This window comes from Somniosus microcephalus, chromosome 5, assembly GCF_052327205.1.
Source record: "Somniosus microcephalus isolate GS21.2 chromosome 5, FLI_Smic_1.0, whole genome shotgun sequence".
Classification (NCBI taxonomy): Eukaryota; Metazoa; Chordata; class Chondrichthyes; order Squaliformes; family Somniosidae; genus Somniosus; species Somniosus microcephalus.
In genome coordinates, this window is record NC_140991.1 from 44,349,574 (window position 1) to 44,421,662 (window position 72,089).

The window sequence follows — 72,089 nt, forward strand, 5'->3', positions numbered from 1 at the left end:
CACTAAGATTGTACTGGCCCAGGCGTACCTGCAAATGGAAGTAGAGGAAGCCTCCCCAAAGACTGAATTTATAAATAGACTATTTCCAGTTAATGTTGCATGTTAAAAGTGTTAATTGTAATTAGTTTGATATTTAATTGTTAAATGAGTGTTATGGTACTGTTAATCTAAAAGGGGAGGAATTGTAGTGTATGTACCTTTAAGGGGGAGAACTACTTTTTACAGCTCCTGTATCCTGTAGTACCGGCAGTGACCACACCTGTATATAAACCCTGAGTGGTGCTCTGTACAGTCAGTTGCAGTTTGAACCCTCATTCAGTAAACACCTGTTGATCGTTCCCTGCAGTCTTTGTCTGATTATTGAAGGACACCACATTAAGATACCCGGATCTAACAACTTCCAGTGCAGAAACGGGTCATCATGGCCCCCCTGAAGTACAGCAAGGTGCTGTCAAGCCACTTGCTAGCTCTGAAGTGGGGCTGACCCATGAGAGGGATGTTAGTGACAGACAACAAGGAAGTGGGGGCTCCTCTCCAAGCGCTCACACGACCATGCCACTGCAGAGCCCCACCAGAGTCCTCACCCAACTGAGATGGGCGTCTCAGCCCCTGCACAGCCGCAGGAGCAGCAGACTGTTGCCGAGCCCTCACAGGTTTGCAACCCCAGAGGACGGCAAGAAAGTGAGCATTGGGCCTCCACATCTGCTGAAGCCACAGGGGAAGCACCACGTAGGAGCACACGTAAGAGGAAGATAAAGCACAAGTAGTCACTTGGGCGTTCTGTTATATTGATTTTTGACAAGCCATCCTTGAATTGCTATGATAAACTGATTTGATGGCAAACTATTGAAGTTGTGGCCTGTGTCATTTCGCAAATTGGACTTCCACATTGAGGGCTTAGGGCGACTTGCAATTGTCAGTATGGTGGTCAGAGTGATAGGAATCCGTAGGTTATTGTCCATTGACGATGCTCTGGTAAGAAGGTGCGAGGCAAAAGTGTTTGATTGTGCAGGCTAAGCAAATCTGGCCAACATGAGTGCGTCCCTTGCATCCCAGGCAGCAATGTGGTCGTGCGCTGGCGCCTTCTGACCTGTGCAGCTTCAGGTGAGTGAGCAGCAGCTTGGCACTCCTGTTGTTGCTCCTGCTGTTGGTGGTGCTGTTGTTCAGGGTTCTGCTGCTGCCACGGCTGGTCTTCACCCGAATCTGATGTCCAGGAGGAAAGGAAATAAATGGTTCCCATGCTTCTGGTATATACCTCAGTTGAGGAAGCGCTCAGTCAAGGTGGGGGAGAGGGTTTCCCAGGAGGTCACACTGGAGATGGGTGTCAGGCTCCAAACTTCCACAACAATGAGCAGGCCTGCTAAAAGTTCCCCCAGACTTGAGACAACAACGTTCTGCCACTTGCAAATGATCATTGGTGAAAACTCCTTTTTAATGGTGGAGCTGCAGCTGTTTGTAAGCAATCCACTTGTGAGGCCGCCAGGATTCACCGGCGTGTTCCAGAGGAGACGTGCAGGACGGGAGAAATGTGTTAAAATCAGAAAGGCCTCTGAAAATGGGATTATAGAGGCAATTAAGTGGTTGTTAATGGCTTTAAGAGCCTATCCTGCCTCTTGGGGGGGCGGGATGGAAACGGGGTCTGAAACCACGAATGTGGGAAAATTGCTCAGAGGCGGGATGGAGGCAGGATCGGGCCGGCCCGCCATTTTTTGTGATTTTGACAACTCACACGCCTCCGAACTTGCCTCCTCGGGCCTGGTAAAATCGAGCCCAGAGTATTTGGATTTTCAAAAAGCATTCGATAAGGTGCCACACAAGAGGTTATTACACAAAATTAGGACTCATGGTATTGGGGTAATATATTTGCATGGATTGAGGATTGGTTAATGGACAGAAAACAGAGAGTAGGAATATACAAGACTTTTTCAGGTTGGCAGGCTGTAATTAGCAGGGTACTGCAAGGATCAGTGCTTAGGCCTCAGCTATTTACAATCTATATTAATGACTTAGATGAAGGGACCGAGTATAATGTATTCAAGTTTGCTGATGATACAAAGTTAGGTGGGAAAGTAAGCTGTGAGGGGGACACAAAAAGGCTGCAGAGAGATATAGTGTAAGGATGTTTTCTCCGATACTGGTCCCCCATTACACACAGTTCTTGGACGTCAGGATTTATAAGAACAAAATACACACGGCACAGGGTTTTGGCTCAACCTTTGATTTGTTTGTTTATTGAACACACACACACAATTACTTCCCCAGTATAAATCCCTATGATTTATATCAGGCTAACAACCCCAAAATACAAACCCCTACGCAAGGGTCATTTGCATCGACACAATATGACACAGTTAAACCCGTCCGCAATTTGACTGTTACATAAAGTTACCCAGACTCAATCACAAAGCCCTTATTGTGATCTGACTGAAACTCACAAACTTACTCAGACTCAATCATAAAAGCCCCCTCTATGATTTGACTGAAACATACAATCACCACTCCCGATCGGCTGTCTCTTGGAGTTGATTGTAGGCCCGAATCTTTCTGCTCGCTGTTCTGCCGTCAGCTTCCCACACCACTGTCTTCGAAGTGCTCTTACTTTTAAACCAAAACCAACTTGCAGTATCTTGACACATGTTTCCTGGCCCCCTCCTGAGCATACAATTCATTTCAAAATATGTGAATTGTTCCTGGTATTGTCCATTGATTAGAGATACCTTTCTGATAATGCCACCTTCCCAAAGTGACTGCATATGCGAAGTTGTTGGTTTCTGTTAGCATTCGTATTCAAAAGGTTCGAGGCCTGGCCCATTGTTTAGGCCTACACTGATACTAGTTATTCGGGGGCCATGGTCTAAGGTGAACAATGTAACCCCTTAAGGTACATGAATAGATTGGCTGTGATCCAGTCATGGTTTCGGCAGCAATGTTTGAATTAACCCTTTATTGCCGAGCCCTTTTTGCAGGCTCTGCAGTTTTGGGTTTTTATATTTCATAGTCCAATATTTTTAGCATTGGGGGGTAGGGATCAATCCTACAATAGACAGGTTGACTGAGTGGGCAAGAACATGGCAAATGGAATACAATATGGGGAAGTGTGAAGTTACACATTTTGGTAGAAAAAACAAAAAAGCAGAATATTTTTTGAATGGTGAGAGACTGAGAAATGTTTGCATTCAGAGGGACCTGGGTGTCCTTGTACATGAATCACAGAAAGTTAACATGCAGGTAGAGCAAGCAATTAGGAAAGAAAATGGTATGTTTTCAGGTCGCTAACGGGAGGTGCAAAGCAACCCAATTTTTCCCCCCTGAAGTCTTACTACAATTATACAGGGCATTGGTGAGACCACAACTGGAGTACTGTGTACAGTTCTGGTCTCCTTACCTAAGGAAAGACATACTTGCCTTAGAGGGAGTGCAATGAAGTTTCACTAGACTGGTTCCTGGGATGAGCAGATTGCCCTATGAGGAGAGATTGAGTAGACTAGGCCTATATTCTCCAGAATTTAGAAGAATGAGAGGTGATCTAATTGAAACATATAAAATTCCTAAAGGACTTGACAGGGAAGATGCAGGGAGGATGTTTCCCCTGGCTGGGGAATCTAGAACACGAGGTCACAGTCTCAGAATAAGGGGTTGGCCATTTAGGACTGAGATGAGGAGCAATTTCTTCACTCAAAGGTTTGTGAACCTTTGGAATTCTCTACCCCAGAGGGCTGTGGATTCTCAGTCATTAAGTATATTCAAGGCAGAGGTTGATAAATTTTTGGGAGCTAAAGTAATTAAGGGATATGGGGATATTGTAGGAAGGTGGAGTTGAGGTAGAAGATCAGCCATGATCTTATTAAATGGTGGAGTAGGCCCGAAGGGCGAAATGGCCTACTCCTGCTCCTATTTCTTATGTTCTTATGTTCTAATGTCCTAGAATCCCCAAACAGCAAAAATAGTTTCTCTCTATTACATTACATAGGATTACATAGGATATACCTAGCTGGAGTCATACGTAGCACAAAGGAAGATGGTTGAGGTGATTGAAGGTCAATCATCACAGCCCCAGGACATCGCTGCAGGAGTTCCTCAGGGTAGTGTCCCAGGCCCAACCATCTTCAGCTGCTTCAGCAATGACCTTCCCTCCAACATAAGGTCAGAAATGGGGATGTTCACTGATGACTGCACAATGTTCAGCGCCATTTGCAACTCCTCAGATAATGAAGCAGTCCATGCCCGCATGCAACAAGACCTGGACGACGTTCAGGCTTGGGCTGATAAGTGGCAGGTAACATTCGCACCACAGAAGTGCCAGGCAATGACTATCTCCAACAATCAAGAGTCTAACCACCTCCCCATGACATTCAACAGCATTACCATCGCCGAATCCCCCACCATCAACATCCTGGGGGGTCACCATTGACTAGTAACTTAACTGGACCAGCCACATAAATACTGAGCAGGTCAGAGGCTAGGTATTCTGCGGCAAGTGTCTCACCTCCTGACTCCCCAAAGCCTTTCCACCATCTACAAGGCACAAGTAAGGAGTGTGATGGAATACTCTCCAGTTGTCTGGATGAGTGCAGCTGCAACAACACTCAAGAAGCTCGACACCATCCAGGGCAAAGCAGCCCGCTTGATTGGCACCCCATCCACCACCTTAAACATTCACTCCCTCCACCACCGGCGTACCGTGGCTGCAGTGTGTACCCTCTACAAGATGCACTGCAGCAACTCGCCAAGGCTTTTTCGGCAGCACCTCCCAAACCCGCGACCTCTTCCACCTAGAAGGACAAGGGCAGCAGGCGCATGGGAACACCACCACTTCCAAGTTCCCCTCCAAGTCACTCACCATCCTGACTTAGAAGTATATCGCCGATCCTTCATTGTCGCTGGGTCAAAATCCTGGAACTCCCTACCTAACAGCACTATGGGAGTACCTTCACCACACGGACTGCAGCAGTTCAAGAAGGCGGCTGATCACCACCTTCTCAAGGGCAACTAGGGATGGGCAATAAATGCTGGCCTTGCCAGCAATGCCCAGATCCCATGAACGAATAAAAAAAAGGCACAGAAATAGGCCATTCAGCCCAACCAGTCCATACCGGCGTTTATGCTTCACTCGAGCCTCCTCCCGTCTTTCCTCATCTAACTCTGTCAGCATAACCCTCTATTCCCTTCTCCCTCATATGCTTTTCTAGCCTCCCCTTAAATGTATCTACTGTATACTATTTGCTTCAACTATTCCCTGTGGTAGCGAGTTCCACATTCTCACCACTCTCTAGGTAAAGAAGTTTCTTCTGAATTCCCTATTGGATTTCTTGGTGACTATCTTATATTGATGGCCTCTAGCTATGCTCTTCCCCACAAGTGGAAACATTCTCTCTGTATCCACTCTATCAAAACCTTTCGTAATTTCAAAGACCTCCATTAGGTCACCACTCAGCCTTCTTTTTTCAAGCGAAAAGAGACCCAGCCTGTTCATCCTTTCCTGATAGGTGTACCCTCGCATTTCTGGTATTATCCTTGTAAATCTTTTCTGCACCCTCTCCAGTGTCTCTATATCCTTTTTATAATATGGCGACCAGAACTGTACACGATACTCTAAGTGTGGTCTAACCAAGGTTCGATACAAGTTTAGCATAACTTCCCTACTTTTCAATTCTATACCTCTAGAAATAAACCCTAGTGCCTGGTTTGCTTTTTTTTATGACCTTGTTAACCTGTCACCAGCTGTCGCTACTTTTAGTGATTTGTATATTTGTACTCTGAGATCTCTTTGCTCCTCTACCCCACCCAGACTCACACACTCCAAGTAATAAGTGACCTCCCTATTCTTCCTACCAAAATGCAATACCTCACATTTATCTGTGTTGAATTTAATTTGCCAATTATATGTCCATTCTGCAAGTTTATTAATGCCCTCCTGTAATTTGTTGTGTTCCTCCTCAGTATTAACTATCCCCCCCAATTTGGTGTCATCCGCAAATTTAGAAATTGTGTTTTTGATTCCAAATTCTAAATTGTTAATATAAATTCTAAACAGCAGTGGTCCCAGCACTGATCCTTGTGGAACACCACTACCCATCTTCTGCCACTGTGAATAGCTACCCTTTATCCCTACTCTCTGTCTTAAAGCCAGCTTTCTGTCTTGAAGCCAGTTAGCTAGTGAAGATAAAAACCCTGAAATTATTTAAGTAGACAATGCAAAGGGGAACTATTTTTTATCCAAAATAGATCAGCTGGGATGGGCCAAATGATCTTCCTCATCTGGAGCTGGAGATATTTGCAACATCTCGCAGTTTGCCATCCACTGTTGTGTAAGGGAGGTCACTGAGGCCCTCTATTCAAAGAGAGCTGACTGCATTTCATTCACTCTTTCCAGAGAGCAGCAGGCTGAGTGAGCACACGGCTTTGCTCGGATTGCAGGCTTCCCCGTGGTGCAGGGTGTCATTGACTGCACGCACATCGCTTTGCGGGTGCCACATGTCAACACTGCCATATACCGGAGCCGAAAGGGATTCCACTCCCTCAATGTCCAGCTGGTGTGCGACAATAGGCAGTGAATCATGCAGATCAATGCACGGGATCCTCCGTTCTCCTTAATATCTTGAAAACTTTGATCAGATCACCCTTAACCTTCTAAATTCTTGGGAATTCAACCCTAATTTGTGTAATCTCTCCTCGTAACTTAACCCTTGAAGTCCGGGTATCATTCTGGTAAACCTACACTGCACTCCCTCCAAGGCCAATATATCCTTCCTGAGGTGTGGTGCCCAGAACTGCTCACAGTGCTCCAGGTGTGGTCTAACCAAGGCTTTGTATAGCTGCAGCATAACTTCTACCCCCTTGTATTCTAGTCCTCTAGTCCTATAAAGGCCAGCTTTTTAAATTATCTTCTTTATCTGTTCATGACATTTTTATGATCTATGTACTTGGACCCCCAAGTCTCTAGTTAAAGGCGCTATATAAATACAAGTTGTTGATGTTATATGGTGCCTTATCACATCTTTCAGAAACATCTTCTAAAATTCTATAGATTCTGGAACAGTTCCCATGGATTGGAGGATAGCTAATGTTACCCCACTATTCAAAAAAGGTGGTAGAGAGAAAATGGGGAATTATAGACCGGTAAGCCTGACATCGGTAGTGGGGAAAATGCTAAAGTCCATTATAAAAGATGTAATAGCAGAGCACTTGGAAAACAGTGACAGGATCGGACAAAGTCAACATGGATTTACAAAAGGTAAATCATGCTTGATTAATCTACTGGAATTTTTTGAGGATGTAACTGGTAGAATAGATAAGGGAGAACCAGTGGATGTGGTGTATTTGGACTTTCAGAAGGCTTTCGATAAGGTCCCGCATAAGAGATTAGCGTGTAAAGTTAAGGCACATGGGATTGGGGGCAAGGTACTGACTTGGATAGAGAACTGGTTGGCAGACAGGAAGCAAAGAGTTGGAATAAACGGGTCTTTTTCCGAGTGGCAGGCAGTGACTAGTGGGGTACCGCAGGGATCGGTCCTAGGACCCCAGTTATTCACAATATATATTAATGATCTAGACGAGGGAACTAGATGTAATATCTCCAAGTTTGCAGATGACACAAAGCTGGGTGGGCATGTGTGCTGTGAGGAGGATGCCGAGAAACTCCAGTATGATTTGGACAGGTTGGGTGATTGGGCAGATGCATGGCAGATGCAGTATAATGTGGATAAATGCGAGGTTATCCACTTTGGTGGCAAAAACAGGAAGGCAGATTATTATCTGAACGGTAATAGATTGGGAGAAGGGGAAGTGCAACGAGACCTGGGTGTCCTTGAGCACCAGTCGCTGAAGAAGGTAAGCATGAAGGTGCAGCAGGCGGTTAAGAAGGCAAATGGTATGTTGGCCTTCGTAGCGAGAGGGTTTGAGTACAGGAACAAGGATGTCTTGCTGCAGTTGTACAGGGCCTTGGTGAGACCACACCTTGAGTATTATGTGCAGTTTTGGTCGCCTTATCTGAGGAAGGATGTTCTTGCCATGGAGGGAGTGCAGCGAAGATTCACCAGGCTGATACCTGGGATGGCAGGAATGACGTATGAGGAGAGATTGGGTCGATTGGGCTTATACTCGCTGGAGTTTAGAAGAATGAGAGGGGATCTCATTGAAACGTATAAAATTCTAACAGGACTAGACAGACTAGATGCAGGAAGGATGTTCCCGATGGCGGGGGAGTCCAGAACCAGGGGTCACAGTCTAAAGATAAGGGGTAAGCCATTTAGGACTGAGATGAGGAGGAATTTCTTCACCCAGAGAGTGGTGAACCTGTGGAATTCTCTACCACAGAAGCCAGTGGAGGCCAATTCATTAAATATATTCAAGAAGGAGTTGGATATATTTCTTAAGGCTAAAGGGATCAAGGGATATGGGGAGAAGGCAGGGACAGGGTACTGAGTTTGGATGATCAGCCATGATCTCATTGAATGGCAGAGCAGGCTCCAGGGGCCGAATGGCCTACTCCTGCTCCTATCTTCTATGTTTCTATGTTTCTATGGTCCTTATCACATCTTTCAGAAACATCTCAAAAGTGCTGCACACACTTTGTTTGAAGAGCGATGACTGTTGTGGCGCAGGTAAAAGAAAAGCTCACAGCAAGAATTCACAAATAGCAAACGTTATGAACGACCAGTTAATTGGGCTAATTTCCCCACCCCAGTCAAAATTTGCTCCCAACAGCTTGGCATATTCTGGAGAGAAAGTTCGTGGATGAGATAGGAGGACTGGTGGGGTGGGGGCGCTGTTTCTTTATCATCATCACCCTCCTATTCGGAGGAGGAGCAACAGCGAGTGCGGCTGACCATCCTGCGTGCGCTGCTTGTTGGCGGCGAGCAGGGAGCAGCGATGGCGCTCTACAATTTTAAGAAGATCACGGTGGTGCCGTCCGCTAAGGTGCGTTTTCTGAGGGATTGGTGTTTGTGGGAGTTTGAACCTGCTGTTAATACACAGACACATTGAAGTTTCGGGCTGGCGGCCTGGCCGAGGCGGGGTGAGCGGGCCCGAGCCGGCGGGCCGTGTACACGTGTCTCTCCCTACACGGCCCGCTCCCACCCGCTGCCAGTGCAGCCGCCTGGGACTGGGGACGGGGAAAGGGACGGTCGGGGCCACACACACCCGGTGTACTTAAACACGTTATGATTATTTTAATCTTAGTAATGTGTTCGCCAGCTTGACCCACCCCGGGGGGGTCCTTTCTTTAAAAGAAATGGTTGGTAGTCGACTGTCGTTCTTGTGCCGGAAAGAGACGTGAAAGAAAGAAAGACTTACAGTTCTGAGGAAGGGTTTCGACTGAAACGTTAACTCTGTTTCTCTCTCCACGGATACTGCCCTGGCCTGCTGAGTTTTTCCAGCGTTTTCTGTTGTTACCTGCATTTATGGTCTTGTGTCTTTGGGCTTGTCAACGATTTTATTGTCTCGAGTGTAGTGCTTTACATTTTCCATGTGAGGATCATAATATTTAATATACAGTCCACTTTCATGACCACCGGACGTCCCAAAGCGCATTACAGCCAATAAGTACTTTTTTTTGGCGTGTTGTCACTGTTGTAATACGGGAGACTCGGCAGCCAATTTTCGCACAGCAAGCTCCCACAAGCAGCAATGTAACGATGAGCAGATAATCTGTTTTAGTGATGTTGATTAAGGGATAAATATTGGCCAGGACACGTTCATTTGGGATATTTGTTTTAAAATTGTACACATGTTTTAAATATCCCAATACTGACGGTAGTGAAGGATTTCAATGCTCAGATTAACTTAACTTCACCATCCTCCATGTGATGCAGATAATTTCCCTTACTGGGATGGGCTATGAAGCTCTGTCTCCTGTCAAACAAAGACAAACTTGCATTTGTGTAGCGCCTTTCACGACCACCGGACGTCACAAAGCGCTTTACAACCAATGAAGCACTTTTTGAAGTACAGTCACTGTTGTGATGTCGGAGACGTTTAGGGTCGACCCTTTATTATAGTAGTAAAGGGCCGCCCCAGTGCAGGCAGACTGAGGGGTTGTCACAGCCCCCCTCCCTCGCCTCTTTAAATATCTCCTGCTGCCTTACTCTGCAGCTCTTCATTCTGTGTGCAGTCCAGTGAATTTTTAAGCAGCTGAAGTTTGCCAAAATGGTATTCTTCCAGAAAGCAAATTTGATTTTATTCCGCCTTTTAATTTTTAAAACAGCATGTCTTTATTTGCTTGAGAAAAGGTCTTGTGTCTTTGGACTTGTCAACGATATTATTGTCTCGAGTGTAGTGCTTTACATTTTCCATGTCAAGATCATAAGTTTAATATACAGTCCACTTCTCAATTCAAGGTTATTCAACTCTTAATTTTTTTAAAAGCTAAGTGCTGAATTCCCAGTTTTCTGTTATTTATGCTGCTTAATTCATATTTGATAATTCCAATTCTGTAATGTACAAAATGTATTGAAATTTTAAGACAAATTAATTTTAATCCCAGCTACCTTGTGGCTAATTGCTTACATTAATTTGCAGATGTTTATTATTTTTATATTTAAACTGAAAATTATTATAGTTCTGTAACGGATGTCAGTGCAATTAGTGTACTAGTGTTACAGATCAGCATTAGTTTTATCTGGAGTGCCAAAAAGTTGCTGAAATGTGAATTTTACGTAATTTTATGATTTTGAGACAATAGCAACGTCCATGGTCACAGTCACAGAGCATGTAATTTGTGACTTCGGTTAGAGGTTTTCATCCCTGAAACACCCGAGTGGAGAGTTTCAAACATGGATTGGCAGGAACAGATTTGGGAGGCACCATGTGTTCAAGGATTTTGGAGAGAAGGGGATTGGAGTTAAGGTGGCAGTTTGCAACGGCAGAGGGTGAAGGGTGCTTTTTATTTGAGATGGGGGGTGGTGGTGGTTTTGAAAGCGAGAGGGACAGTACCAGAGCGGGGAGAGCCATTTACAACTTCATTCGCATGGGGGACAGAAAGAGAAGTTTGGTGGTCAGCAGTTTAGTGGGAATGGGGTCATGGGACAGGAGGGAGGTCGGTCTCATAGACAAGCTGAGATCAGGGAGATGTGAGAGAAAATGGAGAAGTACTCTCATCCTCCACCTCCGTAAACTTCAACTCATCCAATACTCTGATGTTTGCGTCCTGTACCACACCAAGTTCCACTCACTCATCACCCCTGTTTTCACTGAACTATATAGGCACTGACTTATTTAAAATTCTCATCCTCATGTTTAAATCCCCCTATCTCTGTAACCTCCTGAAATCCCCTCCCCACAAACCCTGTTCCTCTGACTCTAGCCTCTTGTGCCCACCCCACCCCCCCTCCCCCGAACCATGTGGTTTTAGCTGCCTAATTCCCACACATTGCAATTCATTCCCTAATTTCTACTGCCTCTCCTCAAAACCTACCTCTTTAACCATGGATTTGTTCACCTCCTCCTAACTTGTCCTTTGGCATGGCGTCCATTTTTTCTGATTTCATCTCTGAAGCACTTTGGAATGATTTGCTGTATTAGATGTGTTGAAAATAATATAAAGCCACATAAAAATTTCTACACGTGACTCTCCCTCAGTGTTAATTTGTAGAATCACAGCCATGGTTTTCCATGCTGTATTTCCAATTCCAGCTGAACGGATCCAGTGGTTTTCCACTCGCATTCAAAACTTAACAGATGAGCTGCCAAAAGAAGACTCCAATACAAACCATACAGTATTGGTTGATGTGAAAGGCTGAGGGCAACACACATTTTAAAAGACGGTAGAGAACATGTCTCAAGTTGTTCTCATGCTGCTGGAAGAGGTGAAGTTTACATTGCAGTTAGAAATCCTGTGGTGTTGGTGCATTTCATAATTCATATGCACTGCATAGGTAACTCCACAAAGTAGTGGGAAATGCAGCTGATATGCTGTGATAACCTACAGCAACATACACAATGGCCGGATTTGCCACAGGATGATCTTGGTTTTTTTGTGTTCATTTGAACTAGAGGGAATTTTAAAATTGCCATAACCTATCAGAGGAAGCTTTTGTGATGTGATAAAACTCAAATGATTTATGGCCTGCAAAAAAATGTGAAATGTCACTCTTTTGATCAGAAATGCTGCTGTAGGTTAAAATTTTCTATCTTTTTGTTTTAGGACTTCATCGACCTGACGTTGTCAAAAACCCAGCGCAAGACACCAACTGTGATTCACAAAAATTATCAAATTAACCGAATTCGTCACTTTTATATGCGAAAGATTAAGTTTACTCAACAAAACTATCATGATCGCCTCGTCATGATTCTAACTGATTTTCCGAAACTTGATGTAAGTCAGTCATTGTTGTGTGGCAGCTTTAAAAAATTGGCACAATGTTTGTGCTGAATGTCATCTTATTTTATTACCTTTATCTATCTATATAAAAGGAACCGTCCGTCTGTATGTCTGTCCGCTATACACTCAAAAGTTATAGAGCGTACCTACACATATGTTATATCAAAAGAAAGCTTATGATTAGGGAAGTTTCATAGGCGTATTTACTTTTTGGTCAGACGAAAAATTGTTCGGACAGTATACAAAAAACGTTCAAAAATCCGCTCATTAGCGGTTGACCAATCCTACCGCTCATTAGCGTTGAGTGACGTGATGGTTGACCAATCCTACAGTTCAGTGACCTGATGGTTGACCAATCGGTGCATCACGGGGGGGCGTTTCATTCTGTGTGTGGGTGGGACCTAATCCTGCAGCCTCCCGAAACGTAGCCGCCATTTTTTTCACTGCTTTTACTCAACAGCAAGTGGGGCAGCTGCGGCGGCCCGCCGGAGCGGGAGGTGAGTTGGGGTCACTCGGTCCGGGCCTGACAACCGCTCGGCCCGAGACACAGAGCGGGGGAGCGGCCGGCCGTAAACCGCGCGGCCCTGTAAACTGCTGTTTTACAAAAAAGCCTTGGCAACGCCGGGCCCCCCCCCCCAGCTAGTTTTAATTACAAATGAATTTAAAGTACTTTATTTATATATCTCATCATATGCAGCTAATACTTATGGAATTGATATGTTGTAGTTCATATTGTTTCATTTAGTGTAGAGAAATGTCAAATGAGAGTTGGCTGAAAAGGTTCATTGTGATTTTTGATTTAAAATGGCTTACTTTGAGATATTGCTGCGTATTTTTAATATTCTTCTGTTCCATATAGTTAAAATATTTGGTGAAAGTATTTTCAGCACAGTAATGGTTAATTTACTTTAATATATTTCACTGCAAAAGACATTTTTAGGTGGTGATGAACCTACAGGAAACTGTGTGCTATCCGGCACCGAGCTGCTGCTGTTCCCTCCAAACTGCCGTACACTCCAGAGCTAATGTTGAAACAGAGATTTTCATCTCCATATGAATCAACAAACCCTGCCTCTAAACAGTCGGCAAGCGTCTCTGTAGCATCTCTAGCTGAAGCTGTTGCTTAGCTACAGACCTTGCACAGCTTGACTGTTCAAAAAAAGCAAAGAAAAGAATAAAAAATGGCTCCTGATTTTTGCCGGTGGCTCGAGCTTGCCGGACGGTTCGCCTCCGGATAACTCAAAGTTTCCTGTACTTAATCCATAAGGATTATTTGTACTGTTAGTTTTTTTAAAACTGAGCAACACCTTTCTTCCTGCTAATTTTAGCAACCAAAAGTCAGAGGGGGATATTGGGTACCCAAAACCCCAGAAAAAAATCAGTATTTATTGGGAGCATTGCTAAAATTCAAGAAAAGAAGTAAGAGACTTCACAGCTAAGATAAACATTAAGCTATAATTGCTTGCCCAATCCACAGATGATCCTTTTTACTGTAATTCCAAATATTCCAGTGACACAAGGATTGTTTTCTTCTCCAACTCATTCAAGGAACTTGTGTTAACATGAAGAGAAATAATACCTGTACAATAACTTTCAAAAGGGAATTGGATAAATACTTGAAGGGGAAACATTTGCAGGGCTATGGGGAAAGAGCAGGGGAGTGGGACTAATTGGAGAGCTTTTCAAACAGTCGGCATAGGTGTGACGGGCTGAATGGCTTCCTCTGTGCTGTATCACTCTATGATTCTAATAAACAAATTTTTATTTTAATTCCATTAACTCCACAGCTATTTCCTGCTTAAATAGTTTTTGCTCCAAGACTGGTCCACAATATTTTCTCTGCACATTGCATACACGATGAATTCCACTAAAACACAACTGACTCCACAATGTATTGCTATTTTAAACAAGTTAAATATAATTGCACTGTACTGACTCAGCAGTGTCAGTTATATTACTGACCTTCAATTTTTGCTATTGCACAGCCCAGACACGATACTGACCTACTGTATATGGCGACTATATAGTCCACATACACAGCTGACCTCCAGGGTTTGTCAAAATTGGGTCCAGAGACACATGCGTTGTATGCATGATATCAACATGCAGTGCGCTTGGATGCGATACATGTACATTTTTGGACAGATTTTCAGTATGAAAGGATTTTGAATCTCATTAAAAACCATAAATTTATTTTTTAAATGTTAATGATGCTTATTAATCCTATAATCAGTTGGGGATATGGCAGGCGATGTCAATGAATGGGAACATTCTTTCAATAGAAGTCTTTTGTGATACCAGTTGATTCTTAATGCATTCAATCTTGTAATACATTTTGCTTAGTAGAGATGATAAAATTGGAGAACTTCATTTTCAACATAATGATTCTCCAATTAATTGGCTTAAGCCATACTCTACACTAGCAATAGCTGAAAATCTCTGGTATCTCAAAACATAACTTGTCAGATAATGCCAATTTAAATTCGTTTGTCAGTCATAATTTAAAGCGGCTGTTTTAAAGAACTGAAGCGTCATAAAATGTCAGAAATTAATTGCACTTTTAAGAATAGCAAAACCTTTCTTGTTTCTTTGTAGGACATACACCCTTTTTATGCTGACTTGATGAATGTGCTGTACGACAAAGATCACTACAAGCTGGCATTAGGGCAGATTAACATTGCAAAGAACCTCATTGACAAGTAAGATTTACATTCATCTGTTTGTTTAATGCAAGTAGTGTGGCAGTGGTCTTACAGTTGTTGCTATCCAAGTACTGTGGTTGGATTGCTGTAATGCGTAGTAAAGAACCGGGACTGCATCACGTGTAGTAGAATAGGGTGCTGGGCTGCAATCTTGAGCTTACAAGCTTGATTCCTTGCTTCAGCTGACACTTGAATTCTTCTATCCCAAATGAATATTTTGCTAGACTTTGCAGCAGTGTTCCATCTCAGCGAGGGGAAATAATTATCTGACATTCCTATTCAGGCAATGCACCACAGCTTTCAGTTGGCCTGCTGATGGTTGTGACGAAGTCTATAATTCAGATAACCCTCGCTTTATTTTTTAAAAAGGAAGATGGAAGTGATTTAAAACCTTAAATTATCCAGTGCTTCAGGTCAGATGTTCCATTCCATGTTTGTATAAAAACATGTCAAAAATTGATTTGGTTGCATCTGTGATGTGATCTTTTATGTTCTATCCTGTCAATTGGCTTATAAGAGCCTTCCAAGTAAGCCAATTGAAAACCTGGCTTTTTGAAAGTTATGCCCACCCCCAAAGCAGACTGTGGGAGCCAGCAGGAAGCAGAAATAAGGGTAGGTACAAGATTCTGAAGTTGGAAATGGGTAGGCTGTGTTAGGTTAGGTAGCAACAAAGTATGAAAATAGCATAGTAAATAGATGGGATGTCTCAGCAAGCATAATTGACAAAATTGTAACTTGGTTACTTTAGCAGCTTATGGTATTAAAGCTACTCATCCGATGGTTGAGTAGTTACGTGCAGTAATAGTTTTTGTGTGACTGTCACAGTGCACAAAATCTTTAAAAAAAACACCCAGCAGGATGATCATTTACCTGGTTCAGGTTTGAAATTCTGTATATTTAACAAATTAGTGATGAAGTAATGCAAATATTTTTTGTCAATTTTTTGCTCCAGACTAAATGAATTGTATTTAGCAATGAACAACCGAGCTTGGACCTGCCAAAAATTGCATTTGTTCTGTTTCAGATTATTTTTATGAATTACTTTTTTAGAATATATAATTATACTCCTATGTTTAGTTGGGCCTAAACAAAAATCTAATTTTCAATTAGTGTTGCTAAGGACTATGTACGTCTGCTGAAGTATGGCGATTCTCTGTACCGCTGCAAACAACTGAAGCGTGCGGCGCTAGGGCGAATGTGTACTATTCTCAAACGACAGAAACAAAGTTTAGAGTATTTGGAACAAGGTAAGTGCCAGACTTTCATATACTCATTTATTAGGGTTCAAGATCATTTTGTTCAGAGATTTTTGAGATGACTTTCAAAATCCATAGAATCTGTATTTCAACACTTGGGTGTAAAATTTTAAACTGGTTTTATTGGTGTGATGGCATATGGTGTTTGTGTATTTCCTATGCTTGCCAACAGTTTGTCCCAGTTAGTAACACACTCACCTCTGGGTCAGACAGTTGTGCGTTTGAACCCCGCTCGAGGACTAATCTCTCCTGATGCTCCTGTACAGTACTGATGGAACGTTCTGTCTTTAGAGGTGAGGTCTATTTGGATGAGGTGCTAAACCAAGATACCATCTCATCTGCCTGTTCAGGTGGATGTGTTAAAGGTCCAGTGATACTGTTTGAAGAATAGGGGGAGTTGTTTTTCCATCACCCATACAGGTTAACTAATTATTTATCTCATTGCAGTTTGTAGGACGCTGCTGTCACAGAATAATAGCAATGCCCTACAAACCTAAATAACAAATCACTGCACTTCAAAAGTAAATTCTCTTGTGAATTTTGAGATGTTTCAACCTGATAAGGCGTTAAATAAATGCAAAACTTCACAAGGAAGAGAGTCAACTGATGTAGTTCTCTCACACTTCCTGGGGCAGTTATAAAAGTGAGAGAGTAGACCAGACATATCGTGGTTTTCAAAATGATGGATACAAATAAAGTCTGTCTGGTAACTTCCCCAAAGCTGTTCCTTCTCCACTGCCGTAACTTCACTGGATGTGTGGTGGGATCCCCGCCTGCAGGGTTTCTGCCGCACTTTCGGCAAAGTTATGGCGATGGATTGGCTGCAGTACCCAGGAAATTCCTGACCAACTTATGAACATACATATATATTAGATTTATCCACAGCTTTTCAGAAAGTAAAGTTTCATTAAAAATTTTTTAGTGTATTTAACAGTGATTACTTCTTACCCAGCCATTTAGGATGGATTAGACATTTTACATCTTTAGTTTGAAATCTTTTCTCCATGGATTGGGCTAAAACAGCTGGTCTGTTCTCAATAAAATGAATGCGTTTCAGCAGTAAGTCCCATTGTTTTTTTTTAGCATCCAATGGCTTAGAATGTGTTAAATAAGTGCTTTAATATTCCTTCTCTTTCAGTGCGGCAACATCTCTCTCGTCTGCCATCTATTGATCCCAACACGAGGACTTTGTTGCTCTGTGGGTACCCAAATGTTGGAAAATCCAGCTTTATCAACAAGGTGTGTGTTTAATTTTATTTGTATGCCTATTGTGCCCTTTATCAGCTGTTAAAACGGTCTGCCATTATAGGCAAAGTATGGTGACAACAGTAGTACAAAATAATCTAACTCCTGCATGTAGAACACCATAACTAATCACAAAACCTCTAAAGTTATTAATGTGGTAAATGGCTTGTAGTAGTAGTTCAGAAGCTGTTTTGGTTCTTTGGCAGTTAATCTGTCTATTTGTTCAGTGCAATGATAATGTTATCTTAGGGACAGTTTAATGTCCATGGAGTTTGGCATTTAGGTTGTAGTCATACTGCACTTCTGTTCCAAGACTGGTAGCTGTAATGAAGTGCCATCAGTTTATATTACAAGTGTATATTTGCTTGGACACCAGGCACAGAGAAACCCACTAAAATCTGTAGCACTTGTATTAAGTTATGCTGGGACATGATTTCTGTGGGTGAAGCTGGGCTTTAATTCTGCTACCATAACAAATAATGAAGTCAGTACCATGCTAAATCTTAGATTTAAAATGTTTCATTTTTGTTATGCTACCTTCCTCCTAAACTTTAAATGCTTCTTCAAAACATTTTGACTGTACCTTTGGTCACCTCACCTACTTTGTCTCCTACTTTCTGGTTTGTGCCCACTGCTTCTTGAAACATTTTGTTATGTGAATAGTGTTTTGTAAATGCAAATTGTTGAGTATAAGAATATATTTTTCAGTTTCAAAACTTCAGTTTAGCCAAATTATCATAAACATCATAACACATGCCCAAGCATAAAGATAATGGTAAAGAATGTCAATGTAAATCAAAGTTAAATAGACATCTTACCATGTGTAAAAATAATACAGGAAACTCTCTTTTTACCGGCACCCAAATAACCGGAAATCTCTCTTAACCGGCAAAATTCAGGAGTAGGTTCAGGTAAGTTTTACTTCATATTAGTGGCCGTGTAACCGGGGTTCCTGCACCTGTTGCCATGCAACAGGGACACCTGGATCTGTGGCCGTGTACGGGGCTCTCGTACCTTAGAGAGTATACCTCTCTAATCCGGACTTTTTGATCAACTGGCACCACGCTGGTCCCGTCGGTGCCGGATAAAAGAAGAGTTTCCTGTATAGGTATACAACACTAACATTTATTACAGCTGTATTTAATACATTTGATCCATTTTAACATAGCCATGGGTTCAAAGCTGATTAAATGTGTGTGCATTATTTCTAATAAGTGGGATTTTAGTGATGATGCCTCTCCGGAGCTACAGTTGCACTGTTTTCATTGCTGTGAAGTGGAGGAAGGCAGAGTTCTGATCATGCACATTCAGATTCATGTTACTTGCAGGGATCTGTTAATTGAATAGCTTCTATGGGACAGTCAGCTTTCCAGTCTAGAAATTGAAAGACAGGCTGCCAGGGCTTTTAAAATGTGAAATCATTAAAAGGATATACACAATAAACAATTACATATAAGAGCCAATTTTTTATTCACATGTTTCAGGGCATGTGTGATAGAATGTCAAGTTTTTAAAAAATATTTAGGCAAACCACTTTTAGCTATACTTCACACATGATGTGCTACGCTGTCCTGTCCGATGGAAAAAATCATAAATTCTGTTCCCGGCAAACTCCTCACTTTTGTATCATTAATTTGCTTCCAAATTATAAACGTTTCTTCTGTATTTAGAATGTGCAAAATTTTGTTAGTCTGAGACCATTTTGGGCAAAATAACTGATGGGTTGTTTACAGCATAACTCTAGACACAGGAATCAGTGCCAGTTTTGCTGATTCTGAAACTGGAATAGTATGCAGTAACAAACAAGACACTTCATAATAGCTGCTGATGAATTGTTTTAAAGCTATCCTGAATTTTATGTTTTGATGCAATAAATATGGAATTCTCTGCAATTTTTATATTCTTGGTTCTATTTTGTATTAAAATCTTGCATTTACAATTAAATACATTAATTGGTTTAATGTTTGCTTGCAGATTACTCGGGCTGATGTTGAGGTCCAACCATATGCTTTTACCACAAAGTCATTGTTTGTGGGACATATGGATTACAAGTACCTCCGCTGGCAGGTTAGTGTTCGCAAACTTGTAAAATATTTCCTCATGTATTTTGTGTTCTAAAGAGTTACAGGTTTATACTAGCATAAAATCCTATCTTGTGTATTGTACTTTAAAAAGCGTACCTTAGAAGTTCATATAAACGTGCGCTTTGAATTTGTTGACCTTGTACAGATGCAAAACATTAGGCACAACAGTTGTTTCCTGTTTTTCTGACCTCAAGGAGGAGTCTGGAATCTACAAGGCCGCCAATCTATAGAGAAACAAGGGAGATGGATATTTACTTGGAAAGCAAGAGCATTAAGGAATCGACAGAGAATTAATTGTCACTTGGAAAAATATGGGTTAATAAATGCCAGCCAGCACGGATTTGTTAAAAGCAAATCGCATTTGACTGAGTTCTTTAAAGTAACGGAGAGGGTTGATTAAGGTAGTGCTGTTGATGTGCGTATGGACTTTCAAAAGGCACTTGATAAAGTACTACATATTAGATTTGTTAGGAAAATTGAAGCCCATGGATTAAAGTGGCAGTGGCAGCGTGGATCCAAGATTGACAAAGGGACAGAAAGCAGAGAGTAGTGGTGAACGGTTGTTTTACAGACTGGAAGGAAGTATAACAGTGGTGCCCCCCAGAGTCAGGGGGGCACTACTTTATTTGATATATATTAATGACCTGGACTTGAGTATACAGGGCATAATGTCAAAGTTTCCAGATGACAACAAAACTCTGAAATGCAGTAAAGAATGAGGAGGATAGTAACAGACTTGAGGATGTAGACTGATGAAGTATTTAAAATAATGAAAGGAATTGACCGGGTAGATGGGGAACAGCTCATCCATCGCCAGCAGGAAAATCAAGAACAACGGGATATGTATAATCTTAACTGAGTTGAAAGTGAATCCAGATTTTTTTCTCCCCCATATGAAGGATTGTGATAATGTGGAATGTACTGCTGAGAAGGTCATGGGTGCAGAATAAATCAAGTTTTTTAAAGGGAGATGGATATTTACTTGGAAAGCAAGAGCATTAAGGAATAGACAGAGAATTGGGATTAAAAAGATAGAGCTGACATGGCTGTCAAAATGGGAGAGTGAGCTCAATGGGACGTGCTAGCCCCTCGGGATCATGTACTCCTATTCCTAATTTTGTATTTGCAATGGTTATAACGCTGTCCTTTCATTAATCAAAACATTCTATCCAGCGGTGATTAGATTCTGATTGCATTTGCATGTAGTGAGATTTTAATGTGGCAATGAAGGGTTGTTATTGGGGGCTGTCCTCCACAACAATAAATAATTTCTGGTTTTGGAGACCCGTTGAAGAAATTGGGTTAATATTTATAATACAACAGTGATTTAGTGGTAACCTTTTTTACCCCCTCAGGATTTTTTCCTCTGTTTGGTTGCTCTGAGAAATTCTGCTTGTGCTGGTTCACAATCAGACATAATAGTGCTGTGCATAAGTCAATGTACAGCTGAAAGTTTTTCGCTGCGTCACCCTTCCTCTAAAAGACCAGAATCTTAATTTCTGTTTAGAACAATTTTTACAGGTGTTTACTGAAATGTTGATGTCCTTTTATTCAGTGTCTGACGTGCAATAGGGTTCATCGGATATGATTGGTGTCTATTGGTGACGTGTTGAAATGTTCAATGTTATAGTCAATTCTTAAATGAAAAATCAAACATTCAGAGGAAAGGCTGGTACTAAAGGTGGTCATACTCCTGGATTAGGTGGTTGACACACCAGGTGTTTTGGATCATCCATTGGAGGAGCGGAATACCATTGAGATGCAGGCGATCACTGCGCTGGCTCACCTCCGTGCTGCTGTTCTATATGTGATGGACGTGTCTGAACAGTGTGGTCACACTGTGGAGGAACAGCTGGATCTCTTCAAAAGCATTCAGCCTCTCTTTGCCAACAAGGTAAAATCTTCATTTTGAATGTATAAAATTTAGTTGAAACTTTTAATAATTTTGGCAGTTTATTATAACTATATGCAGCATCCCTGTATACTTCAAGATAGATTAAATTCCTGTCAGTGTTCATTTTGCTGAGAAAAATGACATTGGTACAAAACTGTGCTTGCTGTCTCCTGCTGACATTAGAAAATGTTCCCTCTAGGTTAATGCTATTAGTTTAATTTAAGCAAGTACATGCAGAGTTTTAACTGGTACACAAGTGAAGAAGTTGACCTTTAGTACTCAGCTTAACAAACAAAATCAAATACTGGACAGTCTAAGCTAAGTACCTAATCTAAGCAGCTGAAGTGTCAGCTGTGGCTCAGTGCCAGCATTCGTGCATCTGAATCAAAAGGCTGTGGGTTCAAGTCCCACTTCAGAGACTTGAGTACAAAATCTAGGCTGACACTCCAGTGAAAAACTGAGGGAGTGCTGCACTCAGAGGTGCCATCTTTCAGATGAGTTGTTAAATCGAGGCCCCGTCTGCCCTCTCAGGTGGATTTATAGATTCCACGGCACTATTTGAAGAAGAGCAGGGGAGTTCTCCCAGAATTCTGGCCAATATTTATCCCTCAACCAACATCACTAAAAACAGGTTAACTGGTCATTATTTCATTGTTGTTTGTGGGACTTTGCTGTGTGCAAATTGGCTGCCATGTTTTCTACATTACGACAGTGAGTACACTTCAAAAGTAATGCATTAGCTGTAAAGTGCTTTGGGACATCCTAAGGTTGTGAAAGCCACTACATAATGCAAGTTTGTCTTTTTAATCCAGTTGTTCTCCTTTGACATTTTACTTACTCCCATTACCTGTGCTACCGATACATTTGGGTCAGTTTTTGTTAGAACAGAGATGATTTGCTAGTGTTTAAAATTTTGACGGTAGACAGTTGAAGGGAAATAATTATGATGAAATGCAAGAGATTTAGGACAGATAAACTTCTTAGAGAGGGTTGTGAGACTGTGGAATAGGGAATTCAGAAGAAACTTCTTTACCCAGAGAGTGGCGAGAATGTGGAACTCGCTACCACATGGAGTGGTTGAAGCGAATAGTATTGATGCATTTAAGGGGAGGCTGGTCAAGCATATGAGGGAGAAGGGAATAGAGGGTTATGCTGATAGAGTTAGATGAGGAAAGACAGGAGGAGGCTCAAGTGGAGCACAAACGCCGGCATGGACTGGTTGGGCCGAATGGCCTGTTTCTGTGCCGTATATCCTATGAATGCACTACTAGAATTATTGATTGTGTTAACTTGTAAGAATGGATTCTTTAGGTGGTTGAAGGAAAGGGGGATAACGGTATTTGCGAATTAGGCATACACATGGCATTAAGACTACTGCTGCAGTGAAGGATAAATACAGTCCCCACCACTTGCACCATTCGTGCTCATCATGGACTGCAGCTTATATCGGGCAAATGACACTAACCATTTGTCATTACCATAGGCATCAATTACAAAGGTGCTTATTAAACGTATTAAGCACGGCAGCTATTTTGTGCAGTTCAGTACTTAACGTTTTCAAAACTCAGCTGGTTAAAGTTGCTTGAAATTTCCACTTTCCAACTTGCCTCCCTACAGTAGATAACAGTTAACAGGGCAAACAACTGATTGAACATGCCTGAAGTATCCATCAGCTGTTTGCACTGTTATCTACGGGAGGGAGCCAGAAAATGGAAACTTTGGGCAGCTTCATTCAGATGGTTTTACTGTTTGCCACGTATAACAGGCAAATTGTGTTAGCACAAATGTGCCTGCTATATGCGATGGGGACTACCAACATGGATTGGTTGAGCCAAATGACCCATTTCTGTGTTGTAATTCTATATATGATATTTCAATCAATGTTTCTGTATGGAAGAAAATTGGCTTACTTCACTTCACTGTTTACTTTTTTGTTTCAGCCCCTGATTATTGTTGCAAACAAATCTGATGTGAAGAAGATAGCTGAACTTCCTGAAGAGCAGAAGGTCAGTATCTTTTTTGGGTGATGGTGTGTAGCATTAAAGCTAACAATTACTGCATATATGCACCCCCTATTTTTAGATGTATGATCCTTTTTTCGTGGTGCAGGAGATGACTGGTCAGTTTCCTTTCACTTTGTAGAAAATATAGAAATAAAATGTAGCTAAATTCTTTTCGATGAAATATACTGTAGTGTGAAGCTCCCGAATGGCCTTATCCTATCCTTAGCATAATGTTACTGTAGGCCCATAATATTTCACTAGGTCTAATAAAAAACTAACACGCACACTTTTTATTTGGCATCTAGATTGAAGGCAGTTTCCTGATAATTTTACACTGTTCTGTGCATACTTGTATGTATGGGTGCAGTAGTGTATTGATTATGTTATTGGACTCATAATCCAAAGTCCTGGACTAGTAATCTAGAGAATATGGGGGAAAAATTGGGTTGGTTAGCGCCTACCTTTACCACCTCCGGGGGGGCGCTATGAACTTAGCGCCCAAGCGCGGCGATTTTAGCACCGCTTGTGAAATTGACCAGTCGTTTTGCGGTGGCGCTAAACACTGACGCCGCAATCTCCTGCGCCCACGGATCATAACATCAGTCGAGCGTGTAGCGCCCCAGACCGGCTATTGAGTCGCGCCCCCTGCCTTCGCGCCTGTCGCTAGGAACGACAGGTAGAGGGGAACGTTTTCAAGGCGGGAAGGGGCTGGGGGAGCGCTATTTAAAGGCGGGCGCTTCCTGTCTTTTCTTGTCAGCAAAATTTTTGGTTTTAACGCTGTCCTAAGGAGTTTTGGCCCTCAGCAACACTTTTGAGGTTCCTAAGCGTCGAGCTCTTTCCCTGGGCCTATCCATTAGTGCTTCCAACACAATTGCTTTTGAGGGCTCTCCAGGCTGAGATTCAAGGCTACAATGAGCAGGGAGTTGCTGGCCAGCAAGATGGCCCGTCCCCTTTAAGAACTGGACGGCGGCAGTCTGTCTGGCTTCCATAGTAATTGGCATCGCCTGAGCTTCGGTAGCGTCCTGAGGTAGCGCCTCGCTCCCTGACGTTTGTGCCTTAAGAGCAGTGTGTAGCGCCTGATTTAACGCTCAAATCACCTCCGGGGCGATAGAGATGAATTTTGCAGTCGGAGGCAATAATTAGCACTGGACGCCAAACTTTCCACCCAGCCGATATTAGCGCCCCAAAATGGACAATACCGAATTTTCCCCCCTATAAGTTCAGACCACACTGGCAGTTTGAGAATTTAAATTCACTTTTTAAAAAGGTGGTATCTGTTAAAGTGACAATGAAGCTATTGAATTGTCGTAAAAAGCAAACTAGTTCACTAATGTCCTTTAGGGAAGGAAACCTGCCCATACCCAGTCAGGCCTATATGTGACTTCAGTCCCACATCAATGTGTTTGACTCTTAACTGCCCTCTGAAGTGGCTGAGTACACTCTCTTAGCACTTGGGATTGTTTCTAAAAGGTCCTTGAAAATGATCAAGGAGACTTGCTTGTCTGATCCTTTTTGTAGAAAGTGCTGAGCGGCCTTTGTGAGACCTTCTCTCAGCATTTATAAAGTTGTTATCCACATTTGTATTCAATTTTATTTTTTATCAAATGCTGCTTAAGATCAACCATCTCTTGAAGACTGAGAATTGAGGACTCCTGGTGTAAGATTTCACTGTCCGGACTGAACTACCATGACTATTTAATCAGAGTTATGGTTTACCTGTTCTTACAGAAAGTCTTTGCAGATCTTATGGCGGAAGGAATCATGGTAACCGAGACAAGTACTTTGACAGAGGAGGGGATCATTAAAGTTAAAACTGATGTGAGTCTTCTGTGTTTTCTCTTTTCAATTTGGGGTATAAAATCTACATAGTAATTAGTTGGGTGCCAATGGCAGATTAGGTTTTGTGTTTTTTTGATAACAAGAATGATACAAAAACAAATTGGGTGTTGTTATTTGTAATTGGGTTGTAATGCTAGTGTGCATAATGAAGCTCAAGGACACTTCCACCCAATTATAATTGAGTACTCTGTACCTTGTTCTGGTTGGCCTTACTCATGGATATTACAATCTAAATAAAGTGCTTGAGCTGGAGACTTGCTTCTCTGGGAGTATGGTGAAGTGAACTGACCCGAGAGGGTAAGGGAAGATGGAGCTGTTAATCTTGGAGGCGGGGGAGGGTGTTGGGCAGCAGGGTTTAAAAGTAGAATTGGAAAAAACAATTGCAAGAGCTACTGTCTGCCACATGATATTTTCAGCTAATGTTTCAAAAACTCAAGTAATCTGCCTCCAACTACCTGATCCAGCAGATTAATTCAAATTAGTAGTCCACAGGCTTGTTAATTAAAGGATGGGAGTTACTACTTGAGCATTTAATTGTGGTTTTTTTATTATGTAGGTATTTGTTTTAGAAAATGCATTCTTCAGTTTGTTAAAACTGATCTACAATTTACTTATTAGGCTTGTGATAGGCTACTTGCTCATCGTGTTGATAGCAAAATGAAAGGCAAGAAGGTGAATGATTTACTGAACAGACTCCATCTAGCTGTCCCATCAAAGAGAGATCATAAGGTGAGTTAAAGCATTGTTCTTTTCTGTTATATTCAATTCAATTTTATTTGCCATATGTAACCAGTACCAGTACAAGTACAATGGAATGCTTACTCCCCGTAGGGACACGTCAGCTATTTTTACAGCGCCGTGTTCAGAAAGTCAATTCTTTGGCATCCAGTGGCAGTGGGAGCACGATGTCCCTCAGCCGCTCCGTCCTCCTCGTCACCGCAGCCTCCTCCTCACTGTTGCCGGCTCGGCACCACGTGTGGTGGCCTGCTTCTCCCGCTCACCCTCTGGCCACCATTCCCAGCTCCCCTCCTCCCAGTCGGACTGCGAGTTGTCGTGGCTGCTGCTGCGTCCCGATGCGCTGCGCTGCCTCCACCCGACTCGCCGAACACACCCTCTGGTCGCCGTGGCCTCCACCTCACCGTCGCCGGCTCCACGGTCCGACGGCCCGGGCCTGCTTCTCTCGCTTCCAGTCCGGCCTCTGGCCGCCATGCTCGGCTTCCCTTCGGAATGCCTTCCCACTGAGGAGCAGCCGGCCGACGTACCCTAGCGGGTCGACGTGGTTTCTGCTGCGTCCCGATGCTCTGCGCTGCCTCCGCCCGACTCGCCGAACACCTCGCTCCGTTTGCAGGAGCGAGTGGCGAGAGCGGGCCGCCCGAAGCAGGGAGAGCGCGCTAGTGCCAGACCGTCTCGGGCGCCATCTTGACACCTGTATGAGACTTCTTAATCTTGTGTTGTGCAACAGCTCTCACAGAATCACAGAATATCACAGAAACCCCACAGTGCAGATAGAGGCCATTTCGGCCCATCGAGCCTGCACCGACACATATACCACCCGATCCCTGTAACCCCTACACCAACACATATCCCACCCTATCCCTGTAACCCCACGTATTTAATCCCCCTAACATTAAGGGTCAATTTATCATAGCCAATCAACCTAACCCGCACATCTTTGGACTGTGGGAGGAAACCGGAGCACCCGGAGGAAACCCACGCAAACACGGGGAGAATGTGCAAACTCCACACAGTCACCCGAGGCCGGATTCGAACCCGGGTCCCTGGCGCTGTGAGGCAACAGTGCTAACCACTATGCCACCGTGCTGCCCACCCTATCCCTGTAACCCCACGTATTTAATCCCCCTAACATTAAGGGTAATATAAATTTTTTAATAGGTGGTTTAATTTTATGGAGAGGTGAGCTGTGAGTGCAGTTGATGATTTCTCTCTTTCCCCCCCCCCCCCCCCCCTTGCATTTGCGTTCAATATGCTCTGTACTTTTGGATTATATATATTTTCCATTTTGTCATTTCCAAAAGTGTGACCTTTGTCACTGTGTATGTGATAGAGAATGGTTTTATGGTAGCAGCAATCTTGGGTAATTCATCCAACTGGCCTTTCTTCCTGTCTGAGCCCAGATAGTGAGTGGGCTACACGAGTGTACGAGTCATCATATTGTCTTCATTTGGTGTTCACACGTGCATATTTCCAGCAGGGAGCACTGCATAGTAAACTGTACAAGATATCCTAGTGTTTTTTAAATTTCTTGTCTAGCCTTGGGGTGCTATGGTCAATTGTGGCATTTTCACCCTGACTGAAGTATTACAGACGAGGGATTGAACCAGGAGCCATCTTGGTCAATGCGGCTTGTACTGTATGATTGAGTTCAATGACCCACTGAAATTGATGCTCTTGATTCTATATCTTTTGATATACAGCAACACTTTCCCAGTTTACAGTACATAAATTAGTGTTTTCAGACGTCTCTAGTTAAACTTGTGTCAAAGAAGATTACATTTTGTCTTGTCTTGTACTATTCTAGGAGAGGCCACCCTGTATCCCTGAAGGAGCTTCCATACGCAGAAAAATGGAGGTGGATGCGCCAAAACGTAAATCGGTTAGTGAGGGTTTAGGTTGTAAACAATTGATCCAAATTTCTGTAATTACTTCGTCATGTAAGATGCTCTCTTTGACAGGAACGGGACTTGGAGTTGGAGATGGGTGATGATTATGTCCTGGACCTCCAGAGTAAGTAATTTTCAGAAATATTCTGTTTTCTAATGATTGGCAGCGTGTCCAATTAATAAAATGACATGACATGATGCACATTTAAGAAACTTTATTCCCATTAAAATTTGTAAATTGCTCTGTATTAAAGGATAATCTATAATAGGTAAATATAAGGTGACAATTTTTAGGAGCAGGTGCAAACATTCCTTTTCAATTGTGATTTTAGGAAGATATTTGTATGGTAATTTGTAAATAAGGGGAGTCAGGAGGAACTGAGCATAAAGAAAGGTAACTTTTGTTGTATGTTCTATATAGACCTGTGATTACTAACTTATGACCTTGTAATTACAACAAACAACAAAAATACAGTCAAACTTCACAACACTTTGTCATAACAAGCATTGGGCTCCTTTCTTTTGCAAGTACTGGGGCTGTGTATGCTCAGGTGTCCATCAGATTGGCATCATAAATATGACAGTCTCTTGATCTAGGATGACAAGATGATCAGATATTTTAAGGGTCCTCTGATGACTGACCAGCCTGATAGTATGGCACTTCCATAATATTTGTTTTTTAAAATTCTTTCACAGGATGTGGGCATTGCTGGCAAAGCTGGCATTTATTGCCCACACCTAATTGCCTTTGAGAAGGCGGTGGTGAGCCACCTTCTTGACAACTGAGTGGCTTGCTAGGCCAATTTAATGGACTTTCACCAAGCTTTAATTAAAGTATGTATTTGAAGGCCTGGCATGGTAGATATCTCTGGATGCTGCTGTTTGGCTCCTTCATCGGAAAGTGCGATGTGGGAGGGAATCCTTTCCAGACATTCCCAGTAACGTTGGTAAAATTACTTTCCAGCTGAACGCACAGTACCTAAGTTACTGGAGTTTGAGTTTTGGCTTGTCTCCTTGTTGATAGTACTGCTGTGGTAATCTAGCTACTAAGGTATCTTTACACCTCAATAAATAGTGTCTGTTCATTCCTTAGAATACTGGGATTTGATGAATGAATCTGAGAAGCAAGATCTAATCCCTGAAATATGGGAAGGTCATAATGTAGCTGATTACATTGACCCTGAAATTATGAAGGTGAGTTAGAATTGTATTTGCATTTTGATTTTTAATTAGTTTGGCGTTTTGTCAAGTAACTAGAACTTTAATGAGATATTAATTTTATGGACAAACTAATACCTATTTGCAAACATCAAAAATGTTATGTGAGCTTTGCCATTTAAAAGCAAAATTAATTCATGCATTTTGAGCAATTTAAAAAATGTTTTTAAAAAGCAGCTCCTCTAATTCTTAACCTTGGGACTCGTTTCCGCAGCATTAGGATGTGGGGATAAACAATACACTTCAAATTTTCAATTCTCCCTTGGCCCCTCACTCCGAATGGAGTAAAGCATAGAAAAATAGAATCTTACAGCACAGAAGGAGGCCATTCGGCTCATCGTGCCTGTGCCGGCTCTGAAAGAGCTATATAATTAGTCCTACTTCCTCGCTCTTTCTCCATGGTCCCACAAATGTTTCCTTTTCAAATATCTAATTCCCTTTGAAAGTTACTATTGAATTTACTTCCACCGCCCATTCAGGTAGTGCAATTCAGATCAGCATAACTCGCTGTGTAAAAAAAATTCTCCTCATCTCCCCTCTGGTTCTTTTTGCCAATGATCTTAAATCTGTGCTCTCTGGTTACTAACCCACCTGCCAATGGAAACAGTTTCTCCTTAATTACTCATAAATTTGAACACCTCTATTAAATCGCCCCTTAACCTTCTCTGCTCTAAGGGCAACAACCCCAGCTTCTCCAGTCTCTCCACATAACTAAAGTCTCTTATCCCTGGTATCATTCTTTAAATCTCCTCTTCACCCTCTCCAAAGACTTGACATGCATCCTAAAGTGTGTTGCCCAGAAATGGACACAATACTCAAGCTGTGTCCGAATTAGTGATTTATAAAGGTTTAACATAACTTCTTTGCTTTTGTACTCTATGCCTCTATTCATAAAGCCCAGGATCCTCTCTCTTTTTAACACCTTTATCAACTTTGGCCTGCCACCGTCAAAGATTTGTGTGTGTGAACCCTCTGGTCTCTCTCTTCCTGCATCCCCTGTCATTTTGTTTATATTGCCTCTCCACAATCTTCCTCTTGTAGAATGCATCACTTCACACTTCTCTGCATTAAATTTCTGGCACCGCTCCCATATCCAAGTAGATTGAAAGATTGTGGCCAGAGACTGTCCCTTACTTTCCTCAGCAACTTGGAATCCATTCCATCCGGCCAGGTGACTTTTTTATACTTTGAGCGCTGCCAACCTTTTTAATATCTCCATCTATTATTCTCCCATCCAATTTTTCTACCTGCTCCTCCTTTACTGTGACATTGGCAGCCTCCTCTTATTTTGTGAAGACAGATGCAAAGTAGTCATTCAAAACCTCAGCCATGCCCTCAAGATTTCCTTTTTGGCTCCTAATCGGCCCACCCTTCCTTTGACTGTCCTTTTAACTTACTCTTTATATGTTTGTAAAAGACTTGAATGTTCCCTTTGATATAACCTGCTAATCTTTCCCCAAACTCTGTCCCTCTTATTTCTTTTTTCAATTCTCCTCTGCGCTTCCTGTATTCTGTTTGATTCTCTACTGTATTTTGAACCTGACGTTTGTCATCAGCCTTTTTCTTTAGTCATGCTTTCGCTTTGGTTGCCCTTCCTTTCCCCCCTCAACAACAACTTGAATTTATATAGCACCTTTATCGTAGTAAAACGTCCCAATACGCTATTGTTTTTACATCTTTGAGATTTGCTCCTTCATCTCCATCCCACTATTTGATGGTCTATTGCATATACCCAGCAGCTGAACAGATCCTCTTCTGCTCCTTAACTCTAAACAAATAGATTCTGTCTTTGAACCCTCTAGTGTATCATCTTTTTCCAGGGCTGTAATGGTATCTTTGATCAAGCAGCTGATTTCCTGCCTCCTCTTCATGCCCTGAGCTGATTTTCTGCCTCTTCCAGTGGCTCTGGGCTCCTTCAGTGGTCCTTCCTGCTAAGCATAAGACTGCTGCAGAAAAGGAAGAGAGAGAAAGAAATACAGACAGCATAAAGGGAGAACAAGAGATAAAAAATCAAAAGGAGGGGAGGAAGAATTGTAAAGATAGGATTTAGAAATACTATGCACTTCATCTGATCACACAAAATTGATGCCTGTCATTTGTCCAATCCCTCATATCTTTCCAATTCCTTAAATTTTCATACACTATCTGGCTCCATCGACATATGTTCACCCTTTGTGTGAAATAGTTAAATCTAAACTATCTATGCACATTCTAGCTCCAGTCTCTAGCTTTAGCCTGTTTCCCCTTGGGGTGATTGAATCAAGGCATTTAAAATGATAGGAATTTGATAGGGTAGATACAGGGAAACTATTTCCTCTGGTGGGGGGGAATCCAGAGCCAAAAGGCATAATCTGAAAATTAGAGCCAGGCCATTTAGGAGTGAAATCAGGAAGCACTTTTTCCACACACAGGATAGTGGAAATCTAGAACTCGCATTCCCAAAAGGCCGTGGATGCAGGGCGAATTTAAATTTTCATGGCTGGGATCAATAAATTTTTGTTAGGTAATGGTATTGAGGGATGCGGAGCAGAGGTGGGTAAATAGAATTGTGGGACAGATCTCCCATGATCTAATTGGACAACGGAACAGACTCTGAGTTGAATGGGCTACTCCTGTTCCTAAAAGGGATTAGTTCCTGTGAGTTACAGAAGGTAGATGGGGCCAGCAGTGACCAATGCCAAATGCTGCATTTGCAGTGACCAAGACAGTCATTTCTGCTGCTCTTTTTCTGAAATTGCTGTTTCTTCTGTTGGCTGCAGTTTTCTGAGCTATGTGGACCTGAGGTTTGGTAACACTGACCCCCCCCCCCACCCCATTGCTGGAAACTCAGCTGCTCTCCAGTTGGTCTAAATTCACCAGTGAGGGAACAGTGTTTTCTAATCCTGTGGGCTCATGAAATTCAAAATACTGCTACTAGCAGGGGAATAGAATTGTGTGAACGAACAGCAATACAGAAAAAAAATGGCCCAGAGCTTTGCAGCCCAGATAATGGGAGCTGGCAAGGCTTGGAGAGGCAGTGCTTACTACCAAAATCAACCACCCAGATAACACGGTCCTTTCGCCTCATTAACCTTTGTTGACTCGCCTGTCAAGCCTAGTAGTAACCATCACCCTTGATGTCATTGTTTCTGTGAATTACTATATCCTGCTGTCCAAGGCCTAATGCTTTTCTTTTGACTAATTAGTCATCAGTTATCACATTTGTTCCCCCTTCCTTTAGCTTGTCCATTGTACCTAATATCCACAGCAAACTTGACCTGCTGTCTTAATTTTTCATGTAGATGCTAAAATTCCAAAAATCTACAATAAATCTCCTTCAATTGTAATCTTGGGTTTTAGTTCTTTGAACCTTAATGCTGCAGAGGGTTCTCTGTTGTATGTATTTATCTGTCGAATCACATAGCTTGTGTTACTATTTGTTGAATTGTCCTTGGATTACTGGTTAAATTGACCTAATTGTATTTATGGAGTAGAATACAAATGGTTAAAAAGGCCTAGTACAATGTAATACTAATACCGTTAATATTGAAAGTATATTTTGGTGTAATTTTTTTAATTTGTGTGTGTCAGCTGTCAATCTTCACCTATTTAAGATTTAAAAACTTTAAAAAAAAATGTAAATACACCTTTTCAGAAACTGGAACAGCTGGAAAAAGAAGAAGAACTGAAACAAGTAGCGGGTGAATATGATTCAGACTCTGAGAGTGAGGACGAAGAAATGAGAGACATCAGACAGTTGGCCAGTCAGATACGAGAGAAGAAAAAGATGCGAATCTTGATGTCCAGAGAGAAACAAACTAAAAAGGGTCCGAAAATGCCTAGAACTGCTAAAAAGGCAAGTATTGTTGTGTCTGTGTGTGTCTTTTTAAAATGTGGGTTCTTGCATAATGGAGGTCCTATATTGGATTTTTAAAGTTCCGGTGTATGTCAGCATACCAGTGGTGACTTTCAGTTTTCCACCTTGAAGTAATGTCTGTGATCATCTGAGCTTACGGGACAAGTGGGATTGTCATTCTAAATATGTTTATTGCTTGGTCCGGAAAAGTCTGCACATGCCTGGGGGGGGGGGGGCGGTTTCAATTCAAAAGCCAGCTCACTGGCTGCGCAGGACCCCTGGAGCGCTGCACGGCCGCACAGCTTAAAGGGAACATTGGTGATAAGTGATAATTACTGCTGAACAACTTCTCTGGCCCTGAAAATTTTATTTTATAAGTGTGGAGTTCCCTCAGAAGAAAATTTGTGTTGGAGATTTTTGTAACAATTAAATTTTTATTTTTAACTTCTATCTCTTTTAGCGCTCTCCCTTAATCCCATCTGTATTTCTCAATCTTTATTTCTTTTCTGTACATCATTCAAATCTTAATTTATATTTCCTGCGTCATAATTCCTGGTTTGGACTCTGCATGTCGCAGTGAGGATTCTTCAATCCGATTGGTTGAAGAGCTTTGCTGTTTCTTGTCCTGCTCACATGCCACAGATCCCCTGTAGAGGGCACTGTGCTGGAAAAGACACGAATAGAGGAAATCTATGCTGCGAAAGCTCTGTGGGCAACTGTCAGCCACTCTTCGCCGCTGACCGCAAATCCAGGCCCATGTATTTATTATATTATTATGTGTATACACTGGCAATGGAGTTTTGTCATTAAATTTTTAATAATTTCGTGAGTTTTTGTTCACTATGAATGTCACTTTGCACCAATAATATGAAGTATCCTGCGCATAATATGTATGAGTATACAAATTGAAGATCTATCATCTGCAAATACAAAATGTTGAATTGTGACTCCCTAATGTGTGTGGTTTTCCTTTATAAAATATGTTAATGTTGGTTGTATACTGGAGAAACAAATTTATTTGGACTCACTTTTTTTTCTTGGTAATTCCCCCCCCCCCCCCCAACCAACCCCAATCTCTTCTAAAGCTGTTAACTTCTTGCTTGGATATTGTTCCACAGTCAGCTTGCCCAGATAGCCATTATTCACATGTGGGCCAAGACCGAGCTACCAGTTGTGCTTGCAGCCTTTGAGTGAGCTTGTCAATATGTATCACATTCTGTGCAATTTTGAGCTGTAAATTTGTATCTACTTGATGGTGGATTGAGATAACCAATATAATGTATGGCCCTTAAATGTGGCAGAGAGGAGACAGTCCAGTTAAACTATTATGGATCGTTATCCAATTATGAATTGGGTTGCAAAGGTCAGTGTGATGGCCTGCTGCACGACATGGTTTTTTGACCATTATAGCATTCATTTCCTCAACAGAAGGATGAATGGCAGTTAATGGGTAAAGTGGGTGAGAAGAAAGAGCATTCTTACTAAAGCTTGAAAACAAATCTTTGTAACTTTTTTCTATATTTACAGGTTGAACGCAAAACTTTGGAAAAGGAGATGGGATCCCTGGGTTTGGATATGGACAACAAAGATGAAGTAAAGTTACTTTTAATAAATATTATTTAAAATTGAACAGTTTGTTTCAAAAAGAGAAAAACTTTGAGTGCTGTAGCCCAAAGCCAATGTATATCCGTGTCTTCATTGTGTTGTTGGGGTTCTTGTAGAGATGCCCTGTGGAAATGTGGATCTTCCTCACAGGACGGCAGGAGAAACCTGAAGAATTCTCTTCGTTCATCTCTTTCCCCACTCCAACTTAAACTCCAACCACTCGGGTGCACTTCCTAGCAGCTGGTTATAAATGCATATTGTTGTTGATTCACATAGTTGCTGTTTCCCAGATCATGGAGGAGGTCTCCCCCTTGGTTAGAGAATGGCTTGTGGCAAATGCCTAAAAGATGCATAAAAAACTGCACCTAAATTATATGGTAATATCATTAAAATCAGTGGACTATGGCTATTTGCTTTGAGTTGACAAAATATGGTACTGTACATTAATGTCTTGTTCACATGTATACTAGTTTCTGATATGTATTGTATTATGTCAGCAGAGTAGCAGGGACTTTTTGGCAGTCGTTGGTGTCAGTAAAGTAAATAATAATGCAAAGCTAACATTACCGGCAATTCTGCACAAGGCAGCAGGAGCTATGATTTCTCCTAACTGTAACTCCTAAGATTATCCTCTGATACAGTGAGTCAAGTTTTGTTGTGCTTCTGGAGTTATTGCTAAATATATTGCAAGTATTGAAAGAAAATAGTCAAAATGGGACATTTGTATCCCATTTTGAAATCCAATAGTTGACGATCACAATCAGTGCCCTTCCTTGAAAGCAGTGGCAACTTGTAAATTGGCTTATTGTGAGATTCCTTTGATATTTTTATATTACAAGATTATTAATGCGCTACTGCAGAAATTTCTTGAATAAAAGTAACATTCTTAAGTTGGGTATTGCATATATAATGAAGGTGGCTAATTATTAGTTTTTAAATGCATTAAATTATATATTAATAGATTTTTTTTTTAATGCTCGAAAGCTACTTAAGTGTGCATTCAACTCATTTTTTTGCACAATGTTTAGACACACTATGCACAGCAAGCTCGACGATCTAGAAGTGTCACCAGAAAGCGCAAACGTGAAGAATCTCAACCACCAACATCTAAAGTACGCAGTCGCAGCACTTCTCGCACTTCACGTGATGTTTCTGGTGTGCGTGATGAAAAGGTTTGTTCCTATTTCACAACTAAATTGGTGTTTTTAATAGCATAGTATAAAGAAAATGCTGTGGTGGTGGTCATCTCGGTTCTGCAGAAGCAAAAATATGCGAGTCTCTTTGAGACAGCCATCATTAATTTTGTGCACATATCTGCAAGAGAAATGTGCTGAAGACTGATCATATAGGCAAAGTACTGGAGAACTGTGAACCAATGGTGATTAGTTTCTTGGATGAAATTTGATCACTTTGGAATCAGGACTTTGTGTCTTTAATATTCCTTAACAGAACTTGAGATGATTGACCTGTTTGCAGAAGACTGGCATTTTTTTGCCTTGTATTTCCTTTGCAAAGAAAACGAAGATTTAGAAAGTTTATCTATTGTGGAATTGCTTACATGTACAGACTATACAGCAATCTCTTCACTTTTTGCTCAAACACTACCACCCTTGGTTTCAGGAGATAGGATAAGGAATGGTGGGCTGTGGTAGTGGGGGGGAGGTAGTTGGTGAGGTACCTTGTCCGTATTCAGTCTTGTGTATCTCTTCATTTACACTGTGTGGACATGGATGCTGTGAAGGTGAGTCATGCTTCCAGCATTACTTCAGCAACCTCACAAAGGTCATTGAATCATTTTTGGCATTATATTGCCATTCATGGTGTATTTGAGGTGACACTGACTACCTTCACCATCCATTCCTAGGGCTTTCTGTCTTCAGTGCCTATCTTGCCCTTATCTCTGCCAACATTACCTACATGGAAGCTTCTGAGATTCTTGGGACTTTGATCACAGTAAATACCCCTGATGTTTCTCCTCCTGCCATATGAATCCTCCTTGTCTCATATTCGCGCACACAATTTTCTGTGCTTTTGGGGCTGTAAATCGCAGCAGGCTTTTAACTGCTGCATCTAAACTATATTTCCCTCCCTCCCGGCAATTCATTCAGGAATGGGATATATGCTTTAAACCATGTGAAATTAAGCCCCCCTCTCTCAAATGCAAATATTATCAACTGGGTGGTGGGGGTCACGAAAGCGGGTGGAAGTTCACCCCCACTATTTTTCCTGAGCGGCACATGGAAATCTGGGCCCAAATGTTGGTTTGTGTTGTGGATTGGTGTGCATGGGATACAAATTTGATCATTCTAAGTAATCAATACTATAGAGATTAAAATCTTGGTCGTTTTTTAATCTATCCTGATAGTTAATGACTATTGGTGGGCCTTTTGTATGACACTGTTTCATCCCTTCATTTTTTTTGGTGCTTTTTTTCCTAACTTGAATGTTTCTATTCTGCTTAGATGCTGATGAAGGTTAAGAAGATGATGAAGAACGCTCAGCAGGATATGAATCGTATGGGCAAGAAAGGAGAGGCTGACCGACATGTATTTGATCTTAAACCTAAACATCTTTTTGCTGGCAAACGGAAAAAGGGTAAAAAGGACCGTAGATAAACTAGAAAATAGTATTGTCCTTCAGATTCCAGGACTGCTATGTTCAGTTGTAATCCACCAGAAGAGGAGCTAACGCATCTTGAGTAACCTGTGGTAAAAGGACGGAATGGCATCTCATTGAGACAAAATCTTGAAGAAACAAGATAGATAGTCAAGAATGTAATTGTGCCTTTTGTGATTTAAAAAAAAAAAAAATGAATTCAAATGTTAAATTCAAAAGAGTTTGATTGCTTTTTAGTGAATGTGCATTTCCTGACCTCCAGTAAGAAATGTGTGTAAGAAAAATTAAGCCAACAAATAATGTTTCAGAACTAAATTATAGTGTAATTTAGGATGGTCTGGTAGAATCCTACTTTGTAAAGTGCCGAATTCTATCCAGTATTCTCTTTTGACGGCAATTTGATATTCTGCATAGAATTTTAGTAATGTGCATTTTAAACCGGACTATCAACTCTTGCTTTGGTAAATGTAAGATTTCTTGTGTGTTCACTGAATGGACCTGACTTTCAAAGTGGATTTATTGGATTTATTATTTGGTTTATTGTTGCATGATACCATAATCCAGACCGCCATCAGTACAAAAAGTACAGAAATGCCAAGTGATCTTGGGCGTTCCTCAGTTTAAAATTTCTTTACGTTGCTGCAGTTTATTTACTTCAGTACAGTTTTTGTATTGTTTTGATCATTATGGGAAATCTTGTCTTCCACTGCTTTTGAGGTTGCACAGTACATTATTTTGTGTTTTTTAAATTGTCAGCAATTCTAGCCTTCGGTGGAGGGTGATTTTTCCCACATTTTAGGAAAAATGTATTTTTGACACTTCACCTATTTCATTAAATGATTGTTCCCTCAAATATTTTCCCTGTTGTGACCTCTACAACATATGAGATTACAGAAAGCTGCTTGAACCATTTTCTTTTAAAAGGAGACTAAAAATAAATTATTTGCTTTTTATTTGCATTTTCAAAGGTCTTTGCCCATAGAACTGGGTAATAAAAATATTAAAAAAATTAAGTGTACATCTATAATACATGTTAAAATGTTTTAATCCTTAAAATACATTTCAGGTGTTCTTTCAGAAGGAGCATTTGCCACATTAATTCTGTAAATACTCTTTAATAGTACTGCTGTTATTCAGCACTCAGAATTTGCATTTATATGTGTTCTGTCGGCAATCTGAGGATTTCAGCTCTAGGTGAGTTGAGCCCTTCTAACCAGCTTTGACTCAGGTCACGATACTTTTGAGAAATGCAGTCATCCCATCTCCTAACTGAGGAAAATTGTTTGGGTATAGTGCATATCCGTAGTGGGTTTTTCTTTACCTCCCCTCTCAGGAGGGGCAGGGGAACTGTTAAATTCTTAGCCCGTGCATGCATAGCTCTGTCCCCCTCAAATAAAAGTATTACTCAAATTTCAAATTTGCTGTGTTTATTGCGATTTCCCCCCCCCAACCATTTTAAGACTTAAATTACATTTCAGGTTTCTGTTGTGGGCTGTAGTTGACAATTTATTTTGTATAATATCTGGATAGTTTACCTTGTGGAAAAACTGGCCAGTGTATGTGATAAATGGAACTGAAAAAAGTGGCCGTGTTGTAATGCCCATGTGATTTCACAGATGCAACAGTATGGTGAATGCCCAAAGTATTGGGTGTCAGCCATGGCTCAGTGGGTGACTCTTTCTCCTCTGAGTCAGAAGGCTGTGGGTTCAAGTCCCACTCCAGAGACTTGAGCACAAAATCTAAGCTGACACTCCAGTGCAGTGCTGAGGGAGTGCTGCACTGGAGGTGCCGTCTTTCAGCTGAGGCACTATTTCTAGGCCCTGTCTGCCCTCTCAGATCCCACGGCAATCTTTGAAGAATACTGGCGTTCTCCAGTGTCCTGGTCAACATTTATCTCTCAACCAACATTACTGAAACAGATTATCTGGTCATTTATTTCATTGATGTTTGTGGGAGCTTGCTGTGCATAAATTGGCTGCCGTTTCTACATTACTAGAATGACTGCACTTCAGAAGTATTTCATTGGCTTTGGGGTGTTCTAAGGTAGTGAAAAGCAAGTTTGTTCTTTCTATTACAATGGAGAAAAGCGATTATCCCTCAACCAACATTACTAAAACCAGATTATTTGGTCATTGTTCTCGTTGCTGTTTGTGAGACCTTGCTTCCCCACATGACATTTCAAAAGTACTTTGATGCCTGTGAAGTGCTTTTTGACATCCTGATGTTGTGAACGGTGCTATATCAATGCAAGTTCTTGCTGTGAGCTCACACATTGTAGATACTGAAGCCCAACCTCCAATGATTTGTTTGCTGCATGGGGGCAGAAGTTTGGTCATAACTCTGCCTTTCAGGATAGTGATTGAGGAAACCGCAAGGACCATGACTAGCTTTGCAATTCTGAAGGACATCGCCGAACTACTCACTGGAGAACAAGGTCTTCTACAATACATAAGCTACCATATTTCTTGCTATTAGCTACAATAAGGTACATCTCTCACTGTGGTACAGTGCAGGTCTTCTCACAATAAAATGGTGGCTGAGATATATCCCGATGCAGACAAGTGAAATGTGGTCTCCAGTAGTATTGCATGTTCCTTGTTTAGCACAAACCTCCCTCCCCCATAGCTTCCAGGGGACAAAAGCAGTCCAGCGACATGCATCCACCCACAGACAGGCGATGATCCCAGCCAACAGGAATGCTCGTAAGCAGCACTCTAACCTCCTGACCCAGCCCCATGGCTGACGCCTAAAACAAAGTGCTTCAACACAAACCTAAATTGCTCCCAGGGTAAGCAACCATGCTAACAAATCTGCATGTCAATGCAAGTACATTATAATGAAAATGTGCAATGGCTTTATACAATAAGTTAAGTTCTGGAGAAGTTAAATATACTAATATTTATTAGTGATGAGCTTGGTGCCACAATTCCTTTCACCTCTGAAACCCAGATTCAATTTTAGATGAGAGACAAACGATGAAAGGCACCTGCTGGCTGCAAGGGTCCTGTATGAAATGCAGTCGTCTCAACCCAGTTCTGGTAGCCCTGGAGCTACAGCACAAAACTGCCCTTAATTTTGCATTCTTAAGGATCATGGCGATGGAGGTGTGTCACACTGGTGTAAGTATCTGCAGCTTACTCTGCCGTGCCTCCCCTGGGAATGTTTGCTTCTAGCATTGGGTGTCTTGACCAGTAAATTGTTCTATTCCCTAGTTTCCTGGTTGTGATGTGCACAAAAAAATTGCAAATTGTTATTCCATGGGTTTTGGTATACGCATGATCGATAACTGATTCCATACTATTATTGGATTCATGGTTAAGTGAAGCAGTTTTTCAGCAGTATGAAATGTATTGTGTCAAATCCTTGATGTTTTCCGAAGTGAGATAAGAATTAAAACAGCAACTCTTGTGTTGCATTAATTTGCATTACAACTGACTGAAGAATGGATATTTATATATATGTAGAGACAACACTTGGCCAAAAATTTAGACATCACAATACAACCTTTGACTCGGGTCTTATGCTATTTCTCCTGGTTGAGAGAGAAATATTGGCCAGTACACTATTAAAACTGACCTTGTGGTTTTCCAAATTTACTGCACACAATTAAAAAGGAATACATCAACTTCCACTCTCCAAACCCCCCATTTTCATCTCTTTACCCCTCCCCCCACCTCTCTGCTGGATCTGTTCCCCAGTCACTGACTCCAACCCTCTCCCTGCCCACTGTCTGAGGCTGAACCAGACCGTTCGCAACCTTGCTGTCCTATTGGACCCTGAGCTGAGCTTCCAACCCCATATCCTCTCCATCAACAAGACGACCTAATTCCACCTTTGTAGCACTGCCCGTCTCTACCCCTGCCTCATCCATGCCTTTGTTGCCTTGAAACTCGACCATTCCTATTCTCTTCTAGCTGGCCTCCCAGCTTGCACCCTCCGTAAGCTTGAGTTCATCCAATACTCTGCCTGTATCCTAACTTGCAAAGAGAAGTTAAGTGAGTGGGCAATAAGGTGGCAGATGGAGTATAATGTGGGGAAATGTGATAGGAAGAATAGAAAAACAATATTTTTTAAATGGTGAGAAACTATTAAATGTTGGTGTTCAGAGAGATTTAGGTGTCCTCGTACAGAAAACACAGAAAGCTAGCATGCAGGTACAGCAAGCAATTTGGAAGGCAAATGGCATGTTGGCCTTTATTGCAAGGGGGTTGGAGTATAAGAGTAAGGAAGTCTTATTACAATTGTACAGGACTTTGGCGAGACCACACCTGGAATACTATGCATGGTTTTGGTGGTTTTATCTAAGGAAGGATTGCCTTAGAGGGGGTGCAACGAAGGTTCACTAGATTGATTCTTGGGATGAGAGGGTTGTCCTGAGGAGCGATTGAGTAGATTGGGCCTATACTCACTGGAGTTTAGAAGAATGAGAGGTGATCTCAATGAAACATAAGATTCTGAGGGGTACTGACAAGGTAAATGCGGAGAAGTTGTTTCCTCTGGCTGGAGAGTCTAGAACTAGGGGACATAGTCTCAGGATAAGAGGTCAGCCATTTAAGACTGAGATGAGAAATTTCTTTATTCAGAGGATTGTGAATCTTTGAAATTCTTTAACCCAAAGGGCTGTGAATGCTGAGTCGTTGAGTATATTTAAGTCTGAGGTACAGATTTTTGGACTGCAGGAGAATCGAGGGCTATCTGGCTTCGGCGGGAAAGTGGAGTTGAGGTCAAATATCAGCCATGATCTTATTGAATGGCTGAGCAGGCTCGAGGGGGCGTATGGCCCACTCTTACTCCTAATTCTTATGTTCACCCATCACTTCTGTGCTCGCTGACCTACATTAGCTCCCAGTCCGGTGATGCCATGATTTTAAAATTTTCATCCTTATTTTCAAATCTTTCCATGGCCTCGCCCTCCCGATCTCTAACCTCCTCCAGCCCTACAACCCTTTGCGATCTCTGCGCTTGTTCAATTCTGCCCTCTTGCGCATCCCTGATTTTCATCATTCCACTATTGGCGGCCATGTCTTCAGCTGCCTAGGCCCTAAGCTCTGGAATTCCCTCCCTAAACCTCGCCGTCTCTCTACCTTTCCTTCTTTAAGAAGCTCCTTCAAACCTACCTCTTTGATCAAGCTTTTGATCACCTACTATTTCCTTATGTGGCTTGGTGTACAATTTTGTTTGATAACGCTTCTGTGAAGCCATTGGGATGCTTTACTACGTTAAAGGCGCTATATATAAGGCAAGTTGTTGGATCCAAGAGCAGACCAGAGTACGATGACTGTTATTGCAGTGTTAATAAATTAGCCATATAATCATAGAATGACCTTCTTCCGTGCTGTAACCATTCGGCCCGTCGTGCCTGTGCCGGCTCTCTGCAAAAGCACCTCAGCTAGTCCCACTTCCCCCGCCCTTTCCCCATAGCCCTGCAAATTTCTTTCCTTCAGATATTTATCCAACTCCCTTTTGAAAGATAAGATTGAATCTGCCTCCATCACCCTTTCAGGAAGTGTATTCCAGATCTTAACCACTTGCTGCGTAAAAACGTTTTTTCTTACGTCGCCTTTGGTTCTTTTGCCAATCACTTTAAATCTGTGTCCTCTGGTTCTCGACCCTTCTGCCAATGGGAACAGTTTCTATCCAGACCCCTCATGATTTTGAACACCTCTATCAAATCTCTGCTCCAAGGAGAACAACCCCAGCTTCTCCAATCTATCAATGTAACTGAAGTCCCTCATTCCTGGAATCATTCTCGTAAGTCTTTTCTGCACCCTCTCTAAGGCCTTCACATCCTTCCTAAAGTGTGGTGCCCAGAATTGGACACAGTACTCAGAATTGGGGCCGAACGAGCGTTTTATACCAGTTCATAATAATTTCCACGCTTTTGTATTCTATACCTCTACTTGGGTTAAAAAAAAAAAATGGCGGTGCGCATGGACGCAGCGGCTTTGTCTCTCCCGAGACTGAGCGTTTTTACCCTCTTTCTGAGTCTCTTCTGGACTCTGCTAATACGGGAATTGAGGGCAGACCTACTGTACAGCCGGCAGACGCGCCTCGATATCGGGGCCGACTGCGTGCGGCTCACACTCGGCGCCGTCGATCTGCCTCCCGACATCGCCCGATCCCCGGCACCAGCGTGGTGTCCTTCCCCAGCCGGAAGTCGGCGTAGACCACGCAGAGAGCGCAAGCAGAAGCGGGGCAAGAGGGCTGGAATCCAAAATAGGCTGAAGAGGGCCCCACACAAACCCTCCCTCCCAAGTATTTTCCTGGCCAACGTCAGGTCACTGGAAAATAAAATGGATGAGATCAAACTTGATCTCTCCTCACAGAAAAGGACAAAGGAATACTGTGCCATGATCTTCACAGAGACCTGGTTGAACAACGGCATCCCTGACACCACCATCCAGCTAGAAGGACGCACAGTCTTCCGCGCCGACAGAACTGCAGACTCCGGTAAGAGCAAGGGAGGCGGTTTGTGCATTTACACTAACAATGCCTGGTGCACCAACAGTGATATAATTGATAGATCCTGTTCGGCTGATTTGGAATTCCTCATGGTAAGGTGCAGACCCTTCTACCTGCCTCGGGAATTCACGGCTGTTATCATCACTGCGATCTACATCCCACCACACGCTAATGCCAAACTAGCACTGAAGGACCTCTACAGGGCCATCAGCGAACAACAAACTGCGCACCCAAATGAAGCTTTTATCGTCGCGGGGGACTTCAATCACATAAACCTAAAATCTGTACTCCCGAAATTCCACCAGAATGTTTCCTGCCCCACAAGAGGGGAGAACACACTGGATCAAGTCTACACGAGCATTGTAGATGCTTATAAGGCCATTCCCTGCCCCCACCTTGGGAAGTCTGACCACCTCTCCCTGTTTCTAGCCCTGGCATACAAACCGCTCATCAAAAGAGTGAAAACATCAGTGAGATCAGTGAAAGTATGGCCAGAGGGGGCAGTCTCAAGAGCTTCAGGATTGCTTCGAACGCACTGATTAGAGCATGTTTGCCCATAATGACATCGAGGAATACGCATCCACAGTGCTATTCTACATCAACAGTTGCGTCGAGGTCGTCACGACCCATAAAAATATCAGGACATACCCCAACCAGAAACCCTGGATGAACGGGGAGGTCCGCTCGCTGTTGAAAGCACGCGACGTAGCATTTAAATCTGGCGACGCGGCAGCTTACAGTGCAGCGAGGACCAACCTAAAAAAGGGTATCAGGACTGCCAAAAGGAAACAGACATTACGGATTGAGGATCATTTCCACAACAACTCTGACCCCTGGCCCATGTGGCAAGGCATCCAGTCCATCACTGACTACAAGAGTAAAAACACCAGCCCCCCCCGTTAGCAATGCCTCCCTTCCGGAGGAGCTTAACAACTTCTATGCTCGCTTTGACAGGGACAACAGGGAGCCAGCTACCAAAGCCTTGCCACCCCCGGAAGACCAGGTGCTCACTCTGTCGACCTCCGACGTAAGGGGTGTTCTACGCGGAGTGAACACACGTAAGGCTGCTGGACCGGATAGCATCCCTGGACGGCTACTCAAGGAATGTGATCAGCTGGCTGATGTCTTCACCGCCATCTTCAATCTGTCATTGGCCCAGGCAGTAGTCCCTACATGCTTCAAGACCGCTACCATTATTCCTGTGCCGAAGCAAACGGCTGTGACGTGTCTGAATGACTATCGACCTGTCGCACTGACACCCATCATAATGAAGTGTTTCGAGAGACTGGTCCTGGCTCACATCAAAGCAAGTGTTCCCGCCTCTCTTGACCAACACCAGTTTGCCTATCGTGCAAACAGATCAACGGAGGATGCAATCACAACTGCTCTACACTCTGCATTGAATCACTTAGACGGTAAAGAGACCTACATCAGAATGCTGTTCATAGACTACAGCTCAGCAGTCAACACTATCGTCCCCAACAAGCTGGCCACCAAACTCCACACTCTTGGCCTGAACACTTCCCTCTGCAACTGGACCCTGGACTTCCTAACAAACAGACCCCAGTCTGTCAAATTAGGTAACCACACCTCCCCCCCCCCGACCCTGAACACGGGGGCCCCACAAGGATGTGTGCTGAGCCCCCTCCTCTACTCCCTCTTCACCCACGACTGTGTGCCTGTTCATGGTTCCAACACCATCATCAAGTTTGCGGATGATACCATGGTGGTAGGCCAGATCACCAACAACGATGAGTCAGCCTACAGGGAGGAGGTCCAGCATCTCGTGAAGTGGTGCGCCGATAACAACCTGGCCCTTAACATCAAGAAAACCAAGGAAATCATTGTGGACTTCAGGAAGTCTAAAGGCGGAAGTCACACCCCCATCCACATCCATGGGGCTGTGGTGGAAAGGGTGGACAGCTTTAAGTTCCTCGGAGTCCACATCACGGAAGACCTCTCCTGGTCCCTCAATACCTCCTCTTTGGTGAAGAAGGCCCAGCAGCGCCTATATTTCCTAAGGAGGCTGAAGGGATGTAACCTGTCACCCCTGATCCTCTCTAACTTTTACCGCTGCACAATAGAGAGCATCCTGATGAACTGTATCACAGTATGGTATGGCAGCTGTAGCTCCTATGACCGGAAAGCCCTGCAGCGGGTAGTCAAAACTGTCCAACGCATTACCGGCACCCGGCTACCGACCATAGAGAACATCTACCAGAAACGCTGTTTACGGAGGTCACTGACCATCATCAAAGACCCTACCCACCCCAGCCACAGTCTGTTCGCCCCCCTGCCATCTGGGAGACGCTACAGATGCATTCGCACCCGAACGACCAGATTTAGGAACAGCTTCTTTCCCAGGGCTGTCATCCTACTGAACTCCACAAATAAACTCTAAAGCCTGCACATCTGCCAATGCACTTTATTATGTTTATGTTAATGTATTACAAGCCAAATGAATGTTGAATGTTTAAATGTCTTAATCTAAATGTACACTCTCGGGAGCCGTAAGCCTACATTTCGTTGTACTGCACTTGTGCACTAACAATGACAATAAAGTTGATTATGATTATGATTATGATTTTTATGACTTATGTAGCCCAGGATCCTGTAAGCCTTTTTAACTGCTTTCTTAACCTGCCCTGCCACCTTCAACGATTTGTGCACACATACCTCCATGTCTCTCTGTTCGTGCACCCCCTTTAGGATTGTACCCTTTAGTTTATATTTCCTCTCCCCATTCTTTCTACCAAAATGTATCACGTCACTCTTCTGCCTTAAATTTCATCTGCCACGTGTCCGCCCATTCCACCAGCCTGTCTATGTCTTCCTGAAGTCTATCACTTTCCTCCTCACTGTTCACTATACCTCCAAGTTTTGTGTCATCTGCAAATTTTGAAATTGTGCCCTGTACACCCACGTCCAAGTCATTAATATATATCAAGAAAAGCAGTGGTCCTAGAACCGACCCCTGGGGAACACCACTGTGTATCTTCCTCGAGTCCGAAAAACAATCGTTCACCACTGCTCTCTGTTTCCTGTCACTTAGCCAATTTCATATCCATGCTGCCACTGTCCCTTTTATTCCATGGGCTTCAACTTTGCTGGCAAGCCTATTATGTGGCACTTTGTCGAACACCTTTTGGAAATCCATGTACACTATGTCAACCGCATTACCCTCATCAACCCTCTCTGTTACTTCATCAAAAAACTCGACTAAGTTGGTTAAACACGATTTGCCTTTAACAAATCCGTGCTGGATTTCCTTAATTAATCCAGACCCATCCAAGTGACTGTTAATTTTGTCCCTGATTACTGTTTCTAAAAGCTTCCCCACTACCGAGGTTAAACTGACTCACCTGTAGTTGCTTGGTTTATCTTTACACCCTTTTTTGAACAATGGTGTAACATTTGCAATTCTCCAGTCCTCTGGCACCACCCCCGTATCTATGGAGGATTGGAATATTATGGCCAGTACCTCAGCGATTTCCACCCTCAATTCCTTCAGCATCCTAGGATACATCCCATCCGCTCCTGGTGATTTATTTACTTTATAAGTACAACCAGCCTTTCTAACACCTCTTTATCCTTGTCTAGCTGTTAATAAACGTAGCGCTATGTGAGCATACGCATTTTAATTCTTGACATCAGGTGAAATAATGACTTTTAGTGCCTTTCAGGGTGTCCCAAAGTGCTTCACTATTGAAGTGAACTCCCCTGCACCTCTTTGAATAGTGCCATGGGATCTTTGTATACAGAAAGATGGCACCTCCAATAATGCAGCATTCCCTCAGTACTGCACTGAACTGAGCAATCTAAGGATTACTGCTATCACAGGATTAGCCGGATTAGGGAGGTAAATGGCCCGAGGAGCGGTGTAGGAGGGAAAGGTTCACATAGCCCATCGATTTGGGAACAGTTCTGGAGCAGAAGTGAACGTACCAAAGGGATGGCCTAAAACTGAACAGAGCTTGGAGCAATATCCTCATAGGATGTTGATTATAGCTGTGGAGGAAAATTTAAACTCAATGCAGGGGGAGGGAAAGAAAGAGAGAGCAAGTTGGTCAGAAGGGAGAATAAGCTTTGGTGTATAACAACAGCAACTTCAGATGAGGACTACTATTTTAAAATTGGATCTGTTGGAATGGGTAGCTAAGTGAGGCTGCGGTTGATGGACAGCAGAATTTATTGCAGAGCAGAGTTTTGGGCCTGGAGTTTCCGCTCAATTGCGCTGTTTTTTTTTTGGTGCAATTCCCCCAAAATCGATGTAACCGGTGCAAAAGATTGAGGAATTTTAAGCGCAAATTGTTTTCGGCGCAATTCAAGTTTGCACAAACTTTTGCACTAGTTTTAAAACATCGCGCTCGAAGTAGGCCCTGCCCACAAAACTGGCCACGCCCCCAGGGTGAATTAATCACCATTGGGAGTTTCAGCGAATTGCACTTGTTTGCAGGCCTTTGAGGAGGCTCCAAGAATTAAGCTGGAACTTTTGGGTGCAAGGACACTAATAGGTATGTTTTAAATTTAATAAGGAAGTCACTACTGTACCTCACTCTAACTAGAAAATAGTTTTTTTTTAAAGTCACTCAGTAATTTAAAATCGGGTTACTCACAGGTGATGGATTGGCACTCTAAAATGCTTATTTTTTTGTGATAAACCCATTTTCAGCTGTGTTAATCAAACTTTACCAAGTTACCACTCTTAAATATATCAAGGAATATTTTTAAAGCAATTTTTTTTAAATTACGTTTTAAAACACTGCCTGTTTGTGCTGGTTCATAGCAGATTTTTGTGTTTGATGATAAGCAAATGAGTTTGAGCGGAAACTCGGGGTGGGGGGGGGAGGAGGAGGAGGAGGAGGGGGACATTTCAAAACGGGTGCAAGTTGCGCTGGAATCGCCGATTGCGCCCAAAGTGGAAACTCTACCCCTTGGAGTTTATAGTAACTCATTGAAACGTATAAAATTCTGACAGGGCTAGACAGACTGGACGCAGGGAGGATGTTTACCCTGGCTGGGGGGTCTAGAACGAGGGGTCACAGTCTCAGGATACGGGGTAGGACATTTAGCATTGAGATGAGGAGAAATTTCTTCACTCAGAGGGTGGTGAACCTGTGGAATTCTCTACCACAGAAGGCTGTGGAGACCAAGTCACTGAATATATTTAAGAAGGAGATTGATAGATTTCTAGACACAAAAGGCATCAAGGGGTATGGGGAGAGAGCGGGAATATGGTATTGAGATAGAGGATCAGCCATGATCATATTGAATGGCAGAGCAGGCTCGAAGGGCCGAATGGCCTACTCCTGCTCCTATTTTTCTATGTTTCTATGGAGATGGCAGCTCATGGACATGTCAAATCTAGAACTGGTTAAGAGCTGCGGTGGCAGTGAGCAATGTTGTGGAGGTGATGGATAGGTTATGGGGTTTGAAGCTCACTGATGGGCTGAACATAGCACCAGTATACAGCACAGCCTCAGCAAACTGCTAAGAAAAGGGGTGGTGTTTTTGGTGAGAGTGGAACATTCTGGCTTTGATGTTGCAGGTCTTCAATTGTTTGAGATTCTGACATAGCCATTACATAATGTCAGACAGGGAGTCTGACAGATGGGGTGGAATTGATGGAGAGATAGAGCTGGGTAGCATCTTAAATGTGGAACTTGAACCAGTGTCACCGAGAGGCAGCATACGAAAATGGTGGCCAGCAAAAGACCAGCTGGTACATTGAGCCTATCTCTTCCAGTCATGTTTCAATTAAACATCGTACTCCTACCCACCAGCAGCCATCTATCCTGCCAGAAGAAAAAGCCAATTCAGGGGTAAAAAAATCATCTCCGACTCACCAAAGTGATCAAATGCACTCAGGACACCACAGTGACCATCAGGCACATCACCCAGCAACTCACCTACCTGTTGTATACAGCACTCTCAGCCTCACCTACCTGTTGTATACAGCACTCTCAGCCTCACCTACCTGTTGTATACAGCACGCTCAGCCTCACCTACCTGTTGTTTACAGCACTCTCAGCCTCACCTACCTGTTGTATACAGCACTCTCAGCCTCACATACCTGTTGTATACAGCACTCTCAGCCTCACATACCTGTTGTATACAGCACTCTCAGCCTCACCTACCTGTTGTATACAGCACCCTCAGCCTCACCTACCTGTTGTATACAGCACTCTCAGCCTCACCTACCTGTTGTATACAGCACTCTCAGCCTCACATACCTGTTGTATACAGCACTCTCAGCCTCACCTACCTGTTGTATACAGCACCCTCAGCCTCACCTACCTGTTGTATACAGCACTCTCAGCCTCACCTACCTGTTGTATACAGCACTCTCAGCCTCACATACCTGTTGTATGCAGCACCATCAACCTCACATACCTGTTGTATACAGCACTCTCAGCCTCACATACCTGTTGTATACAGCACTCTCAGCCTCACCTACCTGTTGTATACAGCACCCTCAGCCTCACCTACCTGTTGTATGCAGCACTCCCAGCCTCACCTACCTGTTGTATACAGCACTCTCAGCCTCACCTACCTGTTGTATACAGCACCCTCAGCCTCACCTACCTGTTGTATACAGCACTCTCAGCCTCACCTACCTGTTGTATACAGCACTCTCAGCCTCACATACCTGTTGTATACAGCACTCTCAGCCTCACCTACCTGTTGTATACAGCACTCTCAGCCTCACATACCTGTTGTATACAGCACTCTCAGCCTCACATACCTGTTGTATGCAGCACCATCAACCTCACATACCTGTTGTATACAGCACTCTCAGCCTCACCTACCTGTTGTATACAGCACCCTCAGCCTCACCTACCTGTTGTATACAGCACTCTCAGCCTCACCTACCTGTTGTATACAGCACTCTCAGCCTCACTGATGTGCCTTCAATAACCACAAAACTAGAAGTTATAGACTTTAACAAGTTGGCTTTCAATCACTAAGATCAGAGTTAACATCTCAACACACTGACTGGCTCGCAGGAATGAGTCATACAGATCCTGGGATCTTTATGTAAGAGAAGTCAGGGGCGGAGCCAAGAGCCAAGACCTGGAACCTTCCAGGTTAGTCAGGAAAGAGGAAGTGAAACTATACACCGTGTGGGGGAGGGTAATATACATGAGTGCAAAACGAATACAGGCAAGAACGAATACAGGCAAGACAAATAGTTTTCATTACATTCACCCCGTCTTTAGATTTAGTCCATCGGGGTGATGTTTCTTAAAAGTTGGTATAAGTGAGTCTGTCTGGAGGTTTTGCGGTTCTCAGTGATTGGCGCAAAGCCGGTTGGGGTGCCTCTAGGGGAGTGGATTCTGGTTCCTCCACTGTCCGGGCCTCCGCAGTGTCTTCCAGGTTATCTGCAGTGTCCTCCAGGTTAAAGTTGGGTATTGATACCTCTGGGCGTCCTGTCTCTTTTTGGTGTAGGTCTTCCTCGGGTAGTCTCTCATTGTTCTCTCCGCTCCCCGAGGGAGCGAGGTCTTTTATGGAAACAGTGTCCTCTCACCCGTCAGAGTATTCGATATAGGCGTACTGAGGGTTTGCATGGAGGAGCTGTACCTTTTCCACAAGGGGGTCCGTTTTATGGTCTCTCACGTGCTTCCGCAACAGTACTGTCTCCGGAGACGTCAGCCACGCGGGTAGAGATATGCCCGAGGTCGATTTCCGGGGGAAAACAAACATCTTTTCGTGAGGGGTAGCATTAGTGGCTGTACATAACAGAGACCTTATGGAGTGGAGCACGTCTGGGAGGACTTCCTGCCAGCGGGAGGTCGGAAGGCCTTTTGACTTTAAGGCTAACGTGGCAGCCTTCCAAACAGTAGCATTCTCCCTTTCCACTTGCCCATTACCCCGGGGGTTGTAGCTAGTGGTTCTGCTAGTGGCTATCCCCTTTGAGAGCAAGAACTGGTGCAGTTCGTCACTCATAGATGACGTCCCCCTGTCGCTGTGTATGTAGTTCGGCATGCCAAACATGCAGAATAGATTACAGAGACACTTGATGACCATGGCACTGGTCATGTCTGGGCAGGGAATGGCGAAGGGGAAGCGGGAATATTCATCGATGATATTGAGGAAGTATACGTTACGGTCGGCAGAGGGAAGGGGTCCCTTGAAGTCCAGACTTAGGCGCTCGAATGGCCGTGTGGCTTTGATAAGGTGTGCACGGTCAGGCCTGTAGAAACGAGGCTTGCATTCCGCACAGATGTGGCAGGCTCTGGTCATTGCCCTGACCTCCTCGATGGAGTGGGGCAGATTGCGGGACTTTATAAAATGGTATAGTCGGGTGACCCCTGGGTGACAGAGGTCGTTGTGGAGACCCTGTAATTTGTCCGTATGAATGCTGGCACACATTTCCCGCGATAGGGCGTCTGGGGGTTCATTAAGGGCTCCCGGCCTGTACATAATATCATAGTCGAACGTGGATAGTTCGATCCTCCACCTGAGTATTTTGTCATTCTTGATTTTCCCCCTTTGTTTGTTATTAAACATGAAAGCCACCGACCGCTGGTCGGTGAGCAGGGTGAAACGTTTGCCGGCTAGGTAGTGTCTCCAGTGCCGCACTGCCTCCACTATAGCCTGTGCCTCCTTCTCGACAGAAGAGTGCCTGATTTCAGGTCCCTGAAGGGTTCGGGAGAAGAAGGCCACAGGTCTCCCAGCCTGATTGAGGGTCGCAGCTAAAGCAAAGTCTGACGCATCGATTTCGACTTGAAAGGGAATGCTTTCGTCCACTGCACACAGTGCAGCCCTTTCAATGTCCTGTTTGATACTGGTGAAAGCCTCCCGAGCTTCAGCTGATAGTGGGAAGGACGTCGATTTAATGAGGGGTCGGGCCTTATCAGAGTAATTGGGCACCCATTGGGCATAATACGAAAAAAATCCCAGGCACCTTTTTAAAGCTTTGGGATTGTGTGGCAGGGGCAGTTCCTTTAGGGGGCGTAATCGATCAGGGTCCGGTCCAATTACCCCATCTTCCACCACACAGCCGAGGATACAGAGACGGGTTGTGTTGAAGACACATTTGTCTTCGTTGTAGGTTAGATTCAGCTTTAGGGCAGTTTTTAAAAATCTCGCAAGATTTAGATCGTGGTTTTGCTGGTTGTGCCCGCAGATAGTGACATTGTCCAGATAGGGGTAGGGGTTTATTCTCGTCAACCATGCGGTCCATCTCACGTTGGAAGACCGAGACCCCATTTGTTACCCCGAAGGGCACTCTGAGAAAATGGTAGAGGCGTCCGCTCGCCTCAAAGGCGGTGTATGGGCGGTCCTCCGTTCTAATGGGGAGCTGGTGATACGCGGATTTGAGGTCGATAGTCGAGAAGACTCGGTATTGCGCGATATGGTTGACCATTTCTGATATGCGGGGTAAAGGGTAGGCGTCCAGCTGGGTATAAATATTAACAGTCTGGCTGTAGTCAATTACCATCCGTTTCTTTTCGCTATTTTTAACTATGACTACTTGGGCACGCCACAGACTGGTACTGCATTCAATAATGCCTTCCCGCAGGAGTCTGTCCACTTCCGCCTTGATAAAGTGTCTGTCTTCCAGACTGTACCGTCTACTTTTGGTCGCTATGGGCCTACAGTTCGGAGCGAGATTAGCGAATAAAGAGGGCGGGCTGATTTTTAAGGTTGATAGGCCACAGACTGTGAGTGGCGGCTGGGACCCGCCATATGCTAGCGTGACACTTTCGTGGTGGCACTGGAAGTCCAGGCCCAAGATTACATTAACACAGAGTTCTGGCATCACGAGGAGTTTAAAATCCTTGTAGTCCATGCCTTTTACAGTCAGTGTTACCACACAGTAGCCCAAAATGTCCGAAGTGTGGGGCTTAGCAGCCATAGTAATTCTGCTCCGTGTAGGGGTTACCGTTAATGAGTGCTGCCGTACCAGGCTAGGGTGGATAAAACTCTCGGTACTCCCACAGTCAATTAAACATTTAGTTAAATTCCCGTTTACCTGTATGTCCATCATGGATTTTGTCAACGGGTGTGGCCTGGATTGATCCACCGTGATCGAAGCCACTGTTGGGCCCTGGGCGGCCGTTGAGTCGGGAAAAGATGGCGGATCCCAAGATGGCGGCCCGCACGGCACGCACGAGGCGGTGACGGAGTTGGAAATCGGATTCCCCCTGCAGACTTTGCTAAAATGCCCCTTTTTCTTACATTTGAAGCATGTAGCGTCCTTCGCTGGGCATCGTTGTCTGGGGTGCTTGGCCTGGCCGCAGAAGTAACATTTCGGGCCTCGAGACATTGCCGCTGTAGTAGGACTCCTGGGTGAACTTCTGTGTGGGGACTCCAGCGGTGTAGAGCTGGTCTGAGACCTGGATGGGGAAGATGGCTGATTCCAAGATGGCGGCCCGCTCGGCGCGCACGAGGCGGTGAGGGCCGCATGGCCGGAAGAATAAGAGTCAGAGTTTTTCTGGGCCACGTCCAGCGATCGCGCAGTGGCCACTGCCTTTTTTAAGCCCAGGACCTCCTTCTCCAGCAGTCTCTGCCGGATATAATTCGATTTGAGGTCCGTGATGAAGGAATCGCGGACCAATTCGTCAGAGTACACGTTGGCCATCACGGCCTTGCAGTTACAGTCCCGGACCAAGTCCTTTAGGCCCTGTAAGAAATCGTCCATTGATTCCTCAGGTCGCTGCCTGCATGTAGCCAGCAGATGTCTGGCGTACACTTCGTTTACTGGCCTCTGGTATTGGGCCTTCAGGATAGTGATGGCCTCCGTGTAAGAGGTGGCGTCCCGGATGAACGAATAAATCCGATGATTAACGCGAGTAGTCAGTAGACTCAGTTTATCTACCTCGCTAGCGGATGAGGCCCTCGCGAAGAGTTCGAAGCATTTGAGCCAGTGTCCAAATTGATTTGATGCTTCAGCAGAATGTGGATCCAAGTCCAGACGCTCTGGTTTTAGGAGTCGATCCATCCTAGTATTCTTTAGTGATTAAAATTGATGTGCCTTCAATAACCACAAAACTAGAAGTTATAGACTTTAACAAGTTGGCTTTTAATCACTAAGATCAGAGCTAACATCTCAACACACTGACTGGCTCGCAGGAATGAGTCATACAGATCCTGGGATCTTTATGTAAGAGAAGTCAGGGGCGGAGCCAAGAGCCAAGACCTGGAACCTTCCAGGTTAGTCAGGAAAGAGGAAGTGAAACTATACACCGTGTGGGGGAGGGTAATATACATGAGTGCAAAACGAATACAGGCAAGAACGAATACAGGCAAGACAAACAGTTTTCATTACACTCACCTACCTGTTGTATACAGCACTCTCAGCCTCACCTACCTGTTGTATACAGCACTCTCAGCCTCACCTACCTGTCGTATGCAGCACTCTCAGCCTCATCTACCTGTTGTATACAGCACTCTCAGCCTCACCTACCTGTTGTATACGGCACTCTCAGCCTCACCTACCTGTTGTATACAGCACCATCAGCCTCACCTACCTGTTGTATACAGCACTCTCAGCCTCACCTACCTGTCGTATGCAGCACTCTCAGCCTCACCTACCTGTTGTAAACAGCACTCTCAGCCTCACCTACCTGTTGTATACAGCACCATCAGCCTCACCTACCTGTTGTATACAGCACCATCAGCCTCACCTACCTGTTGTATGCAGCACCATCAGCCTCACCTACCTGTTGTATGCAGCACTCTCAGCCTCACCTACCTGTTGTATACAGCACTCTCAGCCTCACCTACCTGTTGTATACAGCACTCTCAGCCTCACCTACCTGTCGTATGCAGCACTCTCAGCCTCACCTACCTGTTGTAAACAGCACTCTCAGCCTCACCTACCTGTTGTATACAGCACCATCAGCCTCACCTACCTGTTGTATGCAGCACCATCAGCCTCACCTACCTGTTGTATGCAGCACTCTCAGCCTCACCTACCTGTTGTATACAGCACTCTCAGCCTCACCTACCTGTCGTATACAGCACTCTCAGCCTCACCTACCTGTTGTATGCAGCACTCTCAGCCTCACCTACCTGTTGTATGCAGCACTCTCAGCCTCACCTACCTGTTGTATGCAGCACTCTCAGCCTCACCTACCTGTTGTATGCAGCACTCTCAGCCTCACCTACCTGTTGTATACAGCACCATCAGCCTCACCTACCTGTTGTATACAGCACTCTCAGCCTCACCTACCTGTTGTATACAGCACTCTCAGCCTCACCTACCTGTTGTATACAGCACTCTCAGCCTCACCTACCTGTTGTATGCAGCACCATCAGCCTCACCGACCTGTCATATGCAGCACTCTCAGCCTCACCTACCTGTTGTATACAGCACTCTCAGCCTCACCTACCTGTTGTATACAGCACTCTCAGCCTCACCTACCTGTTGTATACAGCACTCTCAGCCTCACGTACCTGTTGTATACAGCACCATCAGCCTCACCGACCTGTCATATGCAGCACTCTCAGCCTCACCTACCTGTTGTATACAGCACTCTCAGCCTCACCTACCTGTTGTATGCAGCACCATCAGCCTCACCGACCTGTCGTATGCAGCACTCTCAGCCTCAGACAGGAACTTATCGGCTCTCCTTTGAATGTTTGCAACAAATCCACACTGACTGCACGATCCGGCAACTTGTTCCACAGGTTGATGACATCCTGCCAAATGAAAAACCTGACATCTAGCCTATCTTTTCTTACATGTGTTCTACTTGTGTTTGTTCCCTCTGACCTATCTTAATTTAAATAGTTTATCCACAGTCTAATCCTTTCATTATTATAGATTCCTCAATCAAATATCACCCAAGTCTATGCTTTTCTAGAGTAGAAAGACCCATCTTTCTAAATCTATAATGCAGTTTTGGTCTCCTTATCTAAGGAAGGATATATTTGCCTTGGAGGCGGTGCACCGAAGGTTCACTAGATTGATTCCCGGGATGAGAGATTGTGTAGAATGGGCCTATACTCTCTGGAGTTTAGAAGAATGAGAGGTGATCTCATTGAAACATACAAGATTCTGAAGGGGATTGACAGGGTAGATGCTGAGAGGTTGTTTCCCCTGGCTGGAGTGTCTAGGACTAGGGGGCATAGTTTCAGGATAAGTGGTAGGCCATTTAAGACTGAGATGAGGAGGAATTCCTTCACTCGGAGGGTCGTGAATCTTTGGAATTCTCTGCCCCAGAGGGCTGTGGGTGCTGAGACTTTGAGTATATTCAAGGCTGAGATAGATAGATTTTTGGACTCTAGGGGAATCAAGGGATACGGAGATCAGGCGGGAAAGTGGAGTTGAGGTCGAAGATCAGCCATGATCTTATTGAATGGCGGAGCAGGCTCGAGGGGCCATATGGCCTACTCCTGCTCTTATTTCTTATGTTCTTATAACAGGGCTTTTAAACTTGGTGTCATTCCAATGGCTCTCCTTGGAGCCTTTTCCAGGGCCTCTATATCTCCCACCATATGAGGGGACCAGAATTGAACACAATATTCTAGATGAGACCTAACCAAGATCCTGTGCAAGAACATTACAGTTTTATGTTGGATCATCCTAGCAATATATATAAGTGCTTTATTAGTCTTTACAATAGCCTTGTGACACTGATCACGGACTACTGGAGGTTCATGCACTGTAACAAATAGGTCTCTGTCTTAACTATGTTTATTGACATTAAATGTCATCTGCCAGACACTGGTCTATTTCCCCATCGTGTCTAAATCTGATTGTAGTCTTTCTTTACTTATCCAGGGTTTTAACACCAGTGCAAATCTTTGTGTCATCTGTGAACTTACTGATAGTTGCCCCAATGCCTTCATCCTGATCATTATATAGATAGTGAAGAGTAACGGCCCAAACACAGATCCCGGCAGAACTCTCCATGCTGGGAGATTAGATCAATTTTGAAACTTAAAGGAAGCATCTAGCACTTACTGGGCAGTTAATAAAAATAAGAAAGCTGTGAAAAATATAAAGAATATATAGGAAAGCAGTAAAAAAAGTAAATTAGAAAGGCTGAGGCAATGGAAAGAAAATCAGCAGAAAACAACAGGCAATAAAAGGAATTCCATTGGCGTATTCATAGTAGGAGGATAGTCAAGGTATGGATATGGCCTAAGATAAAGGAAATTAGATTGTTGCTTGAAAAAGAATAATGTGAGGAATGAGGGCTGCAGATAGGGCTTTAAACTAAATAGTGGGGGGGAGGGATATGCTGAACAGAAACTAAAAAGTCAAAGAAAAATGAGAAGGTAAAAGTGCAGGGTAGCGATGGGGGTAATGATATCCAGAGTGTGACAGTCGAATTACAGTATGCAGACGACGCTTGCGTCTGCGCACACTCGGAGGTCGAACTCCAAACCATCGTCAACACCTTCACCGAAGCGTACGAGAGCATGGGCCTTACACTAAACATCCGTAAGACAAAGGTCCTCTACCAACCTGCCCCCACCACACAGTACTGCCCCCCGATTATCAAAATCCACGACGAGGCCTTGGACAACGTGGACCACTTTCCATACCTCGGGAGCCTACTGTCAACAAGGGCAGACGTCGATGACGAAGTCCAACACCGCTTTCAGTGTGCCAGTGCAGCCTTTGGTCGCCTGAGGAAGAGAGTGTTTGAAGACCAGGACCTCAAACCCGGCACCAAGTTCATGGTCTACAGAGCAGTAGTGATACCTGCCCTCCTGTATGCCTCAGAGACATGGACCATGTACAGCAGGCACCTGAAAGCACTGGAGAGCTACCACCAATGCTGCCTCCGCAAGATCCTGCAAATCCATTGGCAGGATAGGCGCACCAACGTCAGTGTTCTTGCTCAGACCAACATCCCCAGCATCGAAGCTTTGACCACGCTCAATCAGCTCCGATGGATGGATCACATCGTCCGCATGCCCGATAGAGACTCCCAAAACAAGCGCTCTGCTCGAAGCTCCGACACGGCAAGAGAGCCCCAGGTGGGCAGAGAAAACACTTCAAGGACACCCTCAAAGCCTCCTTGAAAAAGTGCAACTTCCCCACCGACACCTGGGAATCCCTGGCCCAAGATCGCACAAAGTGGAGGAGAAGCATCCAGGAAGGCGCCGAACACCTCAAGTCTCTTCGCCAGGAGCAAGCGGAAGCCAAGCGCAGGCAGCGCAAGGAGCGCACGTCAACCCAAGCACCCCATCCACCCGCCCCTTCAAGCACTGTCTGCCCCACCTGTGACAGAGACTGTAGTTTCTGCATTGGACTCATCAGACACCTGCGAACTCATTTTTAATGTGGAAGCAAGTCATCCTTGGTTCCGAGGGACTGCCTAAGAAGAGAAGAATGATAACCAGAGTGTGACAGGAAGGGACAGAGCGTATACACATGAGAGTGCATCAGAAAGAAGGGTCAGAGTAGGGAAAAATGGTAAAAAGACAAAATTAAAAGCTCTATATTTGAATGCACGCAGCATTCGTAACAAAATAGAGGAGTTGACAGCACAAATAGAAATAAATGGATATGATCTGATAGCCATTACAGAGAAGTAATTGCAAGGTGACCAAGGCTGGGAACTGAATATTCAGGGGTATTTGCCATTTCGTAAGATAGGCAGAAAGGAAAAGGAGGTGGTGTAGCTCTGTTAATAAGGGATGAGATCAGTGCAGTAGTGAGAAATGATTTTGGTTTAGAAGATCAAGACATAGAATCAGTTTGGTGGAGATAAGAAAAAATAAGGGTAAGAAGTCACTGGTGGGAGTGGTCGACAGGCCCCCAAACAATAGCCACACTATAGGACAGAGTATAAATCAAGAAATAATAGCGGCTTGTAAGAAAGGTATGGCTGTAATCATGGGAGATTTTAACCTTCACATTGGTTGGACAAAGCAAATTGGCAAAGGTAGACTTGAGGAAGAGCTCTTCGAGTGTATACGGGATGGTTTCTTGGGACAATATGTTGTGGAACCAACCAGGGAGAAGACTATTTTAGATCTGGTAATGTGTAACGAGGCTGGACTAATTAATGATCTCGAAGTGAAGGATCCTCTTGGGAAGAGTGATCATAGCATGGTAGAATTTCAAATTCAGCTTGAGGGTGAGAAAGCTAGGTCTCAAACTAGTGTCCTGAACTTAAACAAAGATAATTACAAAGGTATGAAGGCAGGCTTGGTTAAAGTGGACTGGGAAAACTTCTTGTGTTTCATGCACAAGGACCCCCAGGTCCCTCTGAATCTCAGCATTTTGTAATCTCTCTCCATTTAAATAATAATTTGCTTTTTTATTTTTCCTGCCAAAGTGGATAACCTCGCATTTTCCCACATTATACTCCATCTGCCAAATGTTTGCCCACTCACTTAGTCTGTCTATATCCCTTTGCGGATTCTTTGAGTCCACTGCACAACTTGCTTTCCCACCCATCTTTGTATCATCTGCAAACTTGGCTACATTACACTCAGTCCCTTCATCCAAGTCATTAATGTAGATTGTAAATAGTTGAGGTCCCAGCACCGATCCCTGTGGCACCCCACTAGTTACCGTTTGCCAACCGGAAAATGATCCATTTATCCCGACTCTGCTTTCTGTTCGTTAGCCAATTCTCTATCCATCCATATTACCCCCAACTCCGTGAGCTCTTATCTTGTGCAGTAACCTTCTATATGGCACCTTATTGAATGCCTTCTGGAAATCCAAATACACCACATCCACTGGCTCACCTTTGTCCATCCTACTCGTTACATCCTCAAAGAACTCCAGCAAATTTGTTAAACATGATTTCCCTTTCATAAAACCATGCTGACTCCGCTTGACTGCATTATGATTTTCCAAATGCCCTGCTACTGCTTCCTTAATGAAGGACTCCAGCATTTTCCAAACAACAGATGTTAGGCTAACGGGTCTATAGTTTCCTGCTTTCCGTCTCCCTCCTTTCTTAAATAGGGATGTTACATTTGCGGTTTTCCAATCCGCTGAGACATCTCCAGAGTCTAGGGAATTTTGGTATATTGCAATCAATGCATCCACTATCTCTGCAGTCACTTCTTTTAAGACCCTGGGATGCAGGCCATCTGGTCCAGGGGACTTGTTGTCTTTTAGTCCCATTATTTTACCAAGTACTTTTTCCTCAATGATAGTGATTGTCTTTAGTTCCCCCCTCCCTGTGGCCCCTTGATTATCCATTATTGGGATATTGTTACTGTCTTCTACCGTGACGACCAATACAAAATATTTGTTCAGAGTCTCTGCCATTTCCCCGTTCCCCATTATTAATTCCCCAGTCTCATCCTCTAAGGGACCACTGTTTACTTTCTTCCTTTTTATATACCTGTAGAAGCTCTTACTATCTATTTTAATATTTCTTGCCAGTTTACTCTCATAATTCATCGTCTCTCTCTTTATTATTTTTTTGGTGTGGAGATGCCGGTGTTGGACTGGGGTGGACAAATGTAAGAAATCACACAACACCAGATTATAGTCCAACAGCTTTATTTGAAATCACAAGCTTTCGGAGCGCTGCTCCTTCGTCAGGTGAAGTGGAGAGATGCATAAAAACACAGCTTATATAGTCAGAGAATAATGTCAGATGTTTACAGGTAATCTTTCTAACTGCCATTTATCACACCTCGGCAGAGAGATAATCACAGCGATCAAAGGTGTAAATGGTGTCCAAACAGGTCAGTCAGGAAAACATTACATCAAAGAACAATGAGGTGGGGTCACAAGGGGTCAAATGTTGCAGATGCTGGGGTCTGTATGAAAAACAAAAAAAAGACAAAAAACATTTTTTTTGCTGGAAATCACAGCAGGTCCGGCCACATCTGTGTGGAGAGAACAAGCCAACGACGACTCGAGTCTGGTTGACCCTACATCAGGTGGGATTACATGTAGCGTGACATGAACCCAAGATCCCGGTTCAGGCCGTCCTCATGGGTGCGGAACTTGGCTATCAGTTTCTGCTCGATGATTTTGCGTTGTGTGTCTCGAAGGCCGCCTTGGAGAATGCTTACCCGAAGATCGGAGGCTGAATGTCCTTGACTGCTGAAGTGTTCCCCGACTGGGAGGGAACACGCCTGCCTGGCGATTGTTGCGCGGTGTCCGTTCATCCGTTGTCGCAGTGTCTGCATGGTCTCACCGATGTACCATGCTCCGGGGCATCCTTTCCTGCAATGTATGAGGTAGACAACGTTGGCCGAGTCACATGAGTATGCACCATGTACCTGGTGGGTGGTGCCCTCACGTGTGATGATGGTATCTGTGTTGATGATCTGGCATGTATTGCAGAGGTTGCTGTGGCAGGGTTGTGTGATGTCGTGGTCGCTGTTCTCCTGAAAGCTGGGTAATTTGCTGCGAACGATGGTCTGCAGGAGGGAGCTGTTCCGTTGGGACGGGCTTCACTTGGCCAGTGCTGGGACTAGAGTCCTGGTGGATCATATGACTAGGGCTGTAGAGAGGGCTTTAAACTAACTAGTGGGGGGGAGGTTCCTAGAGAGCAAATAATAAAAATGACAACAGAGAAGGTCATAGACTTAGGTAGCAGTGGGGAAATTAAAAACCAGAGCGTGTCAGGAAGGGGCAGAAGGTATGGAGTAAAAGGTAAAGTAATAAAAAGGGCAAAAGCAGGAACTAAGTGTCACAAAACATATTTGAAAGTTCTCTATCTGAATGCACGTAGCATTCGTAAAATAGACGACTTAATGGCACAAATAGCTACATATGGGTATGATCTTGTGGCCATGACAGAAACATGGCTGCAGGGTGACAATGCCTGGGAATTAAACATACCAGGTTATTTAACGATCAGGAAGGACAGGCAGGAAGGAAGGGGAGGTGGGGTGGCTATGTTAATAAAGGAAGGAATCACTGTAATACAGAGAAATGATATTGGGTCAAAAGATCAGGATAATGAAACAGTTTGGGTGGAGATAACGAATAATAAGGGGAAAAAAACACTAGTGGGCGTAGTCTATAGGCCTCCGAACAGTTGCAACTCGGTTGGACGGAGTATCAATCAGGAAATAGTTGAGGCTTGTAATAAGGGAACATCTATAATTATGGGGGATTTTAACTATCATATTAATTGGACAAATCAAATTGGGCAGGGCTGCCTTGAGGATGAGTTCATTGAGTGTATTAGGGATGGGTTTCTTGAGCAGTATGTAACTGAACCGACCAGGGGGCAAGCAACCTTAGATCTGGTCCTGAGTAATGAGACAGGATTAATTAAAAATGTCCTAGTAAAGGATCCCCTTGGAATGAGTGACCATAACATGGTTGAATTCCATATTCAATTAGAGGGTGAGGAGGTTGGATCTCAAACAAGCGTGCTAAGCTTGAATAAAGGAGACTATGAAGGTATGAGAGCAGAATTGAGTAAAGTGGATTGGGAAAATAGATTAAAGGGTAAGACGATACATGATCAGTGGTGTACATTTAAGGAGTTATTTTACAACTTCCAAAAAATATATATTCCACTGAGAAGAAAAGGGTGTAAAAGAAAAGACAGCCATCCGTGGCTAAGTAAAGAAATTAAGGATAGTATTCAACTAAAAACAAGGGCATATAAGGTAGCCAAATCTAGTGGGAGGATAGAGGATTGGGAAAACTTTAAAAGACAGGAGAAAGTAACAAAAAGATTGATTAAGAAAGGGAAGATAGATTATGAAAGTAAATTAGCAAAAAATATAAAAACAGATAGTAAGAGTTTTTATAGTTATATAAAAAGAAAAAGGATGGCTAAAGTAAATGTTGGTCCCTTAGAGGATGAGACCGGGAAATTAATGGTGGGAAATATGGAGATGGCAAAAACACTGAATGAATATTTTGTATCAGTCTTTACAGTAGAGGACACTAAGAATATCCCAACACTGGACAAGCAGGGGGCTATAGGGGGGGGAGGAGATAAACACGATCAAAATCACTAAGGAAGTGGTACTCGGTAAAATAATGGGACTCAAGGCGGATAAATCACCTGGACCTGATGGCTTGCATCCTAGGGTCTTGAGGGAAGTGGCGGTAGGGATTGTGGATGCATTGGTAATAATCTTCCAAAACTCCCTGGACTCAGCAAAGGTCCCGGCAGACTGGAAAACTGCTAATGTAACACCCTTATTTAAAAAGGGCAGTAGACAGAAGGCTGGAAACTATAGATCGGTTAGCCTAACATCTGTGGTAGGTAACATTTTGGAGTCCATTATTAAGGAGACAGTAACAGGACATTTGGATAAACATAATTTAATAAGACAAAGTCAGCATGGTTTTATGAAGGGGAAGTCATGTTTGACAAATTTGCTGGAGTTCTTTGAGGAAGTAACATGTAGGGTGGATAAAGGTGAACCAGTGGATGTAGTGTATTTAGACTTCCAAAAGGCATTTGACAAGGTGCCACACAAAAGATTATTGCTTAAGATAAAAAAATCACGGGATTGGGGGTAATATTCTGGCATGGATAGAGGATTGGCTATCTAACAGAAGGCAGAGAGTTGGGATAAATGGTTCATTATCAGACTGGCAATCAGTAACTAGTGGTGTTCCACAGGGGTCAGTGCTGGGTCCCCAACTCTTTACAATCTATATTAACGATTTGGAGGAGGGGACCGAGTGTAACATATCAAAGTTTGCAGATGATACTAAGGTGGGAGGGAAAGTAGTGAGTGAGGAGGGCATAAAAAACATGCAAAGGGACATAGACAGGCTAAGTAAGTGGGCAGAGATTTGGCAGATGGAATACAATACTGGAAAGTGTGAGGTTATGCACTTTGGCAGGAAAAATCATAGAGCAAGTTATTATCTTAATGGCAAGAAACTGGAAAGTACTGAAGTACAAAGGGATCTGGGGGTCCTGGTGCACGAAACTCAAAAGGTTAGTATGCAGGTGCAGCAAGTGATTAAGAAGGCCAATGGAATGTTGGCTTTCATTGCTAGGGAGATAGAATATAAAAATAGGGAGGTATTGCTTCAGTTGTACAAGGTATTGGTGAGACCGCACCTGGAATACTGCATACAGTTTTGGTGTCCATACTTAAGAAAAGACATACTTGCTCTCAAGTCAGTACAAAGAAGGTTCACTCGGTTAATCCCGGGGATGAGGGGATGGACATATGAGGAGAGGTTGAGTAGATTGGGACTCTACTCATTGGAGTTCAGAAGAATGAGAGGCGATCTTATTGAAACATATAAGATTGTGAAGGGGTTGGATCGGGTGGATGCGGGGAGGATGTTCCCGATGATGGGTGAAACTAGAACTAGGGGGCATAGTCTTAGAATAAGGGGCTGCTCTTTCAAAACTGAGATGAGGAGGAACTACTTCACTCAGAGGGTGGTAGGTCCATGGAATATGCTGCCCCAAAAAGCTGTAGAAGCTACATCATTACATAAATTTAAAACAGAAATAGACAGTTTCCTAGAAGTAAAGGGAATTAAGGGTTACGGGGAGCGGGCAGGAATTTGGACATGAGTCTAGGTTCGGATCGGTCATGGCCCTGTGGGTAGCGGAGCGGGCCCAGGGGCCGTGTAGCCTGATCCTGCTCCTGTTTCGTGTGTCTAATTCTGTTAGATTCAGGAGATAGTCCTGTGATAGTGGATTGGCGGTTAGGATCAGATCAGCCATGATCTTATTGAATGGCGGAGCAGGCTCGAGGGGCCGATTGGCCTACTCCTGCTCCTATTTCTTATGTTCTTATGTTAGGCGGCTGTTTGAAGGCGAGTAGTGGAGGCGTGGGGATGGCCTTAGCGAGGTGTTCGTCATCATCGATGACATGTTGAAGGCTGCGAAGAACATGGCGTAGTTTCTCCGCTCCGGGGAAGTACTGGACGACGAAGGGTACTCTGTTGGTTGTGTCCCGTGTTTGTCTTCTGAGGAGGTCTATGCGATTTTTCGCTGTGGCCCGTCAGAACTGTCGATCGACGAGTCGAGCGTCATATCCCGTTCTTACGAGGGCGTCTTTCAGCGTCTGTAGGTGTCCATCGCGTTCCTCCTCATCTGAGCAGATCCTGTGTATTCGCAGGGCTTGTCCATAGGGGATGGCTTCTTTAACGTGGTTAGGGTGGAAGCTGGAGAAGTGGAGCATCGTGAGGTTGTCCGTGGGCTTGTGGTAGAGTGAAGTGCTGAGGTGTCCGTCTTTGATGGAGATTCGTGTGTCCAAGAATGAAACCGATTCTGAGGAGTAATCCATGGTGAGTTTGATGGTGGGATGGAACTTGTTGATGTTATCGTGTAGTCTTTTCAGTGATTCTTCGCCGTGGTGTGATAAATGGCAGTTAGAAAGATTACCTGTAAACATCTGACATTATTCTCTGACTATATAAGCTGTGTTTTTATGCATCTCTCCACTTCACCTGACGAAGGAGCAGCGCTCCGAAAGCTTGTGATTTCAAATAAAGCTGTTGGACTATAACCTGGTGTTGTGTGATTTCTTATATTATTTTTTTAGCCATCCTTTGCTGGTTTTTTAAAATTTCCCAATCCTCTGGTCTCCCACCAATCTTGGCAACATTGTATGCCTTCATTTTCAAATTGATACCATCCTTTACTTCCTTAGTTAGCCACGGATGGTGCTCCCTTCTCTTAAAATCTTTCTTTTTCACTGGAATATATTTTTGTTGAGAGTTATGAAATATCTCCTTAAATGTCCGCCACTGCATTTCAACTGTCTTACCCTTTAATTTATTTTTCCAGTCCACTTTAGCCAATTCTGCCCTCATGCCATTGTATTTGCCATTGTTTAAGATCAGGACACTGGTTTGAGATACAACTTTCTCACCCTCCAACTGAATTTGAAATTCAACCATGTTATGATCACTCTTTCCTAGAGGATCCTTTACTATGAGATCATTTATTAATTACATAGTACCAGATCCAAGATAGCCTGCTCCCTGATTGGTTCTATTACATACTGTTCTAGGAAACCATCCCGGATACAATGGATACATTGAGAGGAAGGAGGTACTAGAAGTTTTAGCGGGCATAAAAGTGGATAAATCCCCAGGCCCTGACGGGATATATCCCAGGCTGTTGTGTGAGGCAAGGGAGGAGATTGCAGCGGCTCTGACACAAATTTTCAGAACCTCTCTGGCCACAGGGGAAGTGCCAGAGGACTGGAGAACAGCTAACGTAGTACCATTGTTCAAGAAGGGTAGTAGGGATAAACCAGGGAATTACAGGCCAGTGAGCCTAACATCAGTGGTAGGGAAATTATTGGAAAAAATTCTGAGGGACAGAATTAGTCTCCACTTGGAGAGGCAAGGATTAATCAGGGATAGTCAGCATGGCTTTGTCAAGGGAAGATCGTATCTGACTAATTTGATTGAATTTTTCGAGGGGGTGACTAGGTGTGTGGATGAGGGTAGTGCAGTGGATGTGGTATACATGGATTTCAGTAAGGCTTTCGATAAAGTCCCGCATAGGAGACTGGTCAAGAAAGTAAGAGCCCATGGGATCCAGGGCAATTTGGCAGATTGGATCCAAAATTGGCTTAGTGGCAGGAGGCAGAGGGTGATGGTCGAAGGGTGTTTTTGTGAATGGTAGCCTGTGTCCAGTGGTGTGCTGCAGGGATCGGTGCTGGTTCCTTTGCTGTTTGTAGTGTACATTAATGATTTAGATATGAATGTAGGAGGTATGATCAGTAAGTTCGCAGATGACGTGAAAATTGGTGGAGTGGTAAATAGCGAGGAGGGAAGCCTCAGGCTACAGGACGATATAGACGGGATGGTTAGATAAGCAGAACAGTGGCAAATGGAATTTAACCCTGAAAAGTGTGGGGGGGTGATGCATTTTGGGAGGACAAACAAGGCAAGGAAATACACAATGAATGGTAGGATCCTAGGAAGGACAGAGGATCAGAGGGACCTTGGTGTGCATGTACATAGATCCCTGAAGGCAGCAGGACAGGTAGATAAGGTGGTTAAAAAGGCATATGGGATGCTTGCCTTCATTAGCCGAGGCATAGAATATAAGAGCAGGGAGTTTATGATGGAGCTGTACAAAACACTAGTTAGGCCACAGCTGGAATACTGTGTGCAGTTCTGGTCATCACACTAAGGAGGGATATGATTGCATTGGAGAGGGTGCAGAGGAGATTCACCAGGATGATACCTGAGTTGGAGCGCTTCAGCTATGAAGAGAGACTGGACAGGCTGGGGTTGTTTTCCTTAGAGCAGAGAAGGCTGAGGGGGGACCTGATTGAGGTGTACAAAATTATGAGGGGCATAGATAGGGTAGATAGAAAGGAACTTTTCCCCTTAGTAGAGGAGTCAATAACCAGGGGGCATAGATTCAAGGTAAGGGGCAGGAGGTTTAGAGGGGATTTGAGGAAAAACTTTTTCACCCAGAGGGTGGTTGGAATCTGGAACTCACTGCCTGAAAAGGTGGTAGAGGCAGGAACCCTCAACATTCAAGAAGCATTTAGATAAGCACTTGAAACACCAACGCATACAAGGCTACGGACCAAGTGCTGGAAAAAGGGATTCGAATAGACAGGGCTTGATGGCCGGCGTGGACATGATGGGCCGAAGGGCCTCTTTCTGTGCTGTATAACTCTATGACTCTATGACACTCTATGAACTCCTCCTCAAGGCTACCATGGCCAATTTGATTTGTCCATTCAATATGAAGATTAAAATCACCCATGATTATTACCGTACCTTTTTTACAGGCCTCCATTATTTGTTGATTTATATTCTGTCCAACAGTATTGCTACTGTTCGGGGGCCTGTAGACTACACCCACCAGAGACTTTTTCCCCTTATTATTTTTTATCTCCATCCAAATCGATTCTACATCTTGATCTTTTGAGCCAATATCACTTCTCACCACTGCACTGATCCCATCCTTTACCAACAAAGCCACCCCACCTCCCTTTCCTTTCTGTCTATCCTTCCGAATTGTCAATGGCAATCAGATCATCCCCATTTCTATCTATTTGTGCTGTCAACTCATCTATCTTGTTACGAATGCTGCGTGCATTCAGATATAGAACTTTTAACTTTGTCTTTTTACCATTTCTCCTTGTTTTGGCCCCATTTTCTGTTGCACTCTAATTTTTAAACATTCTGTCCCTTCCCGTCACACTCTGGTTATTATTTCCCCCATCTCTATCCTGCTCTATTGTTTTCTCATTTCTCATTGACTTTAAATTCCCGCTCATCTGGACACCCCCCCCCCCCCACTATTTAGTTTAAAGCCCTCTCTACAGCCCTAGTTATTCGATTTGCCAGGACTCTAGCCCCAGCATGGTTCAAGTGAAGCCCGTCCAAACGGAATAGCTCCCCCTTATCCCAGTACTGGTGCCAGTGCCCCACAAATCGAAACCCATTTCTCTCACACCAGTCTTTGAGTCACTCGTTCATTTCTCTGACCTTATTTACCCAATGCAAATTCAATCATGACTCAGGTAGTAATCAAGAGATTATTACCTTTGTGGTTCTGCTTTTTACTTTAGCCTGTGGCTGCTCATACTCTCTCAGCAGAACCTCTTTCTTTGTCCTACCTATGTCATTGGTACCTATGTGGACCATGACAACTGGATCATCCCCCTTCCACTCCAAGTTCCTCTCCAGCCCAGAGATGTCCTTAACCCTGGCACCGGGCAGGCAATACAGCCTTCAGGACTCACGCTCTTGCCTGCAGAGAACAGTATTTATCCCCCTAACTATACTGTCCCCTATCACATTTCTTTTTACTCCCCCCCACTTGAATGGCCCCCTGTACCACGGTGCTGTGGTCAGATTGCTCATAGTCCCTGCCCTCATCCACACAGGGAGCAAGAATCTCATACCTGTTGGACAAGGCCAAGTCAACTACCTGAAATGCCCATCCTTTGATCTGCTGACACTACATTTTGCAACATCAGAAGAAAACACACTGGACACAATTCCCACCAAACCTTGCAGAGTGTTTTATGCTCTCAATATTTGCAGCTTTATGCAGTCCAAATCCCTGCAGTGTCATCATTCCATGCACCTCCGCATATGCACACCCCCTCAAATTCACTAATTATCCTCAGGGATGTGTATAGCACTATGTTGGTGCTTGTAAATGCTGGCAAGAGGGTGCAATGTGTTGGCTTAGGATGTTTTACTGCATTAAAGTTGTAAATTGATATTCTAGGCCTACACTAACAGAACTGGAACATGTTAGATTGCTGGATCCAAGAGACACCTTCAATCAGAGTTTGCATTATTAACTATGTGAGTTGCTATTTTTTTTAATTCATTGATGGGATGTGGGCGTCGCTGGCTAGGCCTGCATTTAGTGCTCATCCCTAATTGCCCTTGAGAAGATGGTGGTGAGCCGCCTTCTTGAACCGCTGCAGTCCATATGGTGTAGGTACACCCACAATGCTGTTAGGGAGTTCCAGGATTTTGGCCCAGCGACAGTGAAGGAATGGCGATTGGATAAACATAATTTAATCGGACAGAGTCAGCATGGTTTTATGAAGGGGAAGTCATGTTTGACAAATTTGCTCGAATTCTTTTGCGGATGTAACATACAGGGTGGATAAAGGGGAACCAGTGGATGTAGTGTATTTGGATTTCCAAAAGGCATTTGACAAGGTTCCACACAAAAGATTACTGATCAAGATAAGAAATCACGGGATTGGGGGTAATATACTGGCATGGGTGGAAGATTGGCTATCTAACAGAAAACAAAGAGTTGGGATAAATGGTTCATTCTCGGGCTGGCAATCAGTAACTAGTGGTGGTCCGCAGGGGTCAGTGCTGGGACCCTAACTCTTTACAATCTATATTAACGATTTGGAGGAAGGGACCGAGTGCAACATATCCAAGTTTGCCGACGATACAAAGATGGGAGGGAAAGCAATGAGTGAGAGCAATGAGTGAGGAGGACATAAAAAACCTGCAAAAGGACATAGACAGGCTAAGTGAGTGGGCAGAGATTTGGCAGATGCAATATAATGTTGGAAAGTGTGAGGTTATGCACTTTGGCAGAAAAAATCAAAGAGCAAGTTATTATCTAAATGGAGAGAAACTGCAAAGTGCTACAGTACAAAGGGATCTGGGGGTCCTGGTGCATGAAACACAAAAAGTTAGTATGCAGGTGCAGCAGGTGATCAGGAAGGCCAATGGAATCTTGGCTTTTATTGCAAGGGGGATGGAGTATAAAAACAGGGAAGTTTTGCTGCAGTTATACAGGGTACTGGTGAGGCCACACCTGGAATACTGCGTGCAGTTTTGGTTTCCATATTTAAGAAAAGATATACTTGCTCTCGAGGCGGTTCAGAGAAGGTTCACTCGGTTGATTCTGGAGATGGAGGGATTGACGTATGAGGAAAGGTTGAGTAGGTTGGGACTCTACTCATTGGGGTTCAGAAGAATGAGAGGCGATCTTATCGAAACATATAAGATTGTGAGGGGGCTTGATCGGGTGGATGCGGGGAGGACGTTTCCACTGATGGGTGAGACTAGAACTAGGGGGCATAATCTAAGAATAAGGGGCTGCGCTTTCAAAACTGAGATGAGGAGAAACTTCTTCACTCAGAGGGTAGTAAATCTATGGAATTTGCTACCCCAGAGAGCTGTGGAAGCTGCAACATTAAATAAATTTAAAATGGAGATAGTTTCCTAGCAGATAAGGGAATTAGGGGTTACGGGGAGAGGGCAGGGAAGTGGACGTGAGTCTAGATTCGGATCAGCCATGATCCTATTGAATGGCGGAGCAGGCCCGAGGGGCCGTATGGCCTACTCCTGCTTCTTATGGTCTTATGATACAGGTCCAAGTCAGGATGGTATGTGGCTTGGAGGGGAACTTGTAGGTGGTGATGTTCCCATGCGTCTGCTGCCCTTGTCCTTCTAAGTGGTAGAGGTCACGGGTTTGGAAGGTGCTGTTGAAGGAGCTTTGGCGAGTTGCTGCAGTGCATCTTGTAGATGGTACACACTACAGCCACAGTGCGCCGGTGGTGGAGGGACTGAATGTTGAAGGTGGTGGATGGAGTGCCAATCAAGCGGGCTGCTTGATCCTGAATGGTGTCGAGCTTCTTGAGTGTTGTTGGAGCTGCACTCATCCAGGCAAGTGGAGAGTATTCCATCACACTCCTGACTTGTGCCTTGTAGATGGTGGAAAGGCTTTGGGGAGTCAGGAGGTGAGACACTCGCCGCAGAATTCCCAGCCTCTGGCCTGCTCTTGTAGCCACAGTATTTATATGGCTGGTCCAGTTCAGTTTCTGATCAATGGTAACTGCCAGGATGTTGATAGTGGGGGAATTCAGCGATGGTAATGCCATTGAAGGTCAAGGGGAGATGGTTAGAGTCTCGCTTGTTGGAGATGGTCATTGCCTGGCACTTGTGTGGTGCGAATGTTACTTGCCACTTATCAGCCCAAGTCTGAATGTTGTCCAGGTCTTGCTGCATATGGACACGGACTGCGTCAGTATCTGACGAGTCTCGAATGGTGCTGAACAGTGTGCAATCATCAGCGAACATCCC

At 43.8% G+C, this 72,089-nt stretch overlaps 1 protein-coding gene across 1 annotated transcript; it reads left to right on the plus strand.

Annotated features, from left to right (window-relative positions):
* The first annotated feature begins 8,810 nt into the window (after window positions 1-8,810).
* On the plus strand, window positions 8,811-40,668 carry gtpbp4 (GTP binding protein 4). The gene is made up of 17 exons (XM_085987592.1): window positions 8,811-8,919; window positions 12,143-12,313; window positions 14,915-15,018; window positions 16,132-16,268; window positions 17,416-17,516; window positions 19,497-19,589; window positions 21,309-21,500; window positions 23,441-23,506; window positions 25,232-25,321; window positions 25,961-26,071; window positions 27,882-27,956; window positions 28,036-28,087; window positions 29,057-29,157; window positions 32,816-33,016; window positions 34,544-34,609; window positions 35,650-35,793; window positions 37,084-40,668. Exons 1-17 carry the CDS (start codon window positions 8,872-8,874, stop codon window positions 37,234-37,236), a joined length of 1,905 nt encoding a protein of 634 aa, XP_085843718.1. The 5' UTR covers window positions 8,811-8,871; the 3' UTR covers window positions 37,237-40,668.
* The last annotated feature ends 31,421 nt before the right edge of the window (window positions 40,669-72,089 follow it).

What these genes read in the sequence shown, in the direction of transcription:
- gtpbp4 (XM_085987592.1), top strand. Translation starts at nt 8,872, where the DNA reads ATGGCGCTCTACAATTTTAAGAAGATCACGGTGGTGCCGTCCGCTAAG. An exon ending in TGCCTAGAACTGCTAAAAAG is followed by an intron (nt 33,017 to 34,543) that starts GCAAGTATTGTT and finishes CTATATTTACAG; the next exon opens with GTTGAACGCAAAACTTTGGA. An exon ending in CTGGTGTGCGTGATGAAAAG is followed by an intron (nt 35,794 to 37,083) that starts GTTTGTTCCTAT and finishes TATTCTGCTTAG; the next exon opens with ATGCTGATGAAGGTTAAGAA.